The following is a 72,089-nucleotide window of genomic DNA, read 5'->3' as shown; positions in this document are numbered from 1 at the left end:
TTAATGAAGGCTTAATCTAGGGCTTCGCTTAAAAGTAACAGTTGGTGAAGTCTGCTGTAATTGTAGTACAAACATTGATTTGCACAGGCTCTTTATATCTAATATACTTAGATGTATGTGTATCTACATACATACATACATACATACATGTATACATACATATTTGTGCACACATATACACAAATATACACATCTTCAGAAACAGGGAGTGGATATCTGTGCCCCTTGTTTCTGAATGTGCGTCTTTAAGACAACAGGCCAAAGCACGTAGTTCAAAATAAAAGGCTAGGGAGCAAAGCAAATATGTCTGATTTGTATGACAGTGGTTAGTGTTAGAAGTTTGATATTCAGGATCCAGACATAATTGGTGGGTTAGCTCAGAAATATTGATGTCGTATTTTCATTAATTCATTCAGTCCATGTTAACATGCATTTATTAAGGGTGTATATGCCATGCATTGTGATAGAAGCCAGGATTACACTGCTGATTAAATAATTCTCTTTGATCTCAAACATCTCATGGACTATGTAAATAATTATGATATAATGTGACTACTGTTATGGATTTTTAAAAATTACCAAATTATTATGAGAGTCCAAAGAACTCTTTATTGCATCATTAGTTGTCAGTGAAAGTTTTATTTAAAGTAACTTAATCCAGCCTTAAGAGTAAATAAGAATTCGACAAAAGTGGCACTTTTTATACTATATCTTTTACTTTTTTTAAAATATGTGTTTTTATATAAATAACTTGACAATATAAATTCATAAAAGTGTCAAGAACATGTAGAAATGCTGCTGCTGCTGCTTCTGCAAAGGAGGCAGAGAAGACTTACTGGGGGCGGGGAAGAAAGACAAGAATAGTGATTCTCTGTAATTGCTCCTATGTACCCAGTGGACATCTTGGCCCATGATTTATCTTCAAAAAGAAGATCTATCAGGTTTAGTTACTATTTTCTAACTTGACAGTTGAACCGATTTTGGTTAGATATCACTAGAGATTTGAAGCAATCATTGATTGAATCAGTAATGGAGGAGCAGCCTTAGAATGCTTGATCTTTAAAACATCTGCAAATTTATCACCAAACTCTCAGCAAAAGTAATAAAATGATGGCTATGGCAGAATTTCCATCCATGTGCAAACTGAGGATTAGATAACAATCTGATAACAATGACACTTGTTACTCCACTAGCTGGTTGAAAACAATTAAATGCATTTCAGTGGTGCCCACATTATCTTTTAAGCTGAGATATGTAAGATCCATTTCTGCCTGTGAACCAAAGCAAATTCAGCAAATCTAACTTTCAGAGTAGTCGCAAGAAAATCTCTTACCTTGCTGGAATGATTGTGAAATGGATGCTGTCTTGCTTTGGTGGTAAAAGAAGGAAACACAACAATTGATTCATCGCTGGGCTTTGTTCTTGTGTGACTGATATTTCTTCCATTGTTTTTAACCTTTCTTCTATTTTCTTGTCAACTGTTCATTTTCAGCTGGTATGGCCAATTTGTCTTTCTCCACCTACAACAGTGATCACTTTTTGCTTGAACTAAGATTTGCTCAGTGTTTTCTTGCACTGAGATGGACGATTATTCTTTCTTGCCCCATCTGATTTAAAATGTTTCCGTCTGATGTTTTATTTTCAGGCTATTTAGGTTTCTTGTAATATTGTTATAATTATACTGCTCGAAATTACTCATGTTGCTAACAGATTAGTACTTTTTTTTCTGTTTGTGTTGTTTATTCTGTAACTAATGATTCAGCTAAGACTGTACACAATGAAAAAAAGTATTGACTAGGTGTTTCATCACCAAAAAATTTATTTGGGGGAAAAGAAAGGGTTGCAACCCAGTACTGCCCTGCAGTGCCAAGATATTTACAAAAAGGAAAAAGGAAGTTAAGGGGAGGGGCAGTTATAAACATAGAGCTTAATTGTAAACAGTTCTTCCTATAGAGTTCTTCAATTACTTGAGTGGGAGATCTCCTCCCACAAGTCCTAGCTCCTCCTATGGACCCCCCTGACTGATTATGTCTTTGCAGCACATAAATTACAATTGTGTTATAAAATGGTTCAAGTTCTGTTAATAAATGTTGAGATTCTTAAGGAAACTATTTTTAATCCTCAAAAAAGCATGTGATGGGATACAACTGATTAAATGCCCTAAATTATTATCCTTTGTAAGAAAATCACTTTAATCCAATAAACACATACAAAGTCACTTTCTCAGGGTTGGCTTCATGCCCATCCATGGGGTCATTGTAGACCAAGGTCAGAGAGAAAAAAATTAATTTCTATTTAATGACTTTCTACAAAATTGGGGAAATAAATAAATAAAAAGATAAACAAAACATACTAAATAATAGGTAGTTGGAATACTAAAATTTGCATGTTAGGATTACTTAATATGAGTGAAAGACAAAGGCGTGATTCTATTATCTTTAAGAATATTAAAAGGTATTACTAAGAAAGTACTTACCACTTGTTCTCCATTTCCAAAAGGTGAGTCAGCTAAGCAATAAATGAAATTCAGATTCACCTGTGGGAAGGCAGGGAGCCAGCTCCAAAGACCTGTGATGACTTCCAGCTCTAAATAAAATGTCTTGTTTTTAGAATATTGAACTATATATAGGCTATGAAAAGGGTTGAGACTATTCATGGAACAATTTCAAAATATGTTTAATGATTCTGTTTACGCATGTAAATGAAGTTATTAACCTTCCATCAGTAAAGCAGATACTTTCGGTTGTCCACTAGTGGTGGTTTATTTACATTCTTATTCAATAAAGTCTGTCTGGAACTATAGGGACAAGCAAACTTAACTGACTCACATAGGGTTTGAACGTATAAGCCTTGATTCATTAGGTACCAAGCAAAATGTGCTAGGTACCTGAAATAAATCACACCACAATGCCTTAGGGGAAAAAAATAAAGTTAACTATCTATGTTTCAATATGTATTTTGTTGGAGGCAAAGAAAGTAGAAATAATAAATTGTTAAACTCTCTTTCCTCATCGGGATTCTATGACTCTATAAAGCAGTCTTTTAGGAGAAAGATGTGGACAGATTCTACCACACTTGACAATTGAATCTTTTAGAATAATGCAAAGGTTTTATGACCCAAATTGAAATGACTGAAGCATACGGAAAGGAAGGTTATTTTCTTTGTGACCTGATTTACTGATCCAAAATGTAAGCCACTAGTTCTTTTTCAGTAAGCCTCTAGCCCCCATGGTGACCATTTTATATTACTCAACCCGGTCAGCACTTGAGCCAGTCTTCGAAGGGTGATAGTTTTAGAATAGTATTAACCAAAAGAATTCTCTAATAAAATATTAAGCATTTTCTAGAATGAAAGACTTGGCTTGAAGCCTTCCTGTTTAGTGTAAAAAGCAAAAGATAAATCAGATATATCCCCACTGTGGAGCAAGTAGGAAAAGGTAGTGTATTTTTGTAGGCGTAGAAATGGGAATTAAATAACTCATATATCTTCTGCATGAAAAGTGGGGAAATCTTTGAGAGAAGCAGATGCATTTACTTTCCGAAGGACCTGAAGTACTGATTTCAGTTCAGAGAAGGAAGCGCTGAGCAAATGGAAGACTCTGGAGTATTGCAATAAGGAGCAGTGGCAGCGTCTCAATCTCATCCACATGATATGAGTGCTGTACTAGAGGGAGTTGAGATGAAATGGAGCTGGAAATTTTTTTCACCAAGAGGGTAAGTAGATAATATAATAACTGATTTCTACCTGCAATTTCTAGCATTCTATTAGATACCATAGGGAGAAGACATTCTTGAAATTTTATATATGCTTCCCAGAGGAAAGAACATGATGCAGCATAGATGTCTTTTATAAATGTCAAGTAAATACATTTTTGGATTATAGATTATATAGAAATTGGGCAAGGTGGTTAATAGAATATGATTGTCCTTTTGAGAATAACAATTTCTTCCTTTAAGTGGAAGAAAATCTTCTCCTCTTCAGAGCTTTAACAAAGTTCACTCAGGTCCCAGGAATCTTTGATTATGGGCTCAGATGAATCCTGTGAAAAGCAGGGGGATTGGGAAAGACAAAGAAGAAAGGCTGACCGAGTTTTCCACTGCCTTTGATCTCAATAGGGGGTCAGTAAACACATTAGGGCATCTCTCTTTTTCTGGGAGCCCTGGTGAGTAGAGCCTGAGTGACAGACTGAACCTGCAGTCTGTAACAAGCTCCTGACTTTCATACTTGACTGTCTGGTTCGCTCTAATCCTTATGAGTCCTGTCAATCGGATTCCTTAACCGAGTGGATTCAGAACATTTTGAAAGTTTAATTAATTTAATTTAGAAGAGCAAATAAAATGCTTGTCTTTTTTTCAACATCTCTAAACTGTGAAAACTATTATATTGAATTTAATGCAATCTGCCTAATTCTCAACTTTGCTGTTATAGGGCAATACCCTTTGCCACTGAGTGTGTGCCAAAGAAAGAAAACATAAATAATTAAAGCTTTTCCCTTTTTTTGAGGCCCATTTCTAATTATGACTTGCTCATATTTGCCCATATGTATATTTATCAGTAAGAATTTTTACAAAGAAAGATAAAAATACAGACAATTCATATTTATTCATCTGCTTTGTTTCAGTGTACTAGGGCTTTGCATATTATCTTCATTTTTTTTATGTATGCGACTTATGTCCATATGATTACAAAGAGGCAGAGCTGAGGTTTGAACTCAGCTATGCACTTTCTGATTCACTACATGCACAGGAGGCGGGAAGAATAAGGGAATAGAAACTGCGCAACTAAAATAATTTATAGCCAGCTGTATCACACCAGTTTTCTATAATGCTGGTGTATTAAAAGAAATTTCAAATTTTCTTTCCAATTGTGAAGACATCATTTTCTATAGTATTGGAATTAACACCAGACATGGAGTCAGTTGAGGTCCTTCTTAATAACCAATTAACTTCTCCAAACTCAGTTTTCCTTCACACATGACATAGGGGATAGTGGAAGGAACATAGATTTTGAAGTCACTTTATGAAATTGACCAAATGACTCCACTGTCTGAGCTTCAGGTTTTATATTTAGAATCTAAACTTGGGTCTAAGACATTACCTGTAAATAAACAGGCATAAACTTTAGTTTGTGAATTTTATTTTAACTTGTGTTTCTTAACAGCATTTTGTTGTTCTTTGAAGTCTTTCCTTTCTTCTGAATATACTGTCTGTCAGGACTAGGCTAGGTTATGCTGAGGTAACGAAAAATACTAATACCTCAGCTGCTTACAAGAATAAAGGATGCTTCTCACTCAAGTCCGCTGTTAGTCAGCTGAGCCCTGTTCCACATTAATTTCACTTGTGAATCCAGATTAATAGTCTCTGTTTGGAAAATTACTATTTATTGCAGCAGTGGAGAAGGAGATTGGATAAACTTCCTACTGGCTCTTAAAGCTTCCGCCTGGAAGTGACATGATGTCACTTCTACTCACATTTTATTTCCCAAGCAAGTCACAGAAGACTTCATAAATATCCCTGCCATAATGGCAAAATTTATTAGATTCATGTTAATATATTACATACATACATATATACATACATGAGGATCTGGGGTACACAGAGAGAAAAAAAGTCATTCTCTCTATCCCAAGAAGTCCTCAGTCTAGTGTAGAAGACAGGTAGGTATACTGTGCTTCATTTGTCTGATTAAAGAACTTGAGGGAAAAGTGAGAATGGAGATAGATATTATTTTCATTTTATCTTATTTTTTAAGACCTTGGTGATGCTCTGGATTGTACTCTTGTTTTCTGAGATTTACTTTTTATTTTCTGCTATTATTTCTTTAAGGGCCATGTTAGTAATAGCCATCTTGTTGCATGATCACTGAAGCATAGTTATTATCAATCTTTAAAATGTTAAAACCACAATTTGCAGGTCTTTAACTATCTCAATCATTCAACATTTACTTTGTCTTAAGTGGGAAAACAGAACCACTCCCACAGGAGGGAATGTCAGTCTCTGAGCTCTAGCAGCAGTGATCAAACAGCATTACTTTGCCAACTATAATAAATTTAGAAATAGCAAGTCCTAATTTTGAAGTGGATACCATGCTACTTTAAGTTATTATATTAAATGCTAATGTGACTAACTTTACCATTAATTAATAATAATAAATCTATTATACTGTGTTGAGCTTACATAGCACTGAAGTATGTGATACTTAAAATGTGCTAAGCATTGTCTGCCTGTGTCCAGTCACTCTAATTATGTCTCTTCTTGAAATCCATGACTCCCTAAAATTTTTCTATATTGGACCATGAATTGGAGAAAATGCTCCAAGTCCCATCTTCCATTCTCTGCTTTGAGGTTTCCTCCATCTGCCTTCCCACATGCTAAGATTTGTTGGCTTTGCGTGCCTCGTCACCCTTCTGCCTAGCACCCGGTTCACAGATAACTTAAGAAATGCGTGCTTTTCTAATTGTGATTCAGCACTTCCCTAGGTTGTCATCTCTCTTATCAGGTCTCTGTGCCATGATCAGAGCCTGTAATTGTGCGATGCCATTCTCCAAACCCTTTAAAAATATAGTCATGGGCCTGTGATGGTTTTATGTTTCCGCACGTATTTCCTACTTACCTTTTTCAAGCATATGGCAGGATTGCCCTTCTCTGCTTCTTTTAAAGTTAGATATGGCCATATGGTGTACTTTGGCCAGGGAAATGTGAGCAGAAGAAATGTGTATCATTTGTTTCGGGGAGTTTTAAGAGGCATTGCAAAATTTACATTCCCAACTCCCTACTCTAGTCATCAGTCAAGTTGAAGTCCCATCACTCTGGGTCTTTGAGTGACTGTAAGCAGGGCCTGCTTGCAAACAAACCTTCATAGCACTTCTAGTGTGTAAGAGAAATTGTGTGTTATTTTGATGCCACTGAAATTTTGTGTTATTTGTTATAATGTCGGAATTACCAGCCTATTCTGACTGATACCACGCTCAAATGAGTTAATGATTTAGTGCCTTTTGTTTGAAATAACAAATCACAAAGTGTGTTCTCGTGCTCAGTTATTTGCACAGACATATGCTCTAGAATGACAGTTTAAATTCTATCAATTTTTATTTATTTATTCTTTTTCTTTTTCAAATTCTCATATCATTAAAAAAGCTCTCAAAGCAGAATTCTGTCCCGGAGTGGAACAAAATTCCTAAAATGGTAGTTTTTAATATGCTCAGATAAATATCATGTTAAGTTTCTTTCAAAGAACTATCTGCAGAGAATTTCAGTGCCAGAATGATTGTATCGCTAAGAAATACCTTGGCATTTATAAAGCCAACATAAACTTGGTATTGGAATTTGCAGATCATGCTCAGAGCATAAGATTAAAAGAAAGCTTTAAAGGTTTTCAGCTGTTCTGTATCAGCATGTCCTCTTTAATAACAGATGGGAAAAGGCTGAAGGCTTACAACTTTTGTATTTTATGTAAAGGAATAATGTTATTTACCCCTAGATCACTGATTTTTATCAGTATTAAATCAATTTGCTAAGGTTCTTGATGGCTTTTATGAAAAAGTAGGTGGTCTAGAGTGGACATAATATTAAATAGGCAGCTGTGTACGTCATAAAAGATTTAGTCTATTGTGGATAAATGAAAAGAACTAAAGGCTAAAGGCAAGTGACTGAATAAATCATGCCACTGGACAGTTAATTTTGGCAGAAAAAGACCTGAAGCACTTGTTCAGAGCACTCTTCTTTATCACTTTTACCATATATATATATACACACACACATATATATATATATATATATGTGTTCCTTCTCAGAATCTTTCTTTCTGCTGATGGTGTAACTTCCTTCAAAAACTGTGTAAACCCTTGTTCTATTTTTTGAGACTTCATCCCTTTTCTCTTCACTTTAAGATATTTCAGTTGGGACAACAGCAATATCAATAAAATTATTTAAATTAATTACTTTACCATCACTTAAACAGAAGTAGTACTATAGCATTTAACTGGTAGAAGCCCAAAGTGCATGTAAATGTGCGTGTATTCTAGTAGAACTTAATAAATGAAACAGTGGGGCTTCTAAATGGAACAAACAAAAAATACTGTAAATAAAATGATGTCTACAGATACCTAGCTCTGAAACTGTTCAAACAAGCATTACATGTTTATAAATAATATTTATGCTATAAACATTCCCACTAATTTTTAAAATATACCAGTTCATCACAATTTGAGTCAAGAGGGTAACAAACTATTTGAAAGAAGAATACTCCTATACAACTCCCCTAAGAACACCTAAATCTCTAAGTATATTAAAAATAGAATGTTTAAAAACAAAAAAAAAGGAAAACTGTTGATTTTTGACAAGCCCAGGATTATATGTGAATCAATTTCTTGATGTATTTTTCTTTATAACTGATTATGACATTTTGACTTCCTACAGTTTGGAGTAGTTGAAGGTGGACATTGCTAAAAGCAGAAAAAAAATTATAGTGGGCTGAGTAGGTGGAAAGTGTCAGTGGCATCAGTGATGTCAAAGGAAAAGGAATTGTCCACATCAGTCATCCTTAAAACATCCCTTAAAACAAGGAAATTCTGTGAAACTGCATTAAGTAAAAGTGTATACTCAAGCCTATCTCATTACGGAATTTTAGCTAAATCAAAGCCCCTGAAAGTATAAGATAATGTCTTCAGGTAAGAAAAAACAAATTTGTCATTAAGACACCTCCTTTTTCCCCCAAAAGTGCCTTTAAGGATGTTAATTATCATCAGTGTCAGCAATAGCACCATCAACATCCTCATCATTGCCACGTTTCAGTGTTTGCTGCATATTTGAAGCAAGTAAAATGGGCATGTGCCCTAACTTCTAGAAGCTCACTTTTTGTAATTCCAGGTTTATTTAGATATAACACATCTAATGCAATTCACTCATTTTTACATGTACAGTTCTGTGAATTTTAATAAGTGTAATAGTTCTGTAACAACCTGTGAAACTTTTCCTTGTGGCCATTTGTAGTCTAACTTCTCCTCCAACCCACAATACCTAGTATCCACTAATAGGTTTTTGTCCCCACAGTTTTACCTTTTCCAGAATGTCAAATAAATGGAATCATATAATATGAAGTCTATTATGTCTGGTGTGTTTCAGTTAGCATAATCCTTTTTACATTCACCCATGCTGTGTCTTGTATCAATAGTTTATTCATTTTTATTGCTCAGTAGTTTTCCACTATATGGTTATTTTGTAGTTTGGTTTTCCATGCAGCAGTTTGATATTTGGGTTGTTTTTAGGTGTGCACATTTGAGTAAAGCTGATACAAACTTTTGCACACATGTGTTTGTATCTACCTAAAAGCATTTAGATTATGACTCTAACTCAATGCTGCATGAATATGCCAAGAATATATAGGGCCTTAAACTTTTTGATTGAAGGAATGATTACCTACTTCAGTAACAATGTTTTATATAATATCTACAGAACAGTGATATGTTAATACATAGGCTGAACTCTTTGTTCTCTATCACAATATGTGAATTACATTAACATTTATTCTATAAATAACAGTAATCAAAATTACAGGTATGGAGAAAAACTCCCAAATAACCATCCTTAGATAACATTATTAGCATTATTTACATTGCAATGGCAATGTTGAGACTCTCTCCTAATCTTTACTTTTCTCCTATTTTTAACTTGGTTCAGTGGTTTAGGCTGTAGAAGACTCTAATTAAATAAGGGAATTGTTGCATTTGCATAGTGCCAAGAAAATTAAAGGGCTTTACTGATATGATCAGCTCTGCAGACCTGTTCTGAAAAAATGTGAAGACTCAAGATTTCCATTCTTCCTGCAAATGCTGATGGAATCCATATTTCCTCAGTTAGCCTTTCCCTCTCTTACTGCTGGCCAGGGAAAGAAAAGGATTTCTGTACACAAGAAGATTAATTTACAATTAAATACTTTCCTTTAAAAAGATAAAGTTATACAATAAAGGCATGTTACTCTCTGTTTCTCCAGACATCACTACCTAAATTATTGGGAGATAAACTAGGCTGGATGGACCTTGCAGGTAGTTTTAAATGGGCCCATACTCACATGGCCAAGAGCTGGGTTTATGAAAAACTTTCGTGCCTTCGGCCAGTTCACCCTGGAATCCATAGGTATATTCTCTTTCAAGTCAACGAGAGCTTTAGTGTCCATAATTATACTTGGTGTCTTGATTAAAGATATGTTCTCTATTATTTTAGAAACCCATAAGTTCTGAAATTTAAAGCAAGACTATAATAAAATTGTTCAATAATGTTGTCATAAGTCTCCTAAGAATTCTGTATTTTTTTTTTACTATGGCTGATGAAGTGTTATGAATTTGCCATTTGAATCATGCTGGTGACAGTGGCAATAACTGAACATATGTTGTATATGAACATAATTTTGTTTTACATACTCTGATAGTGTGCTCATGCCACATTGTGTTCCATATTTCTTTGGTAGTTTTCTTTTTCACTGATATTAAGATTTATGTACAAATATACTTCTATTTGCACATGTGAAAATGGCAGTCTCTAGACTAAGCCTTCTATGCCATCCTTGAGGCTACACACTGCTGCAAATTTTGGTTTGTTCACTATTCTAACCTTAATAAATTGGAATTAACATAAATGGCCTCCATGGAGCCAGGAGAATTCTCATCTTCATTGACCTGAGGTTAAGTGGACTTTCAGGGACTCTGAAGATATGCAAATTAACTAGGGCAACCTCTAATTCGTGTTGTATTGGGAGGTGACCTTAGGACTGGTGGTGTTCTAATTTCTTTCCATCCCAAGATCAAAGTCTTGAAAGGCAGTTTATAATTAACTGCCAGAACAGGCATCAATCCAAAATTTTCATCTTCTGTTAGCTGCTGATCTCCCTTCCCTATAATATTTTGAAGTATGAAAATATTATAGATATTGAAGTATCAAAATATTATAGATACCATTTTTCTTAGCAAACATGTTCATGGTAAGTACATCGTATTGTTTCCATCAAAAGCAAGCACTGACCCTTGGCATTCTTTGGAAATATTCAAGGTAGCTCTGAAACCCACTAGTATCAGAGATTTTAACAATTTCATTTCACAGAGGTCTTTTAAATAGTCCACAAATAAAAGTAGAGAATGAAAGTTTTAAAACATCTACTCCTTCTAACACACCCTCTTTCCTTTTTCTATAAACCTGTGTATCACAACATGTTTGTATTAAATTTCAGAGCCCACTGTCATTGCCCATGTGAAGTCACTACTTTCTGCCCTTGATAGAAATGAAAATTGTAACAATGAGATTACAATTCTTACAGAACTGAGATCTCCAAGAATAATGGTTACTACAAGCAAGCACAAAGAATCCATGAGGTCTTATTAAACACTTTATTTGTAATGAATTGTTTGTAATAAATTTATAAATCAAGGCTTTCAGTGCAAACTTTCTTGGGTCTGGCAGTTTGAGAATGAGTATATTTTCCTTTGCTAAGAAGCATCTAAGTTAAACAATTTTTTCTGTGATTTCTCCAGAGCTCTTGGCTTTTAGGCATAGTTTGGAATAGCTTGGCAGGTGTGGGAACTTCTCTGTTAAAACTATTTTTCTTACTGATAAAGGCTTTGAATTCTCTACTTGTTAAAGTGGAAAGAAACAGATTTTTTCTGTTCTGTCTGGGAATCAAAGATTCTGCAAAGCTGTCATTAAAAAAAAAAAGTTCTGCGTAGGAGGATGAAAATGTAAGCTCTGTATGTTTACCAATAAGAACAGTGTTGTTTCTTTGTTTTCTTTTTTTACAACATAGCAATGAAAGATTTATCACAATTTATTGTAAGTACTTGCTTTCTCTTTGCCAAAATATTCTTCCTGTTGCCATTGTTTATATGTGCCAAGATGTTGGTAGTGTGTGACACGTTGTATGTTTTGAACAAATGAATGAAATGAAGTATGAAACATCAGTTCCCCTTAGAAGTGTGCTGTTTTTCTGAATCTTTGAAATAAGGATGACAAACTGCACTCTTTTACTGCAAGCTTGGTTTTCTGTCTCTTGAAAAAATACCGTATCGTTAACTATAATCACAGTTCTGTGCATTATTTCTCCGGAACTTTAGTAATTTTCTAATTGCAAGTGTGCATTCTTTAAACATCTCCCCAGTTCTTGCAAGCTGGCTTTTTCCTTGCATTTGCAATCTGTGTGAATAAGGTCACCATCTACTACCAGACTGAAAACCAGAACCTGAGTTATCATAAATACCTCCCCACCCATCTCCAATTTCTCATCACCACCAGGTCTTACCAATTTTATCTCCTATGTATTTTTCGCCTTATATATATATATATTTTTTCACCTAACCCAACAGCACTCCCACTATTTCAGTTAGTTGTCCCTTAGACTGTGATTTTTAGGCTGTAGTCTCCTAATTTGTCTCCCTATCACAATAATTCTCTGCCTCTAATACAGCCTCACTTGAAATCTAACAAACATTTTTTTGTTATAATTTCTGTTCTTGCAAGTTTCAGTTCATTCGTAATATCTCTAGGTCGTACTTCTTATCCTTGCTCAGCAATCAATTTATATATTGTTTCCCTGCAATCCCGTATCCTCCCTATGAGTATGTCTACCATGACACACATATATCACACTCTTTTACCCTATCTCTTCTATTAGAATGCAAGTTCTTTGACATTAAGAATCATAATATATTTGATTGCATAGTTTCTTATATAGAAATCACAGGCAAATACTAGTCATTCAATAAATATTTTATGCATGGATACATGGTTTAAAAATGGAATTAATAAGTACATTTTGAGAACTGTAGCAAAAATAGGATTGTTTTTTAGAAAATAGCTATGAAGTCTCAATCGAGGATGAGAACTTAATATCTTTTGTTGTAACACTTTATCAAATGACAAGTAATGGGAGCTGGCAATTTCAAATCAGTCATCTGTTTGAGGGAGCAAAGCACTGGACTCTAGAACCAGCCAGAGTCAGCAAACATATACTGTAAAATGTTATATAGTGATGTTACTGTGAATGACGTATGTCAGCTCTTTCTCTTCTTGAAGGAAAGAATTCAGTCAAGAGACAGAGTTTGTGCAGCAGAGAACAGCAAGAAGCTCATTAGTAAAAGAGAATATACTCGGAGATATGGAGTGGGCTGACCCAAGAGAGGGAAGCAGCCCCTCCCTACATTATGTGAGAGTTTTTATTTATATGGTAGAATTGTCTCCCCACCCCCTCTGTCTCCAGTACTTCTCATTTTCCCAGTTGCCATGCCTGGTACTCCCTTCTTGCTCCCAAGATTCTCTGAGCTCATCACAATGGCCCTGAGAAACAGGGTATACATTCTGATAAGCAGGATGGTTTCCTCTCTCTCTAGCTTCCAATAATATATCCCTTTGATTTAGGGACATGTGTGAGCCTGGAATCCTACTGGGATTGTAAGGCATTGGTGCGCTAAGTGAGGGCAGCTGCAAAAGGTCTTGACCTAAGTAAGAGCTGCAGCAAGGGGCTTTCTAACCTGGGCTTTCTAAGCGGGCCTAGGTCTCTCCTACTCATTTTTATCTACCTACCCTATCATTAATATGTTTAGGCTTGATGTGCCATAAAGTCTCTTTCACAATTATTCAACTCTATCACTGTAGCAGGGGGAAAAAAGCCATAGACGGTACCTAAATTAATGGGCGTGTGTTACAATAAAACTGTATTCACAAATACAAGGCGCTTGTTGGATTTAGCCTATAGGAGCTATAGTTTTCAGACCCCTGCTCCAGACCTCAGGAAAGAAATATTCATCAGTGCAATGTATAGAAATATAATCCAGTGTATATATGGATCTTGTATCCTGCAAGTTTGCTTTACATGTTTATTAGTCTAATAGTTTTTGAGTGTGTATGGATTCTGTCAGATTTTCTCTATGAAAGATCATATCATGTGAGTACAGATGTAGTTTTATTTCTTTACAATTCACATGATTTTTCTTTTTTCTACCTAATTATCCTGATTACCATGTTTCCCCGAAAATAAGACCTAGCCGGACAATCAGCTCTAATGCGTCTTTTGGAGCAAAAATTAATATAAGACCCGCTATTATATTATATTATATTATATTATATTATATTATATTATATTATATTATATTATATTATATAAGACCCGGTCTTATATAAGACCGGGTCTTATAGTAATTTTTTCTCCAAAAGACGCGTTAAAAGCTGATTGTCTGGCTAGGTCTTATTTTCAGGGAAACACAGTAGAACTTTCAGTACAAGGACATCCTTGTTCCTTATATAAGGGAGAAAGTATTCAGGCTCCCATCAAGACGTATGATGTTCACTATTTTTTGTTTTTTGTTGTTGTTATTGTTGAAGCTTCTTACTAGGTTGAGAAAGTTCTCATCTACCGTGTTTCTCCAAAAATAAGACTGGGTCTTATACCGTATTTCCCTGAAAATAAGCCAGGATCTTATATTAATCTTTGCTTCAAAAGATGCATTAGGGTGTATTTTAAGGGGATGTCTTATTTTTTCATGTACAACCATCTACATTTATTCAAATACAGTCATGTCATCTTCTGGAAGATCATCATAACATACTAAATATGTCCGTCTAGCTGACGATCTTAACTGGGGCTTATTTTCGGGGTAGGTCTTATTTTCTGGTAAACATCGTACTTAGGATTACAGTTTGGTGTTTTATCATGGAAGGGTATTGGATTTTATTTAATACCTTTTCTATATCTTTTTAGATGACCACATGTTTTTGTCTTATATTATGGTGTATTGCACTGATTGAATTTTAGATGTTAAATCAATCTTCTCCTCCAGAAATAACTGGGTCATAACATATAATCCTTTTTTATAGAATTTTACTAGCTGGGTTTTATTTTCTTGTATTTTGTTGGAAATTTTCACATCTGTATTCATTAGAGATATTTTTAACTTGTTTTCTTTTCTTATAATATCTCTGTTTACATTATAACACATACTTCCTAGAATGATTTAAAAAACATCCTCCCTCACTCCTATTTTTGGGAATAGTTTATGAAAGCGGATGAAGATTTTAATTCTATAAGGTCGATCATGATATCTTCTCTTTCATTCCTAATTTGAGTAAATTGAGTCCTCTCTTTTGTGCTTAAGTCTAGCTAAAGTTTTGTCAATTTTTCTAGTCTTTGCAATGAATCAGATTTTGATTTTGAGTTTTTAAGTTGTTTTGTATTTTCTATTTTAGATATTTCCTTTCTACGGTATTAGGTTGGTGCACAAGTAATTACGGTTTAAAAGGTTAAAAAATTGCAAAAACTGCAATTACTTGTGCACCATCCTAATAATATTTATTATTCTCTTTCTTCTATTTGGTTTAGTTTAGTTTATTGTTCTTTTTCCAATTCTTAAGGGGGAAGTTGAGGATATTGATATGAGGTCTTTCTTGCACTTCAACATAAGCATGTAAAGCTATCAAGTTCACTCTGAACACTACTTTCACTGCATTCATGAGTTTTGGTATGTTTTGTTTCTGTTTGCATTCATCTCAAAGAATTTTCTAATTTCCCTTTGGATTTTTTTCTTTTACCTTTTGGTTCTTTAGAAGTGTGTTAATTTTTGTATATTTGTAAATTTCCCAAATCTTTTTCCTTTATTGATATGTAAATAAATTGTATTCTCTTCAGAGAACATACTTGGTATAATTTGAATGTTTTTAGTTTTGTTCCAGCTTGTGTTTTGGTCTAACAGATGGTTTATGTGGCTATAGCATTGTACATATCCTCACTTTCCTCTTTGATCTGCCACCTTGTTCTTTCCATTAATGAAATTGTGGTACTTTAATCATTAATGTTTAATTTCCTATCCGTATTTTCAATTCTGCCAATTTCCTTCTTATATTTTGGGATTCTGTTAATATATGTGTGTGTGTGTGTGTGTGTGTGTGTGTGTGTGTGTGTGTATGTGTGTGTGTGTGTATTCTTGAGTACTTACCCTTTAATCCTTATTGAATGACATTCATGGTCTTTGGTAATATTTTTTTCTTAAAGTCTGTTTTGTCTGATATCCGTGGATCAACTCCAGCTTTTTTTCTTTTTGTTTACATGATATATCTTTCATGTTAAATTTATCTGTTTTTTAATCTTAAGCATATGTTTTGTTATAGCATATATAGTGGCATCGAGTCATTTTCTTCTGCTTGTTTTATCTAATCTCTTCCTTTGGATTGGAGTGGGATACAGACATTGGTACCAAGAGTATTTCTAGAGGATCAGAATCTTAATATTTTCTGAATTGGTTGTGGAGTTTCTGGATTTGGTTCTCTAATATGATTAGATTGAAAAGAACTGATGACTATTTCCAGTGGTAAGGGGACATTGATGTATCACAGTGAATGTGGCATTAAGTATGCAAGATATCACCATTGGTTATTCCTAATCAAATATTTGTAAAAGGTAAGGTTCTGGATGACCTTGTATTTGATACCTTAAGACTTTTTTTGTCAAATTAGCTCATAATATGAGATTGGCTGGTTGATCCTTATAGTACCAGAAAGAATAAAAGAAAAGGGAAAAAAAGCAACAAATGGGTTCAGGGCTTCAAATTACCAGGTCAAGCTCCACATAAATGACCTGAAAATTTCTACGTCTGCCCTGAAAGAAACACACATTTTTCATAGCCGTGGATCTGAGACTTCTGATAAAACAAACCCAGACACTTATTTTGTGAATGGCTGCATTCCAATGCAAATGGAATTTTCAAACCTCGTAGCATGTATGCTATTAAATAAGGTCATTGATTTGGAAGGAATGGGATCTTAAAAATTAGAATCACGTCATATGGACAGATTCTGATAAAGGAGGAAATACTGAAATCCTAACTTCTGTTCCATGTTTTTTTGGTAGTAGAAACTACCTATCTACCCCTCTTTGAGGATATCCAAAACATCATTGTAGTCTGCCAGTCAGAGTCGGGGGCTTATGAAATTCAGATAATCTAGTTCATCTCACAATGGGTCCAGTGGCTACCCAAACCCACCCTGTGTGTTACTTTGGCCAATTTATCTAGTAATCTGAAATGTTGTTAGTTTTGAGCAGGGCTCAGAGTAGCAAAAGGCTCTGAAACAGTCTAGACTATCAGGCCAGGTGCTCTGTCACTTGTCCATAATGATCCAGTAGACCCAATGATGTTGGAAGTGTCAGTGTCAGATACAGATTTTGTGGCGGACCTTTGGCAATCCTCTATAGATAAATCATAGTAGAGGCTCTTAGGATTTCTGAGCAAAGCCCTGGCATCTTTTGTGGATAACTATTCTCCTTTTATGAAACAACTTTGGACTTGCTACTGGGCCTCAGTGGAGACTGAATGCTTAACCATGGGCCAAGTTCCCATGCAATATGAGACATCTGTCATGAACTGCTTGTTATATGACCTGTTTAAGCCATAAAATTGGGTGTATTCAGAAGCACTCCATTATCAAATGTAACGGTTCTATATATGGTCAGGCTCCAGCAGACCCTGCAGGCACAAATAAGTTACATGAGGAAGTAGCCCAAGTGTCCAGGGGTCCCCAATTCTACTACATTATCTTCTCTTCTCAAGTCCATATCTATAGCCTCATAGAGAGTTCCCTAGGATTAGTTTACTAAGAGAAACTCTGGGCTTGCATTACAGATCTGACAAATGGCTCTATCTGATAGGCAAGCACCACCCAAAAATGGACGACTGTAGCTCTACAGTCCCTTTCTGGAACATTCCTGAAGGACAGTGGTGAAGGAAATTCCTTCTCGTTGGTAGAATCTTGAAAAATGTATATAGGTGTTCATTTTGCTTGAAAGGAGAAGTAACCATAAGCATGAGTGTATACTTTATAGGCTGTGGCCTATGATTTGACTCAATAGTCAGTGACTTGGAAGAACATGACTAGAAAATTGGTGGTAAGGAGGTCTCGGGAAAATGTGCATAGACAGCCCTCTCTGATGGGCAAAGAATTTAAAGATATTTGCATCTCATGTGAATGCTCCGCAAAGCGTTACCTCAGCAGAAAAGTATTTTAATAATCAAGTGGATAGAATGAGGCATTCTGTGCAAACCAGTCAGCCTTTTTCCTCGGGGCATTTTTGTCATTGCCTCATGGGCTCAGAACAAAGTGCCCATGGTGGCATAATGGAGTTTATCTAGGAGTTCAGCAACATGAAGCACCAACGCTGACCTGACTATAGTCACTGTGATTGTCCATTCTGCCCATATAGACCAACACTGAGTTCCCAATATGACACCATCCCCTAGGTCAATCAGCCAGCTACCTGGTAGCAGGTTGATTACATTAGACTGCTTCTATAATAAAAATGGCAGCACTTTGTTCTTAGTAGAATAGACATTTCTGGGATTAGTACTTTTTCAGCTGTACACAGAATAGTTGTATCATGTTAAATGAAAGTATTGTTTTATTTGAAGATTAAATATAATTTAAGGAGATGTGTATGGGTGTCAAGTTAACAAGGATCAACACTGTGATGGTTAATTTTATGTGTCAACTTGGCCTGGCTATAGTACCCAGGTATTTAATCCAGCACCAATCTAAATATTGCTATGAAGTTATTTTATAGATAAAGTTAACATCTATAATCAGTTTATTTAAATAATGGAGATTAATTTTAATAACATAAATAGGACTCATCCAGTACATTGAATCCCATAAGACCAAAAGCAGAAGTTTCCTGGAGAACAAGAGTCTCTGCCTCTAGACTGCAGCATCAACATCTGCCTGAGTTTCCCGCCTGCCAACCTGCTCTACAAATTTTGGGCTTACCAGCACCCACAACCCTGAGTCAATTCCTTAAAATATATGCCTTAATAGATACTGCTTCTGTTTCTCTGGAGAAACATAGCTGACACAAAGTGTTTACTCAGTTTACTTTTTAATACAATTACTGACTCAGTAGGATTTATATCTGACATGTTATTTGCTTATTCTTGTTCCTCTATTTCTTATTATTCCCTTTTTTTATATTAGAGATTTTCTAGGCTAGCATACTATTTTAATTATTTTTGTTTTTTATTATACATTTTGAGATATTCTCTTAGTTTCCCTGGGAATTACAATTTGCATCTTAACTTAAAATTATCTAGTTCCAATAAACATTTACTCCAATATAGCTTTTTTTTCTCTTCCTTCTTTGTACTTTCATCACCATACAAATTAGTGTTTTAGGTATATATCATAATCACATTAACACAGTTTTATAATTATTGAATTACGAAGTTACCTTTTAGATTAGGAGAAAAAAGAGTTACACACAAAAATGCATTTTTTGGTGAAAATTGACATTTAAAAAAAATACATGACATTTTGGCTCTCTGGTCACTGGTTTCATATAAATTTTAGGATTTTTTTTCTATCTCTGTGTAAAATGCCATTGGAGTTTTGATGAATTACACTGAATCTATAGGTCACTTTGGGTAGCATCGATCTTTTAAAATATTCTTTCTAATAATCTTGACAAAAAACAAAAATTGGATGTATCACACTTTCTGATTTCAATCTTTATTACAAAGCTACAGTGATCAAAACGGTATGGTATCAACATAAAAACAAATAGATCAGTGGGACAGATTAGAGATCCCAGTAATAAACCCACACTTATGGTCAATTAATTTATGACAAAAGAGCAAAGAATATACAATGGGGGAATTATGGTGTCTTTAATAAACGGTTTTGGGAAAACTGGATAATGATATGCAAAAGACTGAAACTAGTTCCCAGTCTTATACATAAAAAGCAACTCAAAATTATTAAGTACTTCTATATAAGACCTGAACATCAGACTGCTAGAAAACGGGATAAGCTCCTTGAGATCAATCTTGGCAATGCATGGTTTTTAAATTTGAAACCAAAAGCACAAGCAATAAAAGGAAAATAAACAAGTGAGACTACATCAAACTATAATGCTTCCACACAACAAAGGAAATCATCAACAGAATTAAAATGCAACCTATGGAATGGGAGAAAATATTGGCATATAACATGTCCAATAAGATGTTAATATCTAAAATATATATATAGAACTAATACCAACTCAAAAGCAAAACAAATCACACAATTTGATTTAAAATCGGAGAGGATTTAAATAGACATTTTTCCACAGAAGGCATACAAATGGCCGATAGGTACATGAAAAGCTGCTCAACATCACTAATCATCAGGAAAATGTGCATCAAAACCAAGAGACAGCACCTCCTACTTGTTAGGATCACTATCATTAAAAGGACAAGAGATAACAAGTGTTGGTTAGGACATGGAGAAAAGGGATCCCTTTTGCTCCGTTGTAAAACTGTTGGCATAAAATGTAAATTGGTGAAGCCAAGATGGAAAATAGTATGGACAGTCCTCAAAATAAATAAAAATAGAACTACCATATGATAAAGCAATCCTATTAGGGGTATATATCCAAAGGAAATGACAGCAGGACCTCCAAGACTTGTCTGTACTCAAATGTTCATTGCAGCATTATTGATAACAGCCAAGCAGCCGAGGTATGGAAACAACCTAAATGTCTATAAATGGAAGAATCAATAAGAAGGTGTGGGATGTTATATATATTTACATATATTTATATATATCCACAAAATAGAATGATATTACCGTGTTTCCCTGAAAATAAGACCTAGCCGGACAGTCAGCTCTAATGTATCTTTTGGAGCAAAAATTAATATAGGACCGGGACTTATTTTATTATAAGACCCTGTCTATAATATAATAATATAATATAATATAATATAATATAATATAATATAATATAATATAATATAATATATAATACCGGGTCTTATATTAATTTTTGCTCCAAAAGACGCATTAGAGCTGATGGTCTGGCTAGGTCTTACTTTCGGGGAAACACGGTAAACTATGAAGAAAAAAAAGACATTTTGCCATTTGCAACAACATGGATAGAACTTGAGGGCGTAATGCTAGGTGAAATAAGTCAGGCAGAGACAGACACATATTGTATGATATCACTTAAATGTGAAATCTAAAACTAAACGCATCTAGAGGCACTAGAATGGTGGTTACCAGGGGCTGGAAAAAAGGGGAGATGCTAGTCAAAGGGTAGAAACTTTCAGTTATAAATTAAGTCCTGGGATATAATGTAGAGCATATTGGTTATAGTTAATAATACTATATACTATACTTAAAAATTGCTAAGAAAATAAATCTTAAAGGTCCTTACCACAAGAAAAAAAATGTTAATTATGTGATGTGATGGAGGGGTTAGCTAGCACTATCGTAGTAACCATTTTGCAATCTGTAAGTATGTGACATCAACAAATTGTCAACCTTAAACTTACTCAATGTTCTATGTTGATTATATCTCAAGAAAAGTGGAAAAAAGTAAATCATACAGTGTCGCTACTCTAGAAATTAGATTCCTTCTTAGATTTGGTGCTTTTACTATGTGTGGCTGGTTTTTATTCTTCTTGTTGTTGTTGCTGTTTGTTTATTGACATTCCAGGACATTCCATTAAAACCTGTATTTGCTGTTGGGTATAATCACTGAAGTCCCTTCTTAGTTAAGTTAGTGGTGAAGTGATAATTGGAGAGATATTTCTTTAAATGCCTTGAACCAATAAGTTTAGTGTTTGTGTTGGGCTACCCCAGTCCATGGTCCAGCCATTTATAACTCTGACTCAGCCTTCACTTCTTGTTTGCACAGAGCAACTATGTACGTTAGCCAAAGTGGTTTGGGACCACTCAGCTCATTTCTAGGCACGCTCTCAGGCTTGTCTTGTGTGTGTCCTTCTGTGTTCTTAAGCAATATGTTGCTGCTTTTCAAAGACCTCTGTATGTATCTCATTCTCAGCTATTCCTTTTAACTTCTTTGGCCAAGCTTTTGTATACCTTCACTAGAATCTCCTCTTCATATGATCACAATATTAACAAAATGCACTGATATTTTTTGTAAAATGTTCTATAGAATAGGGCTTTTTCCACTGAGTAAGCCATAAAGTCAGGTCAAATAATGTCACCTTATGATTAGAATTTTTCCAAGGAGTGACCAGATAGGAAGAACTAATTAAATAATTGTTAGTATTATTGATATTATATCTTCAAAAATTTAATCCAGTTACAGTATAATGCTACTCTTATATATTTTCTCTTGTTTTATAATTTCTACAACTTTGTGAGTTAGGCAAAAATGGCATTTATATCTTGTCTGCGCAGTTGAGGAAAGCAAGTGTTAAAGGTTTGAGTACCTGCATAAGGTTATACATATAGATAACAACTGGTGGACCAAAGGTAGATACAAACCTTATGTCTAAGTATTTCTTGTTCGGCCATATTTGTTGATGATAAAGAGGAAACTAGTGATTTAGACAATTAGCTTATTCAAAGACACTGTGTTAAAGAACAGAACTTTTGGAAGAAATATGTTCTATTCCATTAAGAACATATTTGTTTTGCATCTACTATGTGCCTGTTGCATTAGAGATCATTAAAATATTACAGTTTTATCGTTATCCAATCATGCATGGTTTTTCTCATCTTTGTATAAAAATTACTTGGTTAATCAATATTTCAGTTACGAATAATTTTTTTGGACCTAAAATTATGAAAATATGTAATAATTCTGAACAAAGGAGTAACTGATTTTCAGGATTAAAAAAATTCTAAGACTATAAAGACAGTTATGGACCAAGCACCATCATACATGGAAGCACAAACACAGCAGCCCCACATCTGGTTAATCTCGTTCTTAACTATGCCAAAGGTCTCAGAGCTTCCCATGATCTCAGCTCTTCCCTGACTTTAAGGTGTTTTTCGTATTACATAAAAATGTCCTGATAATCGAGTTTAATAAGCAGCTTCTATGATGGTCTCCATGGATTCCCAACTCTGATATTCATGTCCTTGTGTAATCTCCTTCTCGTTGTGCACTGGACTTACTTTACCTGCTTCTAAGGAATAGAACATGACAGAAATAATGAGATGTCACTTCTGAGATTAGGCTATCCAAAGACTGGTTTTTCTTAGGGGCGCTCTCTAGTTCTGTCATGGATGGCTCACTCTGGTGTAAGCCAGCTACAGTGTCATAATAGTCCTGTGCAGAGGCCCACATGCATGACTTTGGAAACATTTTCTGAGGCCTACCAACAGACATAAGAATAAAATTGGAAACAGATCCTTCCCCAATCAAGCCTTGAGATATATGCAGCCTTGACCAACACCTTGTGACAAATGCTGAATTGGAACAAACCACCTAAAGTGCTCGCAGATTCCTGACACACAGAAACTGAAATAATAAATGTTTATTCTTAGCCACTATGTTTTGGGATAATTTGTTATGCAGCAATAGACGATATAGTGAGAGAGGATAGAGTTTTCTAAATCTGAACTGTTTGAATCTGTAACATAAGTAAGTATATGAATCTAGCTATATTAGTGGTTTAACTTTTTTTTTTTTTTTTTTCCATTGCAGGAAGTAGATGACATACTCTCAGGAGTGGTGACTGTTTAGTGCAGTGATTCTTAAAGTGTACTGGAGGATGCCTATTAGAGTGCATGTATTTTAATATCCAAGGCAGATGTGTTTCAAAAAATACAGGTGATTCAGCAATGTCTCCTTCCTCTGCCTATTAGGAATTATCATGTTACATAAATTGGGAATTAAAATTTTGACACAAATTATAACAGTATTAACCAACCACAAATAAACTATGAATGCATATATAATATCTCCTGAACATTTTATCTTTACTATGTTGGATTCTAATTCCTTTACCAAGTCCTTCCAATTATGATGACACATATTGGGTAATTATTTGTGTGGTGGTGACGGGGGACATTTTTGTAAGAACATTATAAGAAGAGAATATTACTGATTTCTCTCTTGTCAGTCTCTAACTCTTGCTCACACTACTTCACATCTGCCTCTGACTCACATACCAAATTTCATGAGATTAGTTTTGCCCAGGCATAAGATACCCAACAAATATAATCTCCATTAGTTCAAGGAAATATTTTTAAGAGGTAATATGAAGTCTGGCAATGAAGTTTGCAAGCTTGCCACCATGTGCTTACATTGGCAGCACAGAACAAACAGTTAGTAAGGTTTCATAACCTTGGTATATCAGTGTCTGACAGCTGTGTTTGTGTTGACGCGTGGTGGTGTCTTGCTGAGTGGTTTTCATTATTGTTGCATATATTTGTGTGCCGTTGCTAGAATGTCTGAGCTTGAATTAGTGCAATGAACAAACATTAAATTTCTTGTTAAACTTGGCAATCAACAAACATTAAATTTCTTGTTAAAGTTGGCAAAAGTGGAAGTGAAATCAGGGACATCTTAGTCCAAATTTATGGGGATAATGCCATGAAAATAACAGCAGTATACAAATGGATTAAATGTTTTTCTGAGAGGAGAGAATGTGCCACTGATGAAGAGAGGTCAGGGCAGCCAGTAACGAGCAGAACTGGCAAAAGCATTGGAAAAATTAGTCAAATTGTGCGTCAGAATTGTTGTCTGACTGTGTGAAACATAGCAGACCAAGTAAACATTGATGGAGTAACAGGAAAATCTTAAATGAAAATCTTGGCATGAGAAAGGTGTGTGCAAAAGTGGTCCTGAAGGAGCTCTTACATCACGACAATACACCAGCTCATTGGGCACTGTCTGTGAGGGAGTTTTTAGCCAGTAAACAAATAATTGTATTGGAACACCCTCCCTACTCACTGATCTGACCCCCAGTGACTTTTTTCTTTACCTGAAGATAAAGGAGATGTTGAAAGGAAGACATTTTGATGACGTTCAGGACATCAAGGGTAATATGACGACAGTTCTGATGGCCAATCCAGAAAAAGAGTTCCAAAATTGCTTTGAAGGGTGGACTAGGTGCTGGCATCAGTGCATAGCTTCCCAAGGGGAGTACTTCAAAGGTGACCATGGTGATATTCAGCAATGAAGTATGTAGCACTTTTTATAGTATGAGTTTGAGAACTTAATTGTTAGGTCTTATAGGATGTAAACAGAGAAAATAAGTATGAATGCCTTTCCTTGGGAAGACCTTGGAGAAAATAGGACTGTAGATCTGAGGGGGGCTAAATGGCCAAGAGACAAAGAGGACTAACTGAGAAACTCTCAGTAGAAGTATTTGTATATAAAGTAATTGGAGGTTTGGGGATACGGTAGAAGAATAGAGTCTTTCTATGAAAGGAATGCTTTTAAAGCAACGTGATCCTCAGTTGTAGTATGCAGTTATTTATCTGCCCCACCTTACCAGATCATAGACCGGAAAAATTGTGTATACCTTTCCCCTGTTTTGTTTAGTTAAAATATCTACAAATTCATGAGAAACACGGGGTAGATGTAGCTATTCCAGTTTTATTCATTTTTATTGAGATATAATTGACATATTGTGTAAGTTTAAGGTTTATGACATATTTATCTGATATGTGTATATTGCAATATGATTGCCATTGTAGCATTAGCTAATACTTCTATTGCATCACATAATTATCATTTCTTCTACTGGTGGGAAAAATTAAGAACTGGTCTCTTAGCAAGTTTAATGCTTATAGTATGTTTTATAGTTGAGGAAGCTGAGGTTCCAAAGAGTGAGAACAAGATTCTTAAATCAGAATCCTACACCGACTTGTGCATTCATGAGAATTTCTATGAAAATGATATGATCTGTGTAAGCCTAGTGAAGCATGACAAAGAAAAGATCATGTTGACCCCTGCTGAGAAACTGAAGGAATCATATTGCCAATAATTTCAACAAATTTATAAAATCCAATAGAAATCCATGACTAGATACAGAGCTCTATTTAAGAGTGGGTAACAAGACAGCTTCCCAGGGTACGTTTCTATGTCTCTAGAATGTCACTGAATTATTGATGCTGCCTATATAGAAGCAGTAACTCTGAGAACAAATTAAAACAAAGATGCAAACAGAACATGACAACACAGTTTTTAAAAGCCCTCTTTCCTAGGACAGACCAGTACCAATTGGATATGCCTGGTACAGGTATACAGTTTCTTTAACAGAAGTTCAAAACCCAATAAGCGTATGTTATTTGTTATAATTATGTGATTTGTTATATCTATAGTTGATATCTTTAATGTTTTTTTTTAAGGAGTTTCTATTGTTAAATGAGATTTGAAAGCTGAAGAAAGAAATAGAAAAGAGAAGATGTTTTGCTTTCATTAAAAAGCCAGTTATAGTTAATTGGAATAGTGAAAAATGATCTATATTAATAAAAGTAAGATACATGATATAGTTAATGAAGTAAATATGTGAATTAGCTATAGCATAGTTAAGAAATTTATGGAATATTTATAATAATACAAACTAGTACAAATACATTTGTGCTCATATTTGAAGTAGGCTAAGTCACCAAAATAGTCACTCAGTCAATGTGTTTACATACTTCATTTAGGCTTTCTGGCCATAACGCTGAATCAATATGGGAAATCTCAAACAGAAAACTGCCTTATAATCTCAAAATTTTTCTCAAAATTGTCATCTGACAATCTTTTGGCAAAAAGAGTTGATGGGCCTTTCTCCACAGGGCTTCTACTGGAGCCTAATGTAGGGGTTAACTGAGTTTTTCAACAAAACAGAGTTAGGAGAGAATTTTCTAGAATAATAATTGAATTCCTTGGAGGAAAGTAGGTGCAAATTCAAAGAAACAGCAGGCAAATTTGGCCTGATGCGAACCTCCGATGTCTGCCAGGTGTGAGAAGTCAGCAGAGAAAGAAAACACTCCAGCAGGTAGCAGCAGTATTAATGTGAAAGCCACTCGGCAGCACCCTGGTTGGAAAAGGAATAAGATAAATTCAAAGGAGGTCTGTTCCTGGTTAGAATGGTAGAGCCCAATTGTTGCCTTGATTTGAAAGGCCTTTTAAAAATTAGGAAGTACTCACTTTTCTCCTTCCAGAGACACATCCTTGGTAGGCGTGGAGTTCCTTGGAAAACCATAGCTTTGGTGATAAGGGGCTTTGACTCAGTTTGATAAATCACTTAATTAGCTACCATATGATTATCAAGTTGATCATTCACTGAACAAAACAACAGAACCATTCGGGGAGATTGTGTGAAAAATAGCATGATATCAGCCACCACCTCTGATTTCCTAGGGATTGGTATATGTGTATTTGGTACAGATTTGAGTGTATGTGTCGGTTTATGTGGGGCAGAGCAGAGAGAGCTTATTCAATAAATAACTGTTACACTCTTTTTATCTCAAATAGAATATATTTTTCAGGAGGAAGTATCTAGTTGTTCCTCTTTTACTTTTTTAGATGATTCATTAAAATAAAACAGTGAAATAGATAATGCTGCCTTTAAAACTTCACTGTAATTATTAGCCTATAATACACTGGAGGATAAAATGAACAGTTAAATCTATAATTTATTATTTAACAAATTAGAAGATCACACATAATGGATTTCACAAATCTATGATTATGTTATTAACTTATTCATTTAGAGCCAAATATAAGCTTAATCAGAATGTTAAGATTCATGACTCAAAATCACCCTGCAATATTGGCACATTGTACCTGTTTGTGTTAAAACTGGGACAATGTAAAAGTTTTCTTAATTTAGGTTTGACAGCCAAAGATCAGACCAAATGAATAAACAATGTTGAAATCATTTTATATTTAATTTCTCTGGAACTAAATTTATGTTTTGGCTCTGTCCACATGATATTAAGTATGCAGGGTAGTGAGAAATAAAAGTATTTTTGATGACATTCTAAATCATCCAGATGAAAAATATCATTGAAACTATGCTCAAGAAGTTTATTATATTAGCATATCAATGAACTTCTACCTCTTTTTTTTTTTTTTAAAGGAATGAGAGTGGGCATTAAGGCATATATTTAATACTAAAGATTAGTTTTTCTCAAATTCCAGAAGATGGGTTTACTCATTATTATTCTAGAATTCTGAAAAAATAAATTTATAAATGTAAATATGTATACATAAGTGCGCGCACACACACACACACACACACACACACACACACATATATATATATTTACATTATGTCAGCTTAAAATATATTTGACCTATATAAAAGTAAAGAAAAAATCCAGTGGAAGCAGTTAATATATAATGAAAATTTATGTTTCTAAAAAGGAACACCAAAGTCTGTGTTATAGAACAGAAACATTAATAAATTTATTTTAAAAATCTTAACAACAATAAAAATTTAGTTCGCTTATGTGAATCAAAAGTTTGACAGTTTCCAAAAACTCTGTACAGTGCTAATTGCAATTCCTTTAAATCATATATACACCACACATCTAAAATAATTAAATATATCTCTTTATATTGAATGGTGCACTATGGCCAACTAATTCAGATAAAATTAAACTTCATGTTTCAAACTATTAAAGCACATGAAGAAATGTGATGATTTGATAAATAGGCTTTGTACATAAACAAACTTTATTTCCACTCTGGCTTTGTCACTATCTAGCCCCGATGACCCTAAACTAATTACTTAAAGGTTCAAAACCCCAATTTCCTTATCTGCAAAAGGGGGGAAATGGTATCTACATCAAGGGTTGTTGAGAAGAGTATAATTGTTTGCCTATATAAAGCACTTGGACCAATGCCTAGAGTGAGGTACCAGCTCTCCATAATTTAAATGATGATTAAAATTTGTTAAAGCAATTGATGTTATCACCCTACTGGGAAAAACCTAGAAGAGATTCCTGATTCTTCATTCAAATGCTTATTTTTCAAATGATTTTTTTTTTCCAGCAAAGATATTTTACTGCTTTTTTTTTTAATAGGCATGTTATGGTGGTGATGATGAGATAACTGTATTGAGTACTTTCCACATGCTAATCAAAACGCTAAGCACTTTAATGTATCCATCTTTGTCTAACCCAGTAGAGTCACTTTCATTTCATTCAGACAACTAGATCTCCCAGTTGACATTATGGCAGGTAATGCTGGAGAATGCATGCTATGAAACCATAAAAATTGGAGACATATATGCACACAAAAACTGTGCAGGCTACTCTAAGTTGTATAAGGTTATTTTTACTCAAACATTGTAGAATTAGACTATCTAACTGTCTACATTGAAAATCCTTTGTCCAGAATCATTACTATGTTGTCAATCAATAAGTAATACCTTGATGGTTATATTCTAAAGATACAGCTGCTGTGGCAGTGGATTTGGAATAAGAAGATTTGGGTTAATCTCCTGCTTTTAAAACAGCATGGGATTCTTAGGAAATCAGTTACACAATTATTCAAGTTCCTATCTATGAAATTGAAATAACCTGCAGTCCTTCATCCATGTTGGTGATTAAAAGATGTACGTATATAAAAGTGGTAGGCAGGTGATATTATTATGGATCTGTACCATCTGGCAGGCTTTACTTACAATCTTATAAACATTGATTACATTCAGTCATGGTTCCTGTTACTATTACTGTATAACAAACCACCACAAAACTTAGTCATACAAAACAGCCATTTTGTTGTAGTCTTACGTTACGTGGGTTACAAATTCAGGAAGATCACAGCAGAGATGGTTTGTGTCTGTGCTGTGATACCTGCACCCTTAGCTGGGATGACTGTCATGGCTGAGGGTAACTTGATGACGGGGGAGTTGAAATTATATGGAAGCATCTTTCCTTATATGTCTGGTTATTGATGTTGGTGTCAGCTGAGGCTATCAACTGCAGTGCTTGCATGTGGTTTCTTTATGTGTCTTGGTTTCTTGTATTATGACAGCTAAGTTCAAAGAATGGGCTTCCTGAAAAGCGGGCCTCTTGAGAACAATCATTTCAACAGGACCACCTGTAAAGTGCGTGGAATTTTGTGACCCTGCAAATCATATGACATCACTATTTTATTGATTAAAAAAGCCACAAATCACCTGATATTCAAGGAGATGACCCATAGACCACAATTCTTCATGTAAGGACTGTCAAAGAATTTGGAGGCCATAATTTAGAATCACTGGAGTCATACTATTGGAATATGTAGATTTATCTTACATCCCTTTTTTCCTTATCCCAGGAATACAATATTTATCTAAGTAGGGAATTAGTATTCTTTCTCTCATCTAAGTTAATGGCAAATACGCCAATTAGCTAAACCCCATTCTGTGGCATAATAAGAGCTTGAAATCCAACCTTTTTCAAAACATGAAAGAATAGGCAATTTCCCCATCATTTCTGATTGTAAGTTTTATTTTTAAAATTTTAAAAGTTCTTTATTCCCATGTAGTAACCAAGGGAAGTTCAGAATTAACAATTATTGTCTTAATTCAAGAGCATATAATCCCTTTGATTTAAAATTACATAGTTGGAAATGAGTTAATAATGTAGCCTTGAATTACTGAGATAATTGGTTTATTTTGCTGATTGACTTTGCTCATAGAATATGTACATAAGTTATTTTCACAAATGGATATAGGTAATATAGACACTTCCTTTGTTTTTTAAATCCTATAACTGAAGTGCAGTAAGTGAGTGTGGCTCTAAAAAGTTATGTAGCTAATGTTTTATTTAAAAAATATTTATTAGTAAGCTGATCATTTTAAGAAATTCTAAGTAAAATGGCAAAATTCTTTGGTAGAGTGAATTGAGACATATGTTTTCAAATTTTGAATTTTAATATTTTCATTTTGCTTACTAAAAGGTAGACGAGTATTTACTTAACATCACTTCAGTAATCCTATACCATAGATACTTGTTATTTCAGATGTTTGTGTGCATTGATATCTTATGTTTTGGGTATTAAGTGCCACAGGATATGTGATTTGCTTCATACAGTGCTATGCATGTGAAATAAATACTACTTTTTGATCATGGTGGATAATTAGTATAATTAGTGAAATGATAATTCATGATAAGATACTTTATATAACACAATAAATTCACATTGAGCTATACCAATTAAGAATTTGACTCACTAAAAATTAAAAGTTTGTAACCCAAGACACGTATGAAATACTCAAGGCTAAAACAAATATATATATTTAATTGTGTAGGAGTGTTAATTTTTGAATGAACATATCCAGTGATAGCCAGAGGTTTAGACATTCTTTGAAAAGATCTCTGCAATTTTAAATGAATCTGGTATCTGACATTGAAGATAAAACGAAAATAGGCTATGGGTTGTTTCTCCCAATAGTATAATAAAGAAAGCCTTTAAAATGAATATTGAATATGAATAAAGTGAATTAGGATTCATGGAGGGAAATGAGGGCCAAGATTTCATTTGGAAAATATTTCCAGTGTTTGAAAGGGGGAGATTATGTGTAAGAGGAGACCCAGTGGCTGGGAAATACACTATGTGGAGATTCTCCATACAAGGCCTTTTTCAAGACTCAGTGCAGCTGTCACTTGATACCTTAGGGATCTACCAAATGCCTCTCCTGGGTGCTAACTTAGCATCTATATGACATGCATCTTTTCAAAGCTGGATCAATATATTTGGAAGTTGAGTGTTTTAGTTTGGATACCCCAGGATGCAATAAAGTAAAAAGAAACAGAGAAAGCTGATGCACATGTGCATGCTAACCTTTTTTCATTCGAGTGGATATTAATTTATTTACTAATTCTACGCATACATTCAAATTTTTTTTTTTTGACAAGAGAATAGTATATGCCAATAGAGTCGTTGGTTCTGGCAACTAAGATGTAAACAAAAATAAGAAAACAAGTAAAATCCTGGCTATTCTTAAGTGGATATAAACATGTTGTATTACCTGGCACATAGTGGGCCATATATTTGTGGAACGCTTAAATGAATGAGAAAACAAATAAAAACCCTGTAAACAAAATTTAACCCATAAACACAAAATTTATAAGGTAATAGATTGTTATAAGAGATGCAAAGCAACAACAAACACGTGATGAAATGGTGCCTAAATGGGGTGGCAACTTTGGGTCCAGTGTCAGAGAAAGCTATTTTGAAGTATGACATTTGAATATAGACCTTGTTAAAATCTGGCCCAACTTAACTTGGTTATAAACAATTATTTAGTTGTTTTTGGAAAATGTTGATACTGACAAAATACAGATAAAAGCACAGGCTAGCTATTCCCTTTCAAATTTTCTTCCAAATCAAAATAAAAGCTAGTCTCTTATCATATCCCATTGCATACATTTGAATATCTCCAATACAGTGTGCTGATGGGGCTAGCTTAATTTATTTCTCACCTCAGTAAGGGAGAACACTACTTCAACATAGCTTTGGTAGTATCTCAAATGAGGAAGAGCATGGTTAGATTTTATTGAGAATTTGAAGTTTGGTTTAAGGTGGCTCTTTCAATGTGAGGATGATTAGGATTTGGTATTGATCCCAATATGTTGATATAGTATGTATTGATGAGAATAGCAAAGTCAGGGTTTTGAGTTGACTCAGTGAGGGACTCAGTGAGTCTTACGTATCTGTTGATGTCTTTAAGTGAGACAGTGGCTTATTTTAGAAGTTTCTATAATGAACAAAAAATATTGCCTGGCTGGAAAAGAGTTTCTAGAAATAGTAAACTTGTCGTTGAAGGCAAAGATATAGTAAGTTCATTATAAGGTAGACAGCTGTGTGAATGTTTCCAATACAGTTATTTATCAGGACAAATACGGGCAAAGCGGAACAAAACAGAAACATACTACAATAATTGTTTGATTTACAGTGTCTCCGTTCTGTCTTTTTATGTGCTCTGATAAAATCATGAATGGAAAAAAAAAAAATGAAGACAGACACAATTTTCAGTCTAGAGTGACGGTTAAGTTAAATTTGTAGTCATTGCCAGATACAAAATTTTCTGAAATTGTGGTTAAACGTGGCCATTTTAGAATCGAGTGTTGAATGTATCTCTAAAAGGTGAAGGGTGGAGAGGTCTTACTACATGTATTACCTTTTTCTTTTAAACAATAGTTATCTCTAAGATATTTTAGCTAAAGTACATATTTTGAACACTATTAATTTTACCACTGGAACCCATTTCTAACTTCCCTTATATTGTTAGCAAAGCATCTGGAAATGAGAAGAATAAAAGATAGCCTTAGTGCTGTACTGTTAGATTTTGATTAAATGGAGTTAGAATACCTGAATGGGGTAATGAACCACTCACCCCAGAGTAAAGACCAAAGCTGCTTATGCCAAAGTATGTAAAAGCAAACAAACAAACAAAAAAAAACAACAAAAATCTATATGATAGTTGTGAAGGATGATTCCTACAGGCAGAGGGTGAATCAAGTATAAATGTCCAGCGAGGAGACAAAACTTAGTGTGTCTGAGAATCAGGAACTCTCTGTGGTTCAGTCAATGAATATGTGATCATTTTAGAGGGAATGTCAAGAACCAAGTCTCACTGTGATTTGGGAGGAAGTTTATTATTTATTTATTTTTATTCTAAGTGAATAATCCAGATTGGAAATGAAGAGGAGTTGGGGAGAAAAGAGAGGGATAGAGAATGAGAGAGAGATAAATCAAGGGTATGTATTGAAAGGAGAGGAGCATGAAATCCCAGGATACAAGCAGAGACATGCATTTTAGAGGATCTGATACACTTCCTTGAACTAGGAGGGCAGGTTCAGGAAATGACATTCAGATACAGGTAGACTTATCAGTAGGAATATAATAGAATCCATCCACCTTTCCTACCGTATTGTCAGGAAATTATGAAGCAATCCTTTTTATCTTACACCTAAGTGGGTCTGTGTCTGTTTTAAAGAGAAAGGATGGTAGGAAGCTAAGTCTTAAAGTAATACTTCTTTAATTTTTATTTACAGGAGAGGACCTGTAGAGTCTAGTGGGAAGATGCAATGGAAGAATGCTCGTGCTGGCACACAGCCACTCCTCCATCATTTACAACCATTCAGCTCTAATGTTTGTGCTCCATCAGGTAAACCAAAAATCCCACAGCTAACCCGATTCAGAAGCAGTTCAGTCTAAATAATATTCCACTTGCAGGTGTTATTTTCCCACTCCCAGTGACTTATCAGAGCATTCCTCCCAACTACCTCTCTGGCTGAACATACGGGTGAATGCAATGGTTTTGTTGTTCTTATATTCACATGGATGTTTTAACACTTGATTGCCCAGTGTAGTTTGATATCCTGGGCAATTTCTCGTCGCTTAACTCAGGTTTTGCCTCTTTCTCTGCAGTTATATTTTTTCCTTGACTCTCATACTAAGTGCTCTTCCAGAGGAGGAACTATCTCTTATTTATGCTTATAGCTGTTGCTAGAATTTGTAGGCTCTCAAAAAAAGGTTTGCTGAATGGATCCACTAATTCAAGGGAAAACTAGTAAAGAGAGAACTACTAGTAATAGGCCAATGTAATTTTTTATATGAAGTTCCATTGGCCATTTCAAAGATAAACTAATCAGGTTAAGAATTGAACAGTATAACATCATTGGTTGTTTGAAATTTTCATTTTGTTTAGTGAAAATTCTATTTGTCACATTTGTTCTAAGTCTGATTCAAAATTGTAGTTTGTGGGAACTGTAACTGTGGTTGAGTAGAGTCTGGTTCCAGCTGGGGTCTGACTGGCACAGCTCTGAGTTGATTTTGCTTTTCTGTGAGAGACTGACTATGTGCTTGTAGCTGAAGCATTAGCCTGGGGAGCAGTAAGGATATTATTTATAGAAAGAGGACGGAAGGAGGGGAGGATGTGACACAATTGATCCTTGATTGATATGCTGAGCTGAGAGCTGTGGGCAACATATCCCCAAGGAAATGTGGGTAATTCAGTGCCTCTCTTAGGCCAGGGAAACCAGCTCAGTGCCATTTGACATCTTGCCAGACGGCTCGGTAGAGCTTGTATTGCTCTGGGCACCATATCTTGGAAAACAGGGAGGCTGTAAGTTTTTGCTGAAAAGACAAATGAAGCTGGCACAGAATTTTTTACTTTGTCATTTCTGTGTGGTCACAGCAAAAGTTACCAAAGGGCTTTTACATAGTAGGTGCTCAATTATTGCATGTGAAATTAAAAAAAAAAATTGGCTTCATCTCTTGGCCACTGCCAAACTAAAATATCACCTAGTCCAAAAACTCTTGATAACTATTATAATATATTAGCTTCATAACTCTCCCATGTGCTATATAAGCCTTTAGCAGTGGAGTTTATAGTGCTTATTAACTGGTTATGAATTTCTTACTGAAAAATCCCTCAGCCCAACCTATATTTAATTAGTAGTTGCTTTTGAAATCACACTCTACAAACAGCAAGACTTTCAAGCTACATTATTTAATTCTCATTGAGATAACATGTTTTTAATTATTGTAAATATATGAAATTTAAAGGTCTGATATGTATTTAATGCATAATCTACATAATTTTTAAATGTTTATGATCTACAGGATAAAATAGTTCCTCTTGTGTATTTTATAATGACCTCTTAGATACTTTGTATTTATATCTATAATTTATTGATTTCCCAGGATACACTCAGTTCTTTACATGTCATGCCATGCAATGTTTAAATCAAAACTGTGAGGTAGGTGGCAGGAAGTGGAAATCAATTCGTAGGCTGGCTTGTTGCTGGTAAATTGTGTCAATAAAATGCTATCTTTTAAAAGCGCTAATAAAGCCTAATTTGCTATCTAATTCCTACAGTTTGAGATACTTCGTGATCAGGTTCCAAACTATCTTTCCAGATGCACCTTCAACTATTTTATTCCATATGCTATAGTCTGTAGTTTCACTTCTGTGTATCTTCTCCCAGACACACACATTTATTTTCCCACCTCCTACCTTTTTCTTTACCATTTCCTCAGTGTAGAATACTATGCTCCACTTACTATTATTGAAGTCCTACTACTGAAATCTGTCTGAATTCTCTAAAAACTTGAGTAAAATTGACAGATCTGTCTGAATGATTAAAACATGTGTTCCTTATTCCTATATTTTAGTTTTGCAACTTTCTACTACTAATATTGCCACCCACTCTGCTTCTCTGTTGATAAATGCATTTTTTTTATGCTTTATGGCTTAATAATTTAACAATATTTTATTTTGATTCTCAAGATAACCTTTGAGAAAGAAAGTATATTATAATACTAATTTTAGAAATGTACAAATTTGGTTATGAAACCTTATACCTCATCTTAAAATTGGTGCTTTTCTTGTTTTTTTTTTTTTTGTTGTTTGATTTTTTTCTGCTTAATTTTCATGCTAGCTCCGTTCCTAATGCTCTTTCTAGCATCTCTATTGGCTCCATGCCCTGTAGAATTTAGACCATTTTTCCCATTCGCCAGTATCAGTCAAGGCTCCTAGAATATGTGTGAGGGGAATTTAGACAGAGTCCAAATATGCCAGATCTCTTACCCGGTTCTAGAACTTTAGTGACTCCCAGTTCTGTTTCATCTTTTTTTATTGTGCTCTTCTTACTTGTTCTTGCTATGCCTTATATTTATGTTGACTTCTCATTTAAGGTTAGTGATTAAAACTTACTATATTATGTTCTGACATTTACCTGCATGTCCAGCCCATATCTAACATGAAAACTGCTACCGAGGACCTGTTCGACTTGATAAGAAAGCCTAGTTGTAGATCATAAACACTCCCATAAGCATCCTATAATATGTTAATGTTTGGGAATGTAGAGTGACATTGTGAGAAAAGCCTAGATTTTGAAATCAGTTGCCAAGGGTTTGAATCTTTAGCATGATTATCTCTTTGATCTTGGGAGAATTACTTATACTGGTCTGATATTTCATCATTTCAGGCAGTGCTGTTGGGGAGACTAGCAATAATCCATTTAGAGTGCATCACATACGTAGTATCTGGTTTATTGTAGGTTCTAATAAAAAAATTGTTTTTATTTATCTCATTTTACTCATACGCTGATAATTTTGAGTTGCATGCCTACTTTGGGACCACAACTTGATCCTATCAATACGTAATTTAAACTCTGTCGGTAATTTCTAAACACTGAAATAAGATAAAGTCTATACTTTCTATTCTAAAGAGCCTATTTCAAGACTCTTTATAAGCTTTATTCTACCTACTTCTTTGGACTTCATTCTTTCTTTTTCTTTTTCATTCTTTTTTTTTAAAATTAAGACTTTGTTATTTTTGAGTAGTTTAAGGTTCACAACAAAATTAAGGTACATAGATTCCCATATCCCCCTGCCCTCACACATGTGTAGCCACCCCCCATTATGCACACTCCCCATCAGAGTGGTACATGGTACTCGTTACAGTTGATGAACCTATATTGACACAGCATAATCACCCAAAGTTCACAATTTACATTAGAGGTCACTCTTGGTGTCGTACATCCTATGGGTTTGGACAAATGTATAATGACATATGTCCACCCTTATAATAGCCTGCAGAATATCTTTACTGCCCTAAAGATCCTCTGTGTTCCACCTATTCATTTCTACCCCACCCCTGCAACTCCTGGGAACCACTGATCTTTTTACTGTATATCTAGATTTACCTTTTCCAGAATGTCATATAATTAGAATCATACAGTGTATCGCCTTTTTAGATTGGCTTCTTTCACTTAGTAATATACATTTAAGATTTGTCTATGGCTTTTCATGGTTTGATAGTTCACTACTTCTAAGTGCTAAATAATATTCCACTGTTTGTATTTACCACAGCTTATTTATCCATTTGCCTACTGGACATTTTTTTCAATAGTGCATTATATTTACTTATTTTTGTTTTTTAATTATTTTTTCCAGTTACAGTTGGCATTCAGCATTATTTTATATTAGTTTCCAGTGTACAGCATAGTGGTTAGACATTTATATAGTTTATGCAATGATTTCCTTTCCGCCCCACTCCCGTTTAGTCTAGTATCCACCTGACACTATGCATAGTTGTTGCAACATTATTGACTATATTTTCTATGCTGTATTTTATATCTCTGTTACTATTTTGTAACTACCAATTTGTATTTCTTAATCCCTTCACCTTTTTCACCCAGCTCCCCAACCTCCCTTCCCTGTGGCAACTATCACTTTGTTCTCTATGAGTCTGTTTCTATTTTGTTTATTTGTTTATTTTGTTCATAAGTGACATCATATGGTATTTGTCTTTCTCAGTCTGACTTATTTCACTTAGCATAACATCCTCTACATCTATCCATGTTGTCAGAAATGGTAAGATTCTATTCTTTTTTATGGCCAAGTAATATTCCATGTGTAGAATTCCATGTAATATTCTAGTATGTATATATTACTTTTTCTTTATCCAGTCATCTGTTGAACGACACTTGGGTTGCTTCTATATCTTGGCTATTGTAAATAGTGCTAAAAGAAACATAGGAGTGTATATATCTTTTCAAATTAGTGTTTGGATTTCTTCAGATAATACTCAGAAGTGGAATTGCTGAGTTATAAAGTTTATTCTACTTTTAATTTTTTGAGGAATCTCCACTGTTTCCCATAGTGTCTACACAAATTTGCAATCCCACTAACAGTGTATGAGGGCTCCCTGTTTCTCCACATCCTCTCCAACGCTTGGTTGTTGATTTATTGATGATAACCATCTTGATAGTTGTGAGGCGATATCTCATTGTGGTTTTAATTTGCATGTCTCTGATGATTAGTGATATTGAGCATCATTTCATGTTTATTGACCATGTGTTATGTCTTCTTTGGAGAAATACCTACTCAGGACTCTTCCCATTTTTTGATTGGATTGCTTGTTTTTTTGGTGGTGAGTTGCACGAGTTCTTTATAAATTTTGGATATTAATACCTTATCAGATTTATCACTGGCAAATATGTCGTCCCATTCAGTAGGTTGTCTTTTTGTTTTTTTGATGGTTTCCTTTGCTGTGCAAAAACTTTTCAGTTTTATATAGGCCCATTTGTTTATTTTTTCTTTTGTGTCCCTTGCCCAAGGAGAAAGATCAGAAAAAATATTACTAAGAGCAATGTCAAGACAGTTTACTGCCTATGTTTTCAAATAGGAGTTCTTTGGTTTCGGGTGTTACGTTTAAATCTTATTCCATTTTGAATATATTGTGGTATACCATATTTCCCCGAAAATAAGACCTAGCCGGACAGTCAGCTCTAATGCATCTTTTGGAGCAAAAATTAATATCAGATTAGTAATAATATAAGATTAATAATAATAATAATAATAATAATAATAATAATAATAAATTATATTATGTTATATAAGACCCAGTCTTATATTACAGTAAAATAAGACTGGGTCTTATATTAATTTTTGCTCCAAAATACTCATTAGAGCTGATCGTCCGGCTAAGTTTTATTTTTGGAGAAACACAGTATGGTGTAAGAAAGTGGTCTAGTTTTAGTTTTTTGCATGCATCTCTCCATTTTTCCCAACGCCATTTATTATAGACTGTCTTTCTTTACCTACCTGTATGTTCTTGCCACCTTCGTCATAGATTACATGACCATATAGGCATGGGTTTATTTCTGGGCTCTCTAGCCGTTCTATGATCTATGTGTCTGTTATCATGACAGTACCATATTGTTGTGGTTACTATAGCCTTGTAGTATAATTTGATATCAGGTAGCATGATACCTTCAATTTTGCTCTTCGTTCTGAAGATTACTGTGGCTATTCAGGGTCTATTGTGGCACCATATAAATTTTAAGTATTTGTTCTAGGTCTGTGAATTATGCCGTTGGTATTTGATAGGGTTTGTATTGAACCTATAGATTGCTTTGGGTAGTATGGACATTTTAATGGTGTTAATTTTTCCTATCCATGAGCATGGTATACGCTTCCATTTATTTGTGTCTTCTTTAATGTCTTTCTTCAGTGTCTTACAGTTTTCCAAGTAAAGGTCTTTTAACTCCTTGGTTAAATTTATTCTTAGGGACTTTATTTTTTGATGAAGTTATAATGGGATTATGTTCTTAATTTTTCTTTCTGACAGTTCATTATGATGTCTAAAAAGGCAATATTTTGTGTCCTGCTACTGACTGAAATGATTTATCACTTTTAATAGTTTTTTGGTAGAATATTTCAGGTTCTCTATACATAGTATCATGTCATCTGCACATAAGGACAGTTTTTCTTTTTTCTTTCCAATTTGGATATGTTTATTTCTTTTCCTTGTCTGATTGCTATGCCTATAACTTCCAATATTATGTTGAATAAAAGTAGTTAAAGTGGTCATCCTAGTCTTGTTACTGATCTTAAAAAGAATGCTTTTAACTTTTCCGGTTGAGTATGATGTTAGCTGTGGGTTTCTCATATGTGGCCTTTATTGTGTTGAGGTATGTTCCCTCTATTCCCACTTTGCTGAGAATTTTTATCAAATGGATGCTGGATTTTTGTCAAATGTTTCTTTTGCATTTATTGATATGATCATATGATTTTTATAATTCATTTTTTTAGGTGGTATATCATGTTAATTGCTTTGCAGATATTGCAGCAACCTTGCATCCCAGGAATAACACCCACTTGATCATGGTAATGATCTTTTCAACGTATTGCTGGATTCAGTTTGCTAATATTTTGCTGAGGATTTTTGTATCTATGTTCATCAGGGATATTGGCCTATAATTTTATTTTTTTTGTAATGTCATTGTCTGGTTTTAGAATTAAATAAATTAAATAGTGGCTTTGTAAAACGAGTTTGGGAACTTTACCTCCCCTTGAAATTTTTGGATTAGTTTGAGGACAGGTGTAAATTCTTTTTTGAATGTTTGGTAAAATTCACCTGTTAAGCCATTGGGTCCAGGACTTTTGTTTGTTGAAAATATTTTAATTACTGATTACTGATTTTTTTAGTAGTAATCAGTCTCCTCATATTTTCTGTTTCTTCTTGATTCAGTCTTGGAAGATTGTAAGTTTCTAGGCATTTATCCACTTTTTCCAGATTGTTCAATTTGTTGGCATGTAATTGTTTGCACTATTTTCTCATAATCCTTTGTATTTCTCTGGTGTCAGTCATTACTTCTCTTTCATTTCTGATTTAATTTATTTGGGTCTTCTCTCTTTTTTTCTTGATGAGTGTGGTTAAAGGTTTATCGATTTTGTTTATCTTTTCAAAGAAACAGCTCTTGGTTTTATTGATGTTTTCTGTTGTTTTAGACCTTATTTCTTTTATGTCTGCTCTGATCTTTACTATTTTCTTCATTCTATTCTCATTAAGCATTGTTTGCTTTTCTTTTTCTAGTTCTTTAAGTGTAAAAATTTTCTTGTTTCTTTAAGTAGACCTGTATTGCTATGAATTTTCCTCTTAGGATTGCTTTTGATGTGTCACATAAATTTTGGGTTGTTGTGTTTTGTTTTTTGTTTTTATTTGTCTCAACATTTCTTTTGATTTCTTCCTTGATTTCATGTTGATCCATTCATTATCTAGTAGCATGTTATTTATCCTCCACGTGTTTGTGCATTTTTCTGGGTTTTTTAATTTCTGTTTTGTTTATTCTTGTAATCGATTTCGAGTTTCATACTGTTGTGGTCAGAGAAGACACTGGATGTGATTTGACTTCTCTTAAGTTTATTGAAACTTGTCGCCTAAAATGTGGTCTATCCTGGAAAATGTTCCATGTGAATTTGAAAGAATGTATATTCTGCTGTTTTGAGGTGAAATGCTCTAAAAATTTTAATTAAATAAATCTAGAATGTTATTTTACGCCACTGTTTTCTTAATTGATTATCTGTCTGGAAGATCTGTCCATTGTTGTCAATGGGGTGTTAACATTCCCTACTATGATAATATTACTCTTGATTTTTTCCTTTTATGTCAGTCAATATTTGCTCCATACACACACACACACACACACACACACACACACACCACACACGCACACACACACATATATATGTTGCCTTACAGCTGCCAAACCATTTGTCCCCCCGCGCTCTTCCCAGGATTTCAGCAAACTTTCGATAGAAAGATAGTGACAAAGCTCCCTTGAGGGGATGTCTCAGCAAACTGAGACCCGATGGAATAATATTGGTCCCTCCCCTTTAATGGATCCCCTGGAGTTATGCGTGTGTGTGAAGGCACAGTACGTGCACCATGGGGACCTTCGGCACAGTACGAGCACCATGGGCACCTTCGGAAAGACAGCCAGCAGGCACATAATTCACAGATGTTGAGATTAACAAGATTTACTTCTTCATTTGTTAACTAATAAAAGCCATGTGTCAGCCTGATTCAGGGCTCAGCCCTTGAGGCTTGAGTTCCTTGGCCCCGCTTGCACTCTGTTCTTGACTACTGTCTTTCTTAACCCTGTGCCACCTTTCTCACTTCCCACAGCTCTTGTTGTGCAGGACGCGACATATACATATATGCTCCTGTGTTGGATGCATAAATATTCACAAGGGTTATATTCTCTTGTTGGATTGATCTCTTTATCATTGTGTAATTTCCTTCGTTGACTCTTATTATAGGCTTTGTTTTAAAGTCTATGTATACGTATTGCTACCCTAGAGTTTTATTTGTTTCCATTTCTATGGAATATCTTTTTCCATCCCTTTGCTTTTAGACTGTGTATGTCTTTCAACCTGAAGTGGGTCTCTGGTAGACAGCATATGCATGTTTGTTTTTTTTTTCTTACCCATTCAGCTACCCTACATCTTTTGGTTGGAGCATATATTCCATTTCATTTAAAGTAATTATTGATAGATATGTAGCTATGGCCATTTTATTATTCATCTTTATGTTCTTTCTTCCCCCCTTCTCCTTGTTAAAAAAGTCCCTTTAACATTTTTTGTAATACTGCTTAGGGATGGATGAACTCCTTTAGCTTTTTCTTCTCTGGCGAGCTCTTTATCTCTCCTTCAATTTTAAATGATAGCCTTTCTGGGTAGTCTTGGTTGTAGTTTCTTACTTTTCATCACTTTGGATGTTTTGTGCCAATGCCTTCTTACCTGCAATGTTTCTGTTGAGAAATCAGCCGACAGTGTTATGAGAGCTCCCTTGTATGTAACTACTTGCCTTTCTCTAGCTGTTTTAACCTTTGCCATTTTAATTATAATGTGTCTTGGTGTGGGCCTGTTTACATTCATCTTATTTGGGACTCTCTGCTTTTCCTGGGGTTGTATGTTTGTTTCCTACTCCAGGTTAGAAAAGTGTTAAGGCATTATTTCTTCAAATAGGTTCTCAATCTCTTGCTTTCTCTATTTTCCTTCTGGTACCCATAGGAGGTGAATGCTGTTAAGCTTGGTGTTGTCTCAGAGGTCTGTTAAACTATCTTCATTTTGGGGGGATTCTTTTTTGTTTTTGCTGTTCCAGTTGGGTTTTTTCTGCTGCCTTGTCTTCCAAATTGCTGGTTCAGTCCTCGTCTTCACCTTGTCTGCTGGTGACTTCTTCTAATGCATTTTTCATTTCAGTTATTGTATTTTTCACTTCTGACTGGTTCTTTATTCTGGTTTCTAAGTGTTTTTTATGCTTGTTATCTCTTTGTTGAAGTTCTCATTGTGTTCCTTGAGCATCTTTATAACCATTGTTTTGAACTCTGTATCTGGTAGATTGCTTTCCTCCATTTTGTTTAGTTTTTTTTCCTGGAGTTTTCTCCTGTTTTTTATTTGGAACAAATTTCTTTGTTTCGCCATTTTGGCTCCCCCTCTGTGTTTGGTTCTATGTATTACGTGGATCTTTTATGTATCCCAGTCTTGACCAGGTGGCCTTCTGTAGTAGGTGCCCTGTAGGACCCAGTGGCACAGTCTCCCTGGTTGCTTGCACTGGGCACTCCAGGAGCCCAGTTTTATGGGTTGTGTGTTCCCTTGTGTTATAGTTTAGACTTAATTGTTATTGGCATGTCAATTGATAGGATTGACCCTCAGGCTGACTGGCTGTGAGGTTTGGTCACATCTACAGGTTATGGGCTGCTATGCATGGGGCTTATTCTGTAGAGTGGGATTTGCCCAAGCAGGCTCTGGTACCAGTTAAGAGTTCCCACTTTGGATGTGCTGCTTGTGGGACTAATTGTGTGGTATTCTGCTGTGGTCTGAAGATGACCTCCAACTATGTTTTTTCTTGGGCCTCTTAGGAGATTACCTCAGTGTAGGACCAGGTCAGCCACTGCCTGTGACCAGACAGGAACTACATGATATAAACTACAATGCAATCTGCAGTTCTTATTGCCTATGCTGGACCTGGAAGCACGTGAGAGAGACCGTGCTGTGAACTGAGGTAGGCTGCCACCTCTATGAGGCCTGGGGTAGCTCCTCAGAAAACCCATGGCACCCCAAGGCCTGCTGCCACCTGCCAGCTCCAGTGAGGCTCAACCACTGCTAGAGCCTTGTGCAATATATGAATTGAGTGAGGCATAGTCTCAGGGAGTCACTGAGGCGGGATGAATAGTGTTCACCAGGTTAATGTAGATTCTGTTTTGATGCCAGTGCTGAGCCTGGAGCTATTCAGCAAAAGTTCCTGCAAGTGAGTGAATCTTTGCACGGGCCCATTAAGAGGACATCTGGGTTTCTAGCAGCCTTCCATCTCATCTGGTTTGTGGATACCCCACTATTATTTGCAGGCAGATGTCGTGGGTGCTCCTCTTCCTGGCATTGGTACTGTAGGTTGGGGAGCCTAGTGTGGGACTGTGGTCCCTCACTCCTCCAGAGAAGGACTTCTGCCACTGAGATACACCTCCTGCCCAATTCTCAACCACCACATACATGTGTGGGGCCAGCCTATTCCACGTCTCCTTCCTTTTTACCAGTCTCAACCTGGCTTCTTTTTTATACCTTTAGTTATACAAGTTTTGTTCACCTAGACTTCAGATGGTTCTCCAGATTGATTGTTCTATAATTGAGTTGTAATTTTAATGTAGTCACATGAGGAGGCAAGCACAGCATTTATCTACTCCACCATTGTGGATCTTCCTCCTGGACTTATTTCTGTTTGTTCTTTCTTGGACTTTTTGTCTTGGATTTTTTTTTTTCCACTAACAACTTAAAATTATCTTGTCATTTCCCCAAGTCCTCCATTTATACATAAATTTAGTTCACTCTGCCTAGATTTTCTTTTGAAACCTTGTCTCTTTTAAACACATCCATATCTTTTAAAACCTGTCTCAAATGATATCTTTTTTAATGACATGTTTTTTTTCTGTACTGATGCACTCTACCTCATATCCACCAAACGAAGTTAATCATGAAAGTGAATCATATACACAGCTAATGTATCTACATCCGCTTGCAATACCCTGTTGACATTAGTATGTATGACATTGTACATGTCACACACACACAATTACACACACAATTACAGCTAGACTCTGAGCTTCTTCAGGGTGAGGATAATGTGTCACTCATTTTACTTCTATGCCTACCATGTTGTATGAACTGAATTTAAAGATATTGTAAAATGTTATACCTTGTTCTCTATTCTTCATTAACTGAGTCTGACTTGTTGGAATGCTGTCTTGGAAGGATTCTTTGACTTCATCCAGGATCCTACAAATTCATGGCATGTTTGTTTTTTTGGGGTGATTTTGTGTTATTTATTTGTGCACTCATTCATTTATTTATTTTTGATACTATGATTTTAAATGTTAACATAATTTTAGAAAAAAAATGTATTTCCTACCTCCTTTTCTTTCCTATTTCTACTATATATACGAGAGCTCAGTATTTGCCTACATATTCTGAGGTCACCTCTAATAGATGTAACTTTTGACTTTAAGTCCATTCCCTTGGTGCTATACAATGTTATATTTGTACCATAATGAGGCAATTTATGGACATTTAAATGAGGCAATTTAAATGAGTTGGCATTATTTAAAAATCTTCTTTGTATATAACTCAAATGATTTATTATAGCAAAATATACTTCAAACAGCAAGTACAGTGCAACCATCACCGTAATCAAATTTAGAACATGTTAATGATCCCAAAATACAAACCCTATACTTTTAGCTATTACCCACTATTGCCCCATTTCCCGCAGCCCTGGGCAATAACTAATATACTTTTTTCCTGGTATTTTGCCTCCAGGCATTTCATATGAATGGAATTATATGTAGTGTATTTTTTTGTTTGTTTGTTTGTTTTGTTTTTCTTGACTACTTCTTTGAATTGGCATGATGTTTTCAAGATTCATCCATGTTGTAGCATCTATCAATACTTTACTCCTATATATGGCTGAATAATAATACTTCATTGTATAGATATATCACTTTTTGGGTTTTTTATCCAGTCATTTGTTTAGGGACATTTGTCTTGTTTCTATCTTTTACCTATTATGACTAAAGCTACTATGAATATTTATGTATAAACTTTTGTGTAGACATTTGTTCTCATTTCCCTTGGATCTATACTTAGAAGTTGAAATGCCAAGTCAGATGATAACTCTATGTTTAACTTTTTGAGGACTTTCCAGACTGCTTTCCAAAGTCGTTGCACTATATTACGTTCTCACCAGCACTGTATGAGGATACTGATTTCATTGTGTCCTCATCAACATTTGTTATTATCTAACATTTTTTATTACAATCATTCTAGTGGGTATGAAGTGGTATCTTGCTGAGGTTTTGATTTGCCTTTCTTTGATGACTAATGATGGTGTGCACCTTTCCACATGTGTACTGGTCATTTTTATATCTTCTTTGGATAAATGTTTATTCAAATCATTTTTAGTTGAGTTATTTGTCTTTTTAATTGAGCTGTAAGAGTGTTTTTTTTTTTGCATATTCTAGATACAGCTAATTTTTAGGTATGTTCTTTGCAAATATTTTCTCCTGTGAATTTTCTTTTCATTTTATGATAAGGTTCTTTAAAACACAAAAACTTAAAATTTTATTAAAGTTCAATTTAGCTGCTTTCCCCATTTTTTTCACTTATAGTTCTGGTGTTATATCTAAGAAACCATTGCCAAAAACCATGATCATGAATGTTTACCCCAATGCTTTCTTCTGAGTTTAATAATTTCAGCTCTTACATTTAAGTTTTTGATTTGTTGTGAATTAATTATTGTATATGGTGGGATTTAGGGACCCAAATCTTGGTTATTATTCAATTTCTAAGGCAAAATGTATACCTTGGTATATTCTTTTCCATTGCCAATCTAACAAGACACAGGGTGTATTTCTATTATTAGAGTAAGCATAAATGTTGAAAAAGGGGACACACACACACATTATATATATATATATATGTGTGTATATATACATATACATGTATATATATACATACATATCTCAAAATTTTTATTTTTTTTTTACTTATAAAGCAGTATATTATGGAAATGAACACAGGCATTTAAAAACTAAATGATCTGGGTTTCAGTTATATTTTCTCTATCATGTTGTGACATTTTAAATATTAGTCAATTTATCTGATCTTAAAATTTTCTCTCTGAAGTAGAATTTATAATAATCATACTATTATGTTAAAGATTAAATGAGATAATTTCTATCAAACACCTACTGTAATTCCTATAAGTAAATGTTAACATGATTAGTTCTCATTTTATTCCCTGTTTCCTATATCACTTTCCTTAGATGTCTACTTGATTTTTTGCTCCAACATCTTCCCTGCATGGATTAACTTTATTGACTCCCTCCTCAAAGTCCTGACACATTTAGTGATCTCATCCTTGAACAGTGCAGCTAAAATTTATGTATAATTAATAGCAGAGACAAAAAAGTTCTTAGGAAGTGAAAATACCAGTGTTAAAATAGAAGCAGAAGCTCAAAGGTGGCGTGGAAAAAGAAATATAAAACAAAACTTTATACTGAAAACAGTTCCGTTTTTATTCAGTACATATATGTCAGCTCCTAAGATGTTCCCAACTCTGTTAAGCACTGAGTGTACATAGTGAGCAATGAAGATATGGTCCTTGCTCCTGGATATGGCTATTTCAGCAAGACTTTCCAATCTAAATTGTAAATAATTGGATATAGCAGTTTCCAACTCATCATTATTTCTCAGTTGTTTTTAGTGTTTTAAGAAGTTTTGAGTAAAAAAAAAAGTTTTCCCTAGATACTTTTCTCAATATTAATCCCCTGATGACCTGGAACTTTAAAAGTAACCATTGAGTAATTGTCATAAATAAGCATATATAAGTCATTCAGATAGTTTGTTACATGGGCAGGAGCTGAAATCTATGGTGAAAAGTGGTCAATGTGCAATTGCTAGTTTTCTTATTATACCAACTAAACCACTTTCAAAAATGATTCTCTGTTTCTTTCTCCATCATCCTCCTCCCCCCTCCTACATGCATTTAAACACAATCAAATAGTGACATCAGTAAAACATAATTTAAAAAGAGATTAGGTGAATTATTTAAATTAATGTAGAAGCATGCAAATGCAATACAAATGTGATGTGGGATGGAAGTTAGATCAAGAGCTCTATAGCTGCAAGAACTTGGAAAATGTAGGACACTTGGGATTTGTAAACATATTTGGAAAAAAGTAGGAATTTCTAAGGGAGATAAAATGGAGAGTTTAAACTTCTTTTAACTCTCAAAGTCTACTATGATTTTAGAATAAATCCTCTGGGACCACTGACTTTTAGGTCTCATATCCATCTTTGTTTTTACCATCAGTCTCCCTGACCCAGCATGCTTTTGTACTCTTTCTGCCATACTTGGATTGAATCAATATGAGCAGTTAGGTCTGTGACTGAGTCTATGTACTCTGTACACACAGAGAGAGATAAGACTATGAGGAGAGATGGGACTTTTTTTTTTTAGCATAAATAAGATATTTTAATGAAAGCTACTTTCTAAAATGAAAAATAACAAGACTTGTATTTATTTCTTTTCATTTTTGAAGGTCTTTATTAAAATACGACTAATATACAATATTAGATTAGTTTCAGGTGTTCTCCATAGTTATTCAACATTTACATACTTAAAAAAGTGATAACCATGAGAAGTCCAGCAACCATCTGACACTGTACCCTGCTATCACAATATTATTGACTATATTTACCATACTGTACATTACATCCCATGACTTACTTATTTTATACCTGGAACTTTGAACCTCATATTTCCCTTCACCTTTACACCCATTTTTAATTTTTGAATTACAGTTGACATTCCATATTCTAGTGGTTAGACATTTATGTAATTTATGAAGTGATCCCCTGACTAGTCTAGTTCACACCTGGGAATATACATAGTTATTACCATTTTATTGACTATATTCCCTATGCTTTACTTTACATCCCCGTGACTATTTTGTAACTACCAATTTGTACTTCTTAATCCCTTCACCTTTTTCACCCTTCCCAAAAAGTCCCTCGCATCTATCACCCCAATAAATCTAATACCCATCCGACTCCATATGAGGTCTGACAATTAAGTCCAAGAACTCATCCTAGAAAAAGTGGTGCATACCTCATTGCTGAATATCACTATGGTCACCTTCGAAGTACTCCCCTTGGGAAGCTATGCACCAATGCCAAAACCTAGTTCACCCTTCAAAGCAATTTTGGAACTACTTTTCTGAAATGACCATCAGAGCTGTCTTTGTATTACCCTTGATGTCCTGAATGTCATCAAAATGTCTCCCTTTCAATAATTCCTTTATCTTCAGGTAAAGAATGAAATCACTGGGGGCCAGATCAGGTGAGTAGGGAGGGTGTTCCAATACAGTTATTTGTTTACTGGCTAAAAACTCCCTCACAGACAGTGTCATGTGAGCTGGTGCATTGTTGTGATGCAAGAGCCCTGAATTTTGGTGAAAAGTTCAGGTCTCCTAACTTTTTCACGCAGACTTTTCAGAACTTCCAAATAGTAAACTTTGTTAACTGTTTGTCCAGTTGGTACAAATTCATAATGAATAATCCCTCTGATACCAAAAAAAATGTTAGCAACATCCTTGCAACAAGTTTGTAAGTGTAATTGTCAGATTTCAGATGTAAGGGTCTTCTTTTCTTATCCACTCAGCCACCCTTTCTTTTGATTGGAGTATTTAATCCACTGACATTGAAAGTAATTGTTGATATATATGTAGTTATTGCCATTTTATTATTCATATTTATTAACTCTCCTCCCACCCCCCTTAAAGAAGTCCCTGTAAGATTAATTTAGTGGTGATAAACTCCTTTACTTTTTTTCTTGTCTGGGAAGCTCTTTATCTGTCATCGATTCTAAATGATAGCTTTGCTGGGTAGATTAGTTCTAGTTGTGGGTCCTTGCTTTTCATCACATTTGAATATTTCCTGCCAATATCTTCTGGCCTGAAAAGTTTCTGTTGAGAATCAACTGACAGTCTTATGGGAGCTCTCTTGTAGGTCACTAACTGCTTTTCTCTTGCTGCATTTACGATTCTTTCTTTTCTTTAACCTTTAGCATTTTATTATAATTATGATGTCTTGGTGTGGGCCTCTTTGGGTTCATCTTGTTTGGGACACTCTGCACTTCCTGGACTTGTATATATATTTATTTTGCCAGGTTAGGGAAGTTTTCCATCATTATTTCTTCAAATAGCAATTCCTTGTTCTCTCTCTTCTTTTTCTGGTCCCCTGTGATGCAAATGTTGGTATGCTTGTCCCGGAGGTCCCTTAAACTAGCCTCAAATTTTTGGATTCTTTTTTCTTGTTGCTGTTCTGTTTGAGTGTTTTCCACCATCTTACTTTCTAAATTGCTGATGCAGTCCTCTGCTTCATCTAATCTATGGTTGATTTCCTCTAATGTATTCTTTATTTCAGCTATTTTATTTTCATTTCTGACTGGTTCTTTTTTATGTTTTCTATCTCCTATTTTATTTTTCCTGTCTCTTTTTTGAGGTTTTCCGTGAGATCACTGAGCGTCTTTATAGCCAGTATTTGGAACTCTACTACAGATAGATTGCTTATCTCCATTTTGTTTAGTTCATTTTCTGGAACTTTGTTCTTTTCTTTTATTGGGGACATGTTTTTGTCTCCCCATTTTGGCTGCCTCCCTGTGTTTGTTTCTATGTATTAAGCAGGGTTGCTATGTGTCCTGGTGTTAGCACGGTGGCCTTATGTAGTAGGTGTCCTCTGGGACCCATGGCACAGTCTGCATGGTCAGCAGAGCCATTTTTGCCAGGTGTGTCCCTTATGTGGGTTGTGCATGCCCTCCTGTTGTATTTGAGCCTTGGTTGCTGTTTGCACATCAGTAAGAGGGATTGACCCTCAGGCTGATTCATTGTTAGCACTGTCCATTATTACAGTGGCGGGGCTGTGGTGCAGGGTTCTACAGAGCAGGATTTGCTTTAGCAGATCTCTGGTGCCTGTCCAGTCTATCCTTTGTATGTTATCCTTGGAGGCAGCTGGGTGGTGCTCTAGCTCCTTCTGAAGTAGACCACCAGGTGTGCCAGCCATGGTGCCACCTAGGAGGGGCCCCACTGCAAGCCAAGTTCAGTTTCAGCCTGTGTCCTGACAGGGCCATCTGGCATTAGCCACAATGCAAGCCATACATAACCACTACCCGAGCTGGGCTTGAAGCTGTCTTGAGAATGCAAGCCATGAACCAAGGCTGTCTGCTGCCAGTGCCAAGCTTGGAGCTGCTCAACAAGAGGTACAGGACACATGGAAGCCAAATGCTGCTTGTTTGGGTTTTGTGAACCTTTGAAATATTGTAGGAATGTCTGAAATATGAGCCAAGTATTACTGTTTGAATGGAAAAGCCACTGGAAGCAGCTTGGGTGGATCTGAAAGTTGAGTGGGGTGGGGTAGGGTCTTCAGGAATCACCAAAGCAGAGTCAGTGAACTCTGTTAGCCAGGTTGATGGAGACTCAGATATGGCCACCAGGTGCATCTGCACACTCAGAGGGATAAGGGCTCAACAAAGAAACAATTGCTTTTGCCAGCTCCTCTGTCTAAGAGAAAGCTGCCCCTCCAGCTCTCTCTCTCTGAAGCCAAACAATTCAGTTCCTCCCATACGTCCCTGGCGCCTTTTGAGCTGCTGCCCCAGCTCTGGAGCTCAGATTGAGTGAGTCTTTAAGTGAGTAAATCTGTGTGCAGACACTTTAAATGGAGTGCATGGCACTCCTGTTGCCCTAGTCTCACTTAACCACAGTCTGTGCTAGTCTTTATAACCATAAATAATGGGGACTTCTCTCCCTGGCAGTAGAACCCTAGGTTGGGGGACCTGGTGTGGGGCTGGGACACCTTAACCTCTGAGGTGAGATATAGCTCCCAATTTTTAATGGTCACACACTGGTGTGGTACCAGCCCATTCTGCTTTTCGGCCCCTCTACTTGTCTCAAGGTTGCTTCTTCTATATGTCTTTAGTTATAGGGCTTTGGTTCAGGTAGGTTTCAAGCAATTTTCAGTGATGGTTATTCTGTACTTTAGTTGTAATTTTGATGTCCTCATGAGAGGAGGTAAGCACAGTGTTTACCTACTCTGTCATCTTGATCAGAAATCCAAGATAGGACTTCTTTACTATAGGTGTGATTTCAAATTAACATAGCATAGGTATCTTTTGAACCCCATCAAAATATAATTATAATAAAAAATGTCTGTATAACCATTGATAAAGCACTGTTAGTTGAGAAATTTCCTGTTTCATTGCCCATAAGTATATAAGGAACTTACCTTTTGGTATATTAAATGAAAGATTGTTTGCTTTACTTACATGATATAAAACCATTTGTCACCGAGGGAAGGAGAGACCAAAAATTGTACATCTAGCACCATGATCCTTCTTTAACTGCTGCACTTAATAAATCACAGTTTTCTCTGTACGATTAACATGTATATTAAGCAAATGCAAAATGCAGTGACAACATGGGTTGGGGATTGGGAGCCTTCCTAAGAGAAACCAGTCTCCCTCTGGACCCTGCAAGGGTTGTTACAGATGAACGATTCCACAAGCTTTTACTCAGAAACTGAGAAACTCAGAAACTAATATAATTCAAAGAACACTTTGGAGTCAGAGCAACAGAGTTTGAGTTTAGGGTCTACATCTTACCAATTTCCCAATCTTGTGTAACCATTCCCTCATCTGTAAAATGGGTGTGCCAGTACTTTCTCTAAATAATAACTTTATGAATTACCAGTGATAATAAACATAAAGCTATAGAATGATATTCTGTATACAGTATTCTTCCTCTTGTGCATACTGATTGCATAAACACAATACAATAGAGAAATCAAATCTGATGAGAACAAGATATACAGTTGCTTTGGCTCTGAGTCAGACGACTCAGATAAGTGTAGGGAGCACATGTGTTTTTTATTTCTCATCATCAGCATTCATCACTTATGGTAAATGAGACCAACTGAATTTTGGTCATGCCTGATATTGCTGTATGCACTAGAGTAGAGTAGCAATAGCAAGTTTAAGGCAGCCAATACGTGTAGAACCAAATTTAAAGGGAACCCATCGTAAAAACGAATGGAAGAGTTACTTGGTTCCCACAGCCATAGTTTGCTGTTTGTCTCTCTCTCTCTCTCTCACACACACACACACACACACACACACACACACAAACACCCACCCACCCACACCCCGTACTCGTATATACTTGATCATATATGTAATATATATTATATATAATATATATTATATTTTATACATAGATATTTTATATATAAATATATATTAATGTAATATATTATATATTGATTTTATATAATTAATTATATATTAAATACATATTATATTAATATATATTAATATATATTAATATAATGTATAATATATAAAATATATATTAAATGTATAAATATAATGTACCATATATTTTATACATATGTCATATAGGTCATATATCATATGCGTTATGGGAATGTATGATATGTACATAGATACTAATATATAATATATGTGATATAAACAAATACATCCATGATGTTATACACATATATAATCTATACATAGATACATATACATATATACTAATATAAATTATAATATATACCCATGTATATGTAATATGTATATAGTATATGCATATATGTATTTGTAAGTGTGTACATATATGTATATGTACATTTATGTGTACATGTGCATGTGTGTATAAAATGTATCATGTGTGATATATTACATAATATATATTAATATATAGTACATATTATATATACTATTATATTCATGTCTGCTAATTTGGAATTATTGTTTATCTTATTGATATTTGCCCATATATATATTGCAGTTTTTAACTTTACTAGACAAATCTGCCAAACCATAGACAACTATTTGGACTCTGACAGCTATGTCTTTCTTTTGGAACAGTAAAATCACTTTCTGTGCATGTATAATTAGAAAATATTTCTCTTAACTGTGGAGATGTATTAAAGAGAACAAAACCAAACCTATGTAGTTTCAGTCTCTCAAAAAGTTACAAAGTACCTGGAAGCAAGTATTCTGAGGATAGGCATATATATTTGCCCTGAAAGAGGCCTATGAATCAGCTTTATTACATGTAAGTCCACTAAAGGAGGTCATTTAGCTTTGAAAATTACAACTCCCATGGATTTCATGGTGTGATATGAACAGGCAATAATGATCTAGGTGCTTAATTATAACACTCAAATGCTTAACTGTATAAACTTTTCAATTTTGCATGTGAGTATTGAGGACTTGCTCTATTCTTGTTTATGGAAATACAAAAATTTATACATGACAAAAATACAACATGAACAGTTCAGGCACAAAATAAAAAAGGATTTCATTATCACATGTCTCTCATCAAAAATACCCCACAGATGTTCATCTAAAAATGCATATCATTAAATTAGAATTTTCTACAAATAAAAGTGATTCATTTTCTACCCCAGGTCTTAGACAAATTGTGTTACTTCTTCCATGGTAATCAGCCACCTTTTTAATTAGAAGTTGTCATTCTCCCCAGTATACCAATCCCTGGAAGAGATCAAGAAACAGTTTTTACAGCTGCTCCCATGCTTCACCTGTCATCTTTGGCCTGACTTTGAATTGCTATCCCCCATCTTTTCCTCTCTTTTAGATAATCCCCTTCCTTCTTTTCCTCACTCCCACTGAGCTGTCAAGAGTCAAAATACTGTAATATGAAATCATTGCCTTTATGACTCTAAGAAGAGAAGAGCTTGAACTAGATTTTGGTCAAAGAGAATCATTTATAAGATAGATGCAGCAAAAAACCTCAGGGAGTGTTTCTCCCCACCCCCAAAGCATCAGGATTATGTGAAATAAGAGACAAAGAAACATTTTTAAACATTTTTTTGCTCTCAACTGCATGATTAGTGTTTGTGCAATGTGAGGTTGATCATTATTTTTGCCTTGCTACTCAGCACTACCTCAGAAAGATGCCACCTGTGAGCATTATAACTCCAATAAAAATTGGAAGGTTAAGGGATATAAGAATTATAGTTCTCATTTTGTGAACAACAATGAATGAAAATGAAAAGAAAGCTGTATCTATTTTTCAGGGGCAGGAAAAGCTCTGGGGAAGTCCCATAAAGTTGCCATCAAGCGGTAACAAAAATTGAGAAGACTTCTTGGCTGTTATCACTTCTCCTTGCTATCATTTTTATAAGGATGTATTTATGTTCTGTCACATTTCATTATAATCTTTGCCTATACAGTATGAAATGTTTAGGAGAGAGGAGCAGACCACTGTGCTTTGTCCTTTAGGGGAGGCTGTCTGGTTACTGAATCCCACATTTTGCTATGATCCCTGAAGTGAGAGTTTGCACACTGAGGTCACAGCCCTGTCTAGTGGCTTTCCCACCATTCTCCATGTTGTGTATCAGACATTAAAATTCTGATGCCTTCTTCACAGGCAGAGAAAGTGGCACTAAGAATCTGTTTCCCAGATGTAATGACAACAGTGAGTAATGGGAGCATTGGCCATTTTTATCTCTGGTTTTATGTAATACTTCTATTGTCTTTGTCAGATGTAGAAAGTGACATTTTTTTTAAATGTGAGATGAAGAATGTAGTTTGCATAACAATGGTCTACCCAGATATTGAAATGTTTACTTATTTATAGACTGTTTTGAAATTGTAGTCATTTCCTCAGTCTCTGGTCATATATAAGGAAACAATACATCTGCTTGTAATTTACTCATTTAATTTTTAGTTCTATAAAAGTGCATCCAGTGCTATGGTTGCTGGGTGAATATAAAGCACGTAACATATAATAACAAAGTCAAACAATAAAAGCAAATTACAGAAATGCCATGGCCTTGAAATCTTGAAGGTTAAGGAGCCAAGATATTTTCAGATTAACAATATAAAGACAGTAATATAATATCATCATTAAATGTTAGAGTCTAGGATTAAAGCAGAGAGGAGAGAAAAGTGAAAGGAGACCGGATGATTAGTAGGATAAGAAGAGAAAAATCAGAAGTCGTTGCACTATGCAGACTTAAAAATAATCCAGGTTCTCGAAACCGGTCTTTTTTGTGTGTGTATGTGTGTGTAGAGACAGGACTACTTTTTAAAATTTTTATTAAATAGATTTTTATTAAATAAATTTTATTTAAATAGATTTAAATTTTTATTAAATCTATTGGGGTGACAGTGTTTAGTAAAATTTTATAGGTTTCAAGTTTGCAATTCTATGATACATCATCTATATATCACATTGTGTGTTTACCACTCAAAATCAATTCTCCATGCATCATCATATATTTGAACCCCTTTACTCTCTTCTACCACCCCCGACCCCCTTACCCTTTGGTGATCACTAAACTGTTATCTGTGTCTATGAGTTTTTGTTTGTTTGTCTTGTTCATTTGTTGCTTTCAGTTATTTATATCCCATATGAGTGAAATCATATGGTTCTCAACTTTGTCTCACTTATTTCACTGAGCATGATAATCTCAAGATCCGTCCATTTTATTGCTAATGGCAGTACTTCAGGTTTTCTTATAGTCAAGTAATATTTCATTGTGTATATGTACCATATTCTTTATCTAGTCATCTGTCGGAGGACACTTTTGGTTGTTTCCAAGTCCTGGCTACTGTGAATAATGCTGCAGTGAACATAGGGGTACCTGTATCTTTATGGATATGTGTTTTCAGATTTCTTGGTAGATACACAAAAGAGGGATTGCTGGGATGTATGGTAATTTTATTCTTAATTTTTTGAGGAACCTCTGTAGTAGATATACCAGTTTATATTCCCACCAGCAGTGTATGATGATTTAGGAGGGATTATTTTTAAAAAAGGTTATTTGTGTGTATGTTGGGAAGAATTACATCTCCTTAAAGTATCAGGGATGTTGACCATGGTGGGCAGAACTGGAGTTGGACTTATTTCCAGAAACTTAACAGTATCAAATGCCATGGGAGCAACCAGGGTCAATTTGTATTGGAAAGTTGTGTTCAAACACTGGTGAATGCAAGTCAAAATGCAAATACAATGACTATATGATGGAATTATGTTTGTGATCATAGAACCAGACAGGAACAAAATGAATTATAGTGGGGGACTTTTTTTCTCACAAGTGTTTCCCAAAAATCTAGCACATTATTCAATAATTATTTGTTAAATGAACATATAAATGAGCTGGGAAGGTTTGTAGCTCTTCTTTATATGTTGGAAATTTCCTTGATTTGTGAAAAATCCCATTAGGATTAAAGTGTGAGGGACAAAATATCCAAAAGCAAAGGTTTAAAAAAGCCATAGCACTTGAAATTTTTGATTGGATTAAAACATATTTTTATTCAAGTCTGAGAGTGGAAGATATATGTGCACAAAAGAATGCCCCAAAATGCAAAATAGTAAACAGGACATTAGAGGATATTCTCATAAAAATGTGCAAACACACACTCACACACACACACACGTTTTAGCAGGGATATATGTGTTTACTTAAGATTTTGCCCATTACTACTGTCACGTCTTGCTATATGTGTCATTTCTTTTCATATATTTCAGTATTCAAGAAACTTACACTTTGGTGGTGGAAGTGGGAAGGAATTGGGCAGAGATATTAGAAGTCCCTCAAAGCTTCACAATTATTGTTTTCAAGAACGTAAATGTGACTGGACTGAGAGTAGGACCCAACCACAAAAAAAATTATAAAGATATTGCAGGACAAAGGCCAAAGTTGTTGAGATCACCCCCTCTCTTCCCGAGTACTGTCTCCCAGTGAAATTTGGGTCCTTTTCTCTTACATTGAGTCAAAACAAAATTGAAGTAAATATGTATTGGAAGAAAGATGGGAAACTGTGTTATCAATTTTTTCAATATCTAGAGTCTTTATGTGAAACTCAAAAATAAAATGAGTGCTATTATCTGAGAAGAGAAAGATTCAGGGTAAAACTGTGGAATGTGGGGTTTATGTAAAATAGCAATGTAAATTTCCTAGCCCTGAAAATGATTTAATAGTATAATGGTTTCTCAAACAAAATTTCAAAATAGCTTTCCATGGAGGTCTTTACAAACGATTTTTTTCATGAGCGTTAACCCAACTCTTCAAAAACAGTTTTATAAATAAGGAACTGGATTTGATGAAATAAACTGGCTTTAAAATATACTGGGGGAAAAAAAAACACAACTTCCTCCTCTACTTAAAAAAACAAACAAACAAAAAAAATGCCTGCCATTGTGTTTTAATGATGTATTCTGCAAGTAATTTTAGAACATGTAATGTTACCCGGAGATCTAATTGGAGCGCCATTCTAACAACCAATACTGGTGTTTATCATTTGTTGTCTACTTTGTTACTGTTAAGAGTTCTGACCTCGGATTAAATATACTGCATAAGTAATGACACATGTATTTCTTTAGTATCATATTTCTACTAATGCTTACAAAATGGAATTTATTCATATTACTGACAGATTGATGATGTAAAGTTGTCCGTGGTTATGCTATTTAATTTCAATGCATGCCTTTTTAAATTTGAAAAGGGGATCTAAACTATTTTTATTTTCCCTTTAATATTAGAGGATTACTATTGTATGATTGCAAGTGTGGCTGGGAGAGGAGCCTTTGTGACCAAAAAACTTTGCTTTGATATTCACATCGAATATAATATTGACTTTCTGATTCTAGTTCCTGCTTAGAGACTACAATGCTTTTCCTCAAATTAACTTATCTGGCTCACTTATCACTTATCTGTGCTATAAGTCAGCTTGTTCTGACTGCCTGATAGATGGATTTCCGTACCAATGCAGCAATATAAATATGTATATATATATGCATATACTTACTTGTTTATCTGTGTACTTATATAGTTAATATATAATATCATTTAAATATATTTAAACACAAATATCAGGTGTGCCAAAAGAATGTATACACATTTTGAGAGATGTTATCTACGTATTACTTTCCGAAGTTGAATTGAATGACGGTAGCAATGTGTAGTACGATGTTCGCTCAAAAGATGGAATTAATCAAATGAATGCTAGGTATTATAATGAATTACAATTTTAATACAGTGTTGTCCTTTCTTAAAACATGTATACATTTTTTGGCACCCTCTGTATTTTTTCTGAAGTTACTGTAATTATTAATAAATTAGAAAAAATATCCATGATAAAAACACTCAGAAAGTTAAGAACAAAAGGAAACTTTCTCAACTTAATAAAGGGCATCTGTAAAATATCTATAGCCAGTATCGTAGTAAATGGATAAACACTGAATGCTTTCTTCCTCAGATCAGGGACAAGTTCTATAACAGTGGCATCCTCAATGGTGTAAAACTTCCAGACAATATTCATGATGTTGTCTCATGGACATCATTTCACGCTGTTGTCTCTATCGGAGTTCTCTTCCATAATATTGACAATCCTTTTCATAGAGAATTGATTGACAACATTGTTTCTCATCTTTCTTCCAATACTTCAGTTTTGTTTTGGGATCATGTAAGAGAAAAGGACCTAAATTTCACTGGGAAGCAGTACTCAGGAAGAGAGGGGGTGATCTCAACAACTTTGTCCTGTGGTATCTTTATAATTCTTACTGTGGTTGTGTCTTACTCTCAGACCAGCCACATTTATGTCCTTGAGAACAATAATTGTGAAGCTTTGAGGAATTTCTAATGTCTCTGCCCAATTCCCTTCTACTTCCACCACCAAAGTGTAAGATTCTTGAATACTGAAATATGTGAAGAGAAATGACACATATAGTAAGACATGACAATACTAAAGGGTAATGAGTTTTAAAGGTTCTTATCACTTCCAATCTAGAGGCTGAATTAGAGACATTGTGTTTGGATGCAAATAGACAACTCTGATGCTTTTGGTATTGAACTCTTGGGGTTCTGGGTGGCCAGGGGCGTTGTCCACTATCAAAATAACTTTCAAAGGAAGTTCCTTAATGGAAAGGTACTTCCTCATTTCAGGGACAAAACATCTATAGAACCAATCCAGAAAAAGGGTTCTTAATGTCCAGGCTTTCTTGTTGAACAGCCAGAAGACTGGCAGCTGGTGTTTATCTTTTCCCTTCCAGGCTCAGAGGTTAGCAGCTTTATAGATAAGGGCAATGCTCATAATGAACCCACTGCATTTGCACAAATAGTAGAGTTATCCTCTCCCGGCCTGCCTTAAATTCTGGTGCTCACTTCTCTTTCTTAGTGATAAATGTCATCTGTGGCATTTTTTTCCCCAGAATAGGGCACTTTCATCTGCATTCAAAACGTGTTTAGGTAGATATCCTCTCTCCTTATAATTCTTTTAATGGCATCTGGGAACTCGTCTTCTGCCTCTTGGCTGGCAGAAGCTGCATCTCCTGTATCTCCTAACATTTTTTAAGCCAAAACCTCTTTCTAAAATTATCAAACCTACTCTGCTGGCATTAAGTTCTCCAGCTTTAAACGCTTCATCTTCCTTTTGCTTAAGATGTCATATAATGACTTCACTTTTTCTCCAATCATACATACTATAGTATATAGGTAGGCCTTTCTTATAGCAATTGTGCACCCACATAAAAGCTGCATTTTCAACGTGAGATGAAAAGGTATTTTATAAAAAGTGCAAGGTCTTTTTGCACCTGCTGGCATAGCTGCAACTAGGGCTTCAAAGATTTCCTTCTCTTTTTTTACAACGGTCTTTGTACTGGATTCATTTATCTTGAAATGGGGGCAGCCCCAGTTCCAGACTTCAATCCACAGTACCTATCAAGCAATTCAACTTTTTCTTGTAATGTCATGACTTTTCTCTGCTTCTCGGGAGCACTTCCAGAATCACTAGTGGCACTTCATAGGGGAACCATGTTGTTATTCAGTGTTTATGGTAATACAATAACGTGATGAAAGATACACGAGAACCATGAGAGCTCACTTTCTACTGTGAAATGTGATTTACCGAAGAGACAAACTGCTCACGTGGCTATGATTAGCATCCCATGGTGTTTTAATCAAATACTCACAATGCTTGAGCCACCTAAATAGCAACAGGAGGAGGCTACAAAATTATTACTGTAGGAGAGTATGCACTACAGTTCATTTTATGCAATTGTGAATTAATACTGCATCTTTAGGTTTGTTGACATTCCTCGGATGGCAGATGGCACCATGTATGTTCTGTAAGTGTTTGTATGGGTAAGCTTTGATAACTTTTAACTTTTTATAATTGATTTGTGTATATTTTGTGGTACTAAATAATACAATAGACTAGTATCTACATATATTTTACACATTCATGACATGCGTAAATTTCCTTTTTTTTTCAATGTTTCTAGGTTACACCATATGTCTGTAAGTTTTTTTTTAAATGTTTGCTAATTTCCAAACAATTTTCTAATATATTTATTGCAAAAATATCCATGCTTAAGTGGACCTGGACAGTTCAAACTCATGATGGCCGAGGGTCGACCGTGTGTGCGTGTATGTGTGTGTGTACACATATATATGTATATATTTGTTGCATAAGCTAAAGAAAAGGCATCACTTTTTAGGAGTTATAATTTTGAAGGACTTGGACACAAAGTGAGATTTTCTATATCCATATTGCGTTTACTTAGAAACCAAAGGCAGGAATGAGTTTGCTAAAGAAGAGACTGAATCTAAAGATCTGAAAGCCATTAGCCACTTCTTTATCTTCATATGTACTTAGAGCATGAAACTTTTTAATGCTCTTTCCCACAACTAATGAAAAGTGCTCCTTCATCGTCCACATGGCATAACATAGCCATTCTATAGCCCTTAGAGTATAAAACTGACCTTAATCCTGTTAGAGACTGATTCATTCTTTCATATTACATGATTACAAATTCCTTGGAGATGATTGTTTGAGTAAGTGTGTATTCTGTTTCCAATAGCTATAATTGGGTGAAATTTCAGGGTAAGAAATCTCAAAATCTAAACTAGAGGCAAAAAAGCAGAAAACAATTTGTTCACTTATTGACAGGAAAACATCAAAATTTTTTCTTCTAAGCTTACAAATGTTGGAGGATCACTCTGGCCTTAATCTCAGATTTTTTCTGTGGGACTTGAGACTTAATGCCAAATAACACTTCTAGTCTTCCTTCTCATCTCATAGTCATGTCTTCATTTTTTCAGGTGGTTTATGTGATTAAAAACAATACATGAAAAATAATTGAGCATGTGTGTCTCCGTTTTTTCTGGGCTCTCCCTCTCTTTTTATTTTTCGTCATTCTAAGTGTAAACTATTTGTGCCCAGCTTATATTTTCATGTGATGGGTACTTTTGGGCCACAACTGAGTTCTGTTGTGACAGGTTTTAATGAATGTAAAACAATAAAGGAGAAATTGTTGTGTTTTGTATGTCTGTTTGTTTTGTTGTGTAAGATTATATTCAATTGTAGTGTCAAATGCAATAAAATAACAAACTTTATTTTTTGATCTTCAATTTTGGTTTTATTACTTGTGATGAGGACTTTTAATATCTACTCTATTAGCAACATCAACTATGCAATACAGTGTTATTAACTTTAATCACCATGCTGTACCTTACATCCCCATGACTTGCTTATTTTATAACTTCAAGTTTGTACTTTTTGAGTCCCATTCACTGACTTGTTAATTTTTGCTTTTCTTACCTTTCCTTTTGGTGTCAAATACAAAAAAGTCATCACCAAAATTGATGACAAGGAGTTTACTGCCTATGTTTTCTTCTAGGAATTTTGTGGTTTTATGTCTTACATTGAAATCTTTAATCAATTTTGAGTTGATATTTGTATAGTAAGATAATTGTCTACTTTCATTCTTTTGCCTGTGGCCATCCAGTTTTCCCAATACTATTTATTTACATAAGAGACATTTCTTTCCACATTGTATAGTCTTGGCTCCTTTGTGATAAATTAATTGAACACACTTGACTGGGTTTTTTTCTGGGCTCTCTGTTCTGTTCCATTGATGTATGTGTCTGTTTCTCTGCCAGTACCATACTGTTTTGATTTCTATAGCTTTGTAATACAGTTTGAAATCAGGGATTGTGATGCCTCTAACTTTGTTCTTTCTCAAGATTATTTTGGCTATTTGAGGTCCTTTGTGTTTCCATATAAATTTTAGGATTATTCGTTTTAGTTCTGTAAAACTATGCCATTGGAATTTTGATAGGGATTTCATTGAATATGTAGAGTGCTTTGGGTAATGTGGATATTTTAACAATATTCATTATTCCAATCCATGAGCATTGAATGTCTTACCATTTACTTGTATCTTTTTCAATTTCTTTCATCAGTGTCTTATAGTTTTCAATGTATGGGTGGGTATTTTACCACCTTGTTAAATTTATTATTTTTGATTGACTTATAAATGGTATTGTTTTCTTGATTTCTCTTTCTGATAGTTTATTATTAGTGTGTAGAAATGTAATAGATTTTTGTATATTGATTTTGCATCCTATAACTTTACCAAATTTGTTTATTAGTTCTAATAGGTTTTTGGTGGAGTCTTCATTGTTTTCTGTATATAATATCATCTCATCTGCAAATAGTGACAGTTTTATTTCTTCCTTACCTATTTGAATGTTTTTTATTTTTATTTTTTCCTTGTGTAGTAGTTCTAGCTAGGACTTCTAATATGTTTAATAAAAGTGGCAAGAGTATGCATTCTTTTCTTTTCCTGATCTAGAGGAAAAGCTTTCAGCTATTCAGCACTATGACGTTAATCATGGACTGTCATATATGGTCTTTATTATATTGAGGTACATTCCCTCTGTACCCACTAGGTTGAGACTTTTTAATCATAAATTGATGTTGAATTTTGTCAAATGCTTTTTTTGCACCTATTAAGATGATCATATGGTTTTTATTATTCATTTTCTTAATATGGTCTATCACATTGATTTTTGGGTGTTGAACCATTCTTGCCTCCCTGGAATAAATTCTACTTTCTCATGGTGTTTGATCCATTTAATCTCTTGTTGAATTTAATTTGCTAATATTTTGTTGAGCATTTTGCATCTGTGTTCATCGGCGATACTGGCCTGTGATTTTCCTTCCTTGTGGTATCATTGCCTGGTTATGTATCTGGGTAATGCCGGCCTTGTAAATTAGTTAAGAAGGATTTCTTCCTCTTTTATACTTTTTTGAAGAGTTTGGGAAAGATTGGCATTAATTTTTATTTGCCTGTTTGGTAGACTTCACCAGTGAAGTAATCTGGTCCTAGACTTTTGTTTTCTGAAAGGCTTTTGATTACTGATTTAATCTCCTTACTAATTATTTGTCTATTCAGATTTTGTATTTCTTCTTGATTCAGTCTTTTAAGGTTGTAGGTTTCTAGAAATTTATCCATTTCTTCTAGGTTGTCCAATTTGTTTATGTATAATTATTCATAGTAGTTTTTTATGATCCTTTATATTTCTGTGATTTTAGTTGTAACCACTCTTCTTTCATTTTTTATTTGTTTGAGCCTTCTTTTTTTCTTGGTGAGTCTAGCCAAATGTTTGTCAGTTTTGTTTATGTTTTTAGAAAGCCAGCTTTTAGTTTCACTGATCTTTTCTACTGTCTTTTTAGTCTCTATTATTAACAGTTTGGCTCTTATTTGGCAACCCTCTAGCGTTAAGTACTCAAAAACTGTCTCCCTGCAGCTCATTTCTCAGTAATCCCAAGATGGAGCTAGCATACATCATCTTGGGCTGACTGGGAGCTAGAGGTCCCATCTTCATACCTGTATTTCAAGGATGTGAGCAGAGAAGGGTCAAAGAAGAAAGTTGGTAGTAAACAATTTCCTGAATATGTTACAGAACACTTTTTTTTGAGCCACTCATTAGCAAATTGTTACCTGGAAACATCTGCATAGAAAAGAAACTATAAAATAGAATCTGTATTGTTGATGACTATATGCCCAGCTAAAATCCAAATCTTTTACTAGGGGCAATGGGAATAATAATACTGAGGAACAATGTCCAAAATAGATCATAAATAGAAGTAGTTTTTTAGTTAAGTGATTGGTTTATCAGTCATCTTATAACTTAATAATTCATTATCATTAAAATGTCCATCCCTTCAACAATTTCCATAAAGCATCAACCATGTGGCAGGTATTGTGCTTGGTTCTAGGGATACAAAGTTATATTATTCACTATTACTGCCTTGAGGTGGCTATATTCTAGTGCTAATTATTATTTACGGTGGTATTATACAGCTCAGCCTTCACAAAATATTTTTAAATTTAATTTCTTTTAATTATACAAATTAAAAATTAAATTATCCATATATTAAAACACCTGTTTTCTTTGATATTTTTCTTTTCCTTTGCATTCTACATCCTTGGTACAAATTTCACAAGAAAACTAAGTGCCTCATTCCCATGTTTAGTGAAGGAGAAATGTCGCTTCCTCTGTGTCAGCTGCATGGTGATTACCCACAAAAATACTGCCCGGAGGCCTCTGGGGTAGATATTTATTACCTTGATGAATTTATTAAGCTTTTGATATGGTCCTTTGTTTTGCTGGCTCAGCAACCTGACTTTATCAGCACACCAAGAGGACATTAATATCTCAGAGGTAGACAAATTAAACAAGCTCTTAAGACACTTATAAATTCAAAATGACAAATGATTAATTTACTATGAGAAATGTAACTGTCATAAGAACAACAACATTTGCACCTCTCATGACCAGTCCATTTTAATCTCACTAGGTAGACCTACAATGATATATCAGGTCATACTCTGAATGTCAACTTACTTTTCTGTAAAACATAATTATCATAGGCACCATATAAACTTTAGGTTTTTATGACCAGGAATTATATTTTATCTGACACACCAAAGTGGATAATGAGCATTGCCAGTGACAAGCGACAATCGATCTATGCACAGTCTCAAGGGCTGGATAGATTTCTCCTTTGATCTAATGTACAAAAGGAAAAGAAAACAACAAAATAAAAGCGTGACACCTATATTAGTGAGTGTTTTTCACTGAAACAGAACCAATAGAATGTGGTGTGTGCTCATGCATATATGTGTGTCTGCATGTATGCATGCTTTATATATATATGTATATATACACACATATATATGTATATACACATATATATACACATATATGAATATGTATATAAATATATATATACACATATATATGTATATATATGTATATATATGTATGTGTGCTCATGCATATATGTGTGTCTGCATGTATGCATGCTTTATATATATGTATATATACACACATATATATGTATATACACATATATACACATATATGAATATGTATATAAATATATATATACACATATATATGTATATATGTATATATATGTATGTGTGCACATGCATATATGTGTGTCTGCATGTATGCATGCTTTATATATATACACACACATATATGTATATACACATATATATGTATATGTATATACATATATATACACACACATATATACATATATATATGTATATGCATATACATATATATACACACACATATATATGTATATGTATATACATATATATACACACATATATATGTATATACTCATTCAGCGGGTGTCAGAAAATGTATACGCATTTTAAGAAAGGAAAAACCTATTAAAATTTAATACAATGAATGACGCTAGCATTCATTTGCTTAATGCCATCTTTTTAGCAAACATCATACTATAATACATTGCTACCATAATTTGATTCAACTTTGAAAAGTAATACATAGATAGCATCATATATATGTGTGTGTGTGTATATATATATATACACACACACACACACATATATATATGTGTGTGTATATATATATATATATATATATATATATATATATATATATATGCTTTATGGAGTATATAACCAAAATGGCACCACAGGAGACCTCTGCCTCCAGCCTCACACAACGATCAACAATTAACTATCCATTAACAAAACAGCTCAGGATAGCTCCAAATTCCACTTAAGAAACTTTAGAAACAGTGCAACAAAAACATGAGAAAAACAGTTTTAAGAAAAGAAAAGCAGTTTCATTTTGCCAGTAATCATGTCATTCCTCCAAGATGGTATTGCACAATGCCCAGAGGGAACTTCCCAGCTAGAAAGAATTCCCCTCTCCAGGAAAGGAAGAATAGGGTGAGCTATCAGCTTCCCAGGCCTTTTGAGGGCCAAATGAAGGTCCTACTTTGGTTTTATCCCACAGGCAAAGCTGAGAGCTACAGAGATGACTAGAAACAAGGAAAAAAGTTGGAGATACTGAAGTGGCCACACTGTGGTAGCAATTGTGACTCACAGTGACCTGCTGTGTAGCCAACCCAACAAATGTTGCCATTAAAGATATTGATGGCTGACACAGATGTCACAGACACCCTACAGATTTCACAAGCTTTTACCCCAAAGGTATGTTTGTATTAACTGACACCAGGCACCCAGGTCTCACTCTACTCCCTCCAGTTTCAAGTAGTTCCCATATGAAGGCCAGCAGGATCAAGACCAGGAAGAGCAGATATTTCAGTTTGAATCCAAAGGCAGGAAAAAGCCAATGTCCCAGCTCAAAAGCAGGCAAAATAGGAAAAGATTTTTCTTTCTGGAGGTGGGTCAGCTTTATGTTCTGTTTAGATCTTCAACTGATTTATGAGGCCCACCCACATTAGAGAAGGCAGTCTGCTTTACTCAGTGTACCAATTTAAACGTAAATCGCATCTAAGAACATACTCAGAGACACAGCCTGAATTAACATTTGACCAAATATCTGGGCAGCCAGTGGCTCAGACAAGTTGGCATAAAATTCACCACCGCAGTCCCTTTAAAAAGGTACTGTAGGGGAAGCTGGTTAACTCAGTTGGTTAGAGCACGATACTCTTAACAACAACAAGGTTGTTGGTTCTATCCCCGTGTGGACCAATGTGAGCTGCACCCTCCACAACTGGATTGAAACAACTACTTGACTTGGCGCTGATGGGTCCTGGAAAAACACACTTAAAAAATAAATAAATGTGTTTTTTTGTTTGGTTGTTTTTTTAAAAAGGTACTGTAAACAACAACAAAAAAGTGTAATCCATAGGACTGGATTGAGTGCCCTATCTTTGTTTACTGTTTATTTCTTGAGAGCATGATTTAAGACTGTTCATGTTTTTATCACTAGCACCTTGTATGGGTCTGGCATATAACTGTTTAAAAGATATGTTTAAGAAGATAATATAAAAAGTTATGGCTTCTCTGAAATAAGGTTATACAATAATAGAATGAATAAACTTAGATGTAAAGATAATGATAAAAATCTATGAAAACAATATCCAAAAATGACCAAAAAAAATCTAGGGATCTATTTATTGAAAAGGTTTAGGGAAAATAAAAACTCAGTTAATTAAAGAGCTCAAACATATATTGGCTATAAAATTCTCTTTTAAAGTTAATATATACTTGAAATATTAAAATACTGAAAACATTTGAAGTTTTCTTCTAGTTAACTGAGAAATGTACAGTCTTCTAACAGGAAAAAAAAAAACACATATGAAATCGTTAGTAATAACAGCAAAACCCAGGGTTAACCTTGGGTAATTCCTATTAATATGGCTACAGATCTAATAAAAATGTCCAGAATTATAAGATACAGAATGTGAGAATAATTTGGTCATAATGAGTGTTCATAATTTAAAAGTTCTTAATAAAGATTCAGCAGTAGGTAGAGAAGGAAAAGAGCTCTCAATTCCTCACTTAATGTAGTAGAAGAGAGTTGTCTGAGTCCATTGAGGCTGCTACAACTGAATATGGTAGACTATGTGCATGTAAACAACCGGTAACTTATTTCACATTGTTCTGGAGGGTGGGAACTCCAAGGTTAAGAGGCTGGTAGATTCTGTGTCTGGTGAGAACTTGCTTCCTGATTCATAAACAGCCCTCTTGTCAGTATTTCCGCACATGGCAGAAAACGAGAGGAAGTTCTCTGGGGTCTCTTTTATAAGGGGACTGGTCTCATTCATGAGGGTTCCACCCTTATGACCTAATCACCTACAAAAGGCCCCACCTCTTATTACTATCACAATCAGGATTAGGGTTTCAGCAGATGAATTTTGGTGGGACATAAACATTTCATCCATAATGAAAGTCAAGAAACATGATCCCATTATTGACTTTGATAAATTTAGGGTAAAATTAACAATCCTCATCTCTCACTGGGATGCCACTTTCCTGATGGCAATTCCAATGTGATTCCCATGAAGTCTCATATAAAAATGATCTGTCTTCCTGGGATAACTTGATCCAATTGCTGTTAAAGTGAAGTGTGCCATCATATTTCTGAACTCCTGAGTGTTTAAAAGCTAGAATAGGAGAGGAGTCTGTGTCAGACTTGTGTCAGACTTTAGAAGTATGAACTTTTTGTCAGAGAGGATTCAAATTGTAATCCATTGAGCTCTTCAAACTTTAGCAAATGACTCAACCTCTCTAATCCTCAGTTTTCTCATCATAGAATGCAAAACAATGATGATCCAACTTACCTCAGAGAATGCATTGAAGAACAAAGTAGACAATGTTTTTAAAGTATTTTGCATTAAACCTAAAATGTTCAAGATATTGGGCATAATGAAGATGCTGATGCTGAAAGAGAAAGCAGTATTTCTCCATTAAGACTTCCTTAGTGCTCATCTTTCTGGGCATTTTTCCAGCTATATCAAGAGGATATTTTTCTACCCATTTGATTTTTGTTTAATATTGGTAATGACTAGTTTCTTGACTGCGTCATGCCTATTTTATGTGTTCTGTATCTGATTTCAAAGGGGATAATGGTTATTAATTATTCTCACTGAATCAAGCCATCATTTATTTTTCCCTTTCTGGAAGTTTCTGCTTGCTTGTTTGAATTTCCTTCCTTCTTTCCTTCCTTCCTTGTCTCTCTCTCTCTCTCTCTCTCTCTCTCTCTCTCTCTCTCCCTCTCTCCCTCTCTCCCTCTCTCCCTCTCCCTCCCTCCCTCCCTCCCTCCTTCCCTTCCCCCTCTTGTTTCCTGCTTTCTTCCTGTCTTCTTTTTTTAACTGTTGGCCAGAGATGCTTATTGTTTTCAAAGAAGAACACACTTTCTGTTTCTTCCTAAACAATTGACAGATTTTCTCCTTATAGCGACTCCCTCAACACACAGTCATGATAATTGTTTTTGTTGGTTTGTTATTTCTTTGTCTCTTTTGTTTCTATTTAAATGTGGTACATTTGTAAACTTGATTTCATAAACTATAACAAGTTAAATGAACCCAATATAAAGCAGGATACATGCAGTAAAATGATAGGATATGTCACTATGATGTAGGTTACTATGAGACACCACTATAACCATAATTCCACTGTAATCCTGTGATTATAGTATTTATATAATAAACACACTTTCTGAAGACAGCGCCAAGATTCACTTTGCTCACCAAAAAACATGAGGGTAACATTTTTCCCAAGTTACCTTGGAGAGTTTATGTGAGCATCTAATAAGGAAATAAAAAGAAAGCTCTTTGAAAAGAATAAAGCACTTTTGCTGTGAGTTTGGGGAATTGTTAATTATTGATGTTATTAAGCCTAATTAGTAACTAACCTTAAATTATTTATCTAATTCTCTAGATTATGTTCCTTGGAATGCCCTACCATTCTCTCAGCAACTAATATAATTTGTTTTTATAACTGAAGCAAATTTTTTTTCAGAGTATAATTTAAAATCTTGCTATGAATAACGTTTTCTTTGAATACAAAACGGCCTCTGAAACATGAGTCATCTCTGTATTGGAATATTTTTTGTTATAAATATTCATTTGAAAATCATATGTAACATTCAAACGTGCTCATATTTTTTACTCTCTTATTACTTTTAAATGAAAATCTAATTATCTATCTATTAATGCGTGGATCTATAAAGATATGTACTTTTCATGTATAATTTTACAAATCCTGTAATAATTGCAGCTCTTTGAGGATTCCAGAAGTGATATTCTATTTGTACTATATCTAATGACAAGATATGATTAGACTTTATTTTAAAATGCAATTAAATACATTTTATAGAATATCTCTTTTAAAGCCAAGGGAATGTAGATTTTATAATCTATATGTATATGTGTGTATATATACACGTGTGTGTGTGTGTGTATATATATATACATGTATGTACACATATATACACATATAGACATATAAGTGATATATATATAAATATATGTCAACGATAGTAGATTATATTAAATAGCACCTATGATATTCAAATACTATTCTAAATGTTCTATATACTTTAAATCATTTAATCTTTAATGAAACCTATGAGTAAGTATATGATAAATACATTTGGAGATGAGTGAACTAGAAGTGAGGCCTCATATAACAGGAACTCTAATTTCTGAGGTGAGGACTTTTCTGTCTGGTACTCGCATGTATGAGCATCATGCTGAAGTAGGATCTGATAATGTGTAAAGAATCTCTGGACTGAAAGTAAAGGCTGCTACCATTTCTGGAGAAATGCCAACAAGAACAGCAAGCAAAAAAAGTAAGGAAAACATTGTTCTCCCCTACTTTCACCTCACTATCACAGTCTAAGGCAAAATCTGATAGGTAGTTACCTGAAAAAAGAATAGCCACTGAAGCATGTCACCTCTAGTGTCAGAGAACAGAGTATAGATGGATAACTTTTGAACTAAGAGACAACTGCCAAGTAACTTGCACATTAGCTTTATTAGCGTGTTATCGATAAGAATATTAAGGAAAGCACAACTTATACAAGACAGTAGAATAAAAATGATAACAATAAAAATACTTGTTTAATATAAAAGAAGCTATGACAGGAAGAGAAAATAGGAAGAAAAGGGAGTAAAATCAGAAAAAGAAAACAAGTAGTAAGAAGAGGTACTAAACATATCAGTAATTACATTTAATATTATTCAATTGAACTATATGCATTTAACAATGTAAAATAGGATGAATTACAAAAAAAATAAAATAAACTATAAATTGTATATAAGAGACTTACTTTAAATGTAAGAACATATAAGATTGAAACAAAAAGG

This window comes from Rhinolophus ferrumequinum, chromosome 11, assembly GCF_004115265.2.
Source record: "Rhinolophus ferrumequinum isolate MPI-CBG mRhiFer1 chromosome 11, mRhiFer1_v1.p, whole genome shotgun sequence".
NCBI lineage: Eukaryota > Metazoa > Chordata > Mammalia > Chiroptera > Rhinolophidae > Rhinolophus > Rhinolophus ferrumequinum.
Note: the sequence above shows the minus strand (reverse complement) of the source record.